The following is a 72,089-nucleotide window of genomic DNA, read 5'->3' on the forward strand; positions in this document are numbered from 1 at the left end:
AGGAATACATTGAAGAGCTATACAAAAAAAAAAGATCTTAAAGACCTGGATAACCATGATGGTGTGATCACTCATCTAGAGCCAGACATAATGGACTGAAGTCAAGTGGGTCTTAGGAAGCATCACTACAAACAAAGCTAGTGGAAATGATGGAATTCCAGCTGAAGTGTTTCAAATCCTAAAAGACTATGCTACTAAAGTGCAGCACTCAATATGCCCTCGAATTTGTAAAACTCATCAGTTGCCACAGGACTGGAAAAAGTCAGTTTTCATTCTAATCCCCAAGGATGTTCAAACAACTGCACAATTGCACTCATTTCACATTCTAGCAAGGTCATGCTCAAAATTCTCCAAGCAAGGAGTCACAAGTACGTGAACTGAGAAATTCCAGAAGTACCAGCTGGATTTAGAAAAAGCAGAGGAAGCAGAGACCAAATTACCAACATCCATTGGATCATATAAAAAACAAAGGAATTTCAGACAAACATCTACTTCTGCTTCTATGACTATGCTAAAGCCTTTGACTGTGTGGATCAAAACAAACTCTGGAAAATTCTTAAAGAGATGGGAATACCTGACCATCTTACCTCACTCCTGAGAAATCTGTATGCAGTTCAAGAAGCAACAGTTAGAACTGGACATGGAACAATGGACTGGTTCCAAGTTGGGAAAGGAGTATGTCAAGGCTGTATATTGTCACCCTATTTATTTAACTTCTATACAGAGTATATCATGCAAAATGCTAGGCTGGATGAAACACAAACTGGAAGTAAGATTTCCAAGAGAAATATCAACAATCTCAGATATGCAGATAACACTACCCTTATGGCAGAAAGCAAAGAGGAACTAAAGAGCCTCTTGATTGAGGGTGAAAGAGGAGACTGGAAAAAGTTGGTTTAAAATTCAACATTCAAAAAACTAAGATTGTGGCATCTAGTCCCATCACCTCATGGCAAATAGATGGAGAAACAATGGAAACAGTGACAGACTTTATTTCCCTGGGCTCCAAAATCACTGTGGATGGAGAGTGCACCCATGAAATTAAAAGCCCCTTGCTTCTTGGAATAAAAGCTATGGCAAACCTAGACAACATATTAAAAAAGCAAAGATATTACTTTTCTGACAAAGATCTGTATAGTCAAAGCTATGGTTTTTCCAGTAGTCATGTATGAATGTGAGTGCTGGACCATAAAGAAAGCTGAGCACAGAAGAATTGATGCTTTTGAACTGTGGTGTTGGAGACTTTTGAGATTGCCTTGGACTGCAAGGAGATCCAACCAGTAAATCCTAAAGGAAATTAACCCTGAATATTCATTGGAAGGACTGATGCTCAAGCTGAAGCTCCTATAATTTGGCCACCTGATGTGAAGAGCTGACTCACTGGAAAAGACCCTGATGCTGGGAAAGATTGAAGGCAGGAGCAGAAGGGGGCAACAAAGGATAAGATGATTGGATGGCATCACCAATTTAATGGACATGAATCTGAGCAAGCTCTGGGAGTTGGTGAAGGACAGGGAAGCCTGGTGTGCTGCATCTATGGGGTTGCAAAGAGTGGAACACGACTGAGTGACTGAACAACAACAGCCTAAAGTAATGGAAAGAAAAACAAGTAAACAAATAGAACCTAATTAAACTTTAAAGCTTTTGCATAGCAAAGGAAATCATTAAATAAAAAGACAATCCACAGAATGGGAGAAAACATCTGCAAATGATGCAAGTGACAAGGGATCAATATCCAGTATATACTAACAGCTCATGCAGCTCAATACAGGAAAAGCCAGTCAAGAAAGGAGCAGAAAGCTTAAAGAAACATTTCACCAAAGAAGATATACAAGTGGCCAAAAAGCACATGAAATGATGCTAAATATCACTAATATTAGAACAATGTAAATCAAAACTACAGTGAATCAAAATGGTTACCACACCAGTCAGAATAGCCTTCTTCAAAATCTCTACAAACAGTAAATCCTGTAGAGGATGTGAAGAAAAGGGAATCCATCTACACTGTTGATGGGAATGTAGATTGGTACAACCACTGTGGAGAAGAGTAAGGAGATTCTATTTAAAAATTTAAAAAGCCAAAAATAGAGCTACCATGTGATCCAGCAATCTCATTTCTGGGCATGTATCCAAAGAAAATTGTACATGCTCACCAGTGTTCATTACAGCACTATTTAAAATAGCAAAGACATGGAAGCAACCTAAATGTCTATCAGCAGAGGAATGGATAAAGAAGATGTGGATCATATATGCAATGGAATATTACTTAGCCTTTAAAAAGAATGAAATAATTTCATTTGCAGCATAATGAATGGACCTGGAGATTATCATTAAGTGAAACAAGTCAGACAGAAAGTCAAATATCATATATGGTATAGCTTATGCTGAATCTTAAAAATGATACAAATGAACTTATTTACAAAAAAGACTCACAAACTTAGAAAACAAACTATGGTTACTAGGGAAGGATGAGGGGGAAGGAAAGTAAAGCAGTTTGTGATTGACATGTACACATTGCTGTATTTAAAATGGATACCCAACAAAGTTTTACTACATAGCACAGAGAACTCTATTCATTATTATGTAACTATCTAAATGGGAAAAAAAAATTTTAATAGAATAGATACATGTATACATATAATAATTCAATCACTTTGCTATACACCTGAAACTAACACAACATTGTTAATCAATTATATTTCAAAATGGGCTTCCCAGGTTGCATGGGAACGTGGGCATGGCAGGTTTATTATTATTGTCATGCCCTTATAGAGCACCATGTTTCCAGCTGCCCTAGCTGCAGGCTCCCCTGAGTACCTGGTGCTGCCAGGCCTCTGTGACCCAAGGAGCTGTGCCACCTCCACACTTGGTCTTCACTAGGGCAGACCCAAGTCCTCTGGGGCAGGCTCAGGAGCAAACCCCTGTGGACAACTCACATGCAGAGGGGGAGATAAAACCACAATTGAAACCCATGGACAGTGTGGCTAAGGAAGAAGGCCCAAAACTTTCCTACCAGCTATAACAAGCTGAAGATTAAATCACACAATCAAGTAGGCAGATTCTATGTCTACGGAATATATAAAATGACAATGAGAGTTCCCACAAAAGAAAATGCACTAGTTATGACAGATGTGGGCAATGGAGGCAAGAACATAGGAATAGGACCAGATTGGAGTCTGAGTTACCCCCACAGCAGGTCCAGAGACCACTCCAGTGTTGGAGGGCATCCTAACAAGGTTTGGTGGACTGCAACTCCCAGCAAGGGATAGGACGCTGACAGCAGAGACTCAAGAAAAACATTTATTATTCATTTATTATTTTTATATTTTGACTTGTTCTGTAGCTGCTTCTGGATTTTTTTCCTTTTTTCCCCTCTGTTGTTGTAGTTGTTGATTTTATTAGTACCATTAAATCTATTTAAGCTTTTCAGAATTTTTTCAATAACACATTTTATTTCTGCTATATATTTCTGCTGGCCTTTTATGGTTCTGTGAGATTTTTCTTTCTTTTTTATTTTTTTCTATTTTTTAATTTTTAAAAATATATTGTTATTTTTTTCTACATTTATTCTTTTGTTTGCTTTTCCTACTGTTCTTTTCCCATTGTAGTTAATCTTTAATATATATTAACCATTTTTATACCTCTATTTAGCTTTGCTATTCTATCTTTTTTTATTTCCCTTTCTTTCTTTTTGTCACACTGTTCGTTAGCTTCTTTTGTTTTCATTGCTTTAATCCCCAATAGGCACCTTGCTTTAGTTTTGCTTTCCAGTTTGTGCTTTAGTTAGTTTTGTTTTTAACTGGTGGATATCATTTTTGGTTTCCTTTGTTTGTTTGGTCAATCTATTGGTTGTTTTTTTTTTTTTTTTGGATCTGCTTTAATCCTATTCAATGCCATAACAAACCACCTGTGGAGGTTTGTTATGACAAAACAAATCTCCATTCCCCAGCCAGAGATCAAGACTGTCAAGACTGGAGGCTTTGGAGTGAGAGCACTGACTCCAAGACCCTAGACTACCAGAGAACTTCTAACTCATGGAGTATCAGTTAGTGGGAACTCTCACAAAGGCAACCACTTGTATACAAGACCTGGCATGACACAGCTGCCAGCAGCAACCTGTGCAGATGCCTTATCCAAACAACAAACAAAACAAAAATGCAAACCTAATCATCAGCAGACAGGATTACCATCTTTTACAGCCCTGCCCATCAGAGGAAAAAAGAAAAACTCACCCCTTCCCACCAGAGAGCAAGCACAATTCACATCCCACATGAAGCTCACACAAACCACTGAACCAACCTTACGAGGGCAGAAAGCAAAAGAAAGAAAGAATTCTACCTTGAAGTCTGAGAAAAGAAGATGTCAAACACAGTAAGTTTTTATAAAAAGGCAGAGAAATACTGCACAAATGAAGGAACAACCTAGAAACACACAAGTCCAAATACATGAAAAGGAAATAGACAAACTACCTGAAAAATAATTTAGAATAATGATAATAAAGATGCTCCAAAACCTGAAAAATAGAATGGAGCAAATGCAAGAATCAGTTAACACATTTAGCAAAGACCTAGAAGAAATAAAGAATAAACAAAGAGAGATAAGCAACACAATTACTGAAATTAAAAATACTCTGGTATGAATCAATAGCAGAATGTCTGAGGCAGAAGAATGGATGAGTGAGCTGGCAGATAGAATGGTGGAAATAACTGCTGAAGAGCAGAATAAAGTAAAAACAATGAAAAGTGCAGAGCATAGTCTCAGAGACCTCTGGGACAATATTAAACACATCAATATTTGAATTATAAAGGTCCCAGAAGAAGAAGAGAGAAAGAAAGGGTATGAAAAAAAAATTAGAAGAGATTGTAGTTGAAAATTACCCCAACATCAGAACGGAAATAGTCATTCAAGTCCAAGATGTGCAGAGTCCCATACAAGATGAAACATGCCAAGACACTTACTAATCAAACTAACAAAGATTAAACACAAAGAAAGAATATTAAAAGCAGCAAGGGAAAAATAACAAGTAACATACAAGGGAAACCCCATATGTTGAACAGTTGACCTTTCAACAGAAACTCTGCAGGCCAGAAGGGAATAGCAGGATATATTTAAAGTACTGAAAGGGAAAGATCTACAATCAAGATTACTCTACCTGGCAAAGATCTCATTCAAAACTGATGGAGAAATCAAAAGTTTTACATACAAGCAAAGGTTAAGAGAATTTAGTTCTACCAAACCAGCTTTATAACAAATGTTAAAGAGGCTTATATAGTCAGGAATTACAAGGGAAGAAAGAGATCTAAAAAAACAAACCTCAACCAATTAAGAAAATGACAATAGGAACATATATATCAATAATTACTTTAAATGTAAATGTATTAAATGCTCCAACCAAAAGACACAGACTGACTGGATACAAAAAAAAGACCCATATATATGCTGTCTACAAGAAACCCACTTCAGACTTAAAGACACATATAGACTGAAAGTTAGAAGGTGGAAAAATATATTCTATGCAAATGGAAGGCAAAAAAAAAGCTGGAGTAGCAATCTTCATAACAGATAAAATAGACCTTTAAACAAAGACTGTTACAAGATAAGGAGGGACACTACATAATGATCAAGGGATCAATCCAAGAGGAAGACATAACAATTGTAAATGTTTATACACCCAACATAGGAGCACCCCAATACATAAAACAAGCACTCAGTTCAGTTCAGTTCAGTCTCTCAGTCGTGTCCGACTCTTTGTGACCCCATGAATTGCAGCACGACAGGCCTCTCTGTCCATCAGCAACTCCCGGAGTCTACCCAAACCCATGTCCATCGAGTCGGTTACGCCATCCAACCATCTCATCCTCTGTCGTCCCCTTCTCCTCCTGCCCCCAATCCTACCCAGCATCAGGGTCTTTTCCAATGAGTCAACTCTTCGCATGAGGTGGCCAAAGTATTGGAGTTTCAGCTTCAACATCAGACCTTCCAATGAACACCCAGGATTGATCTCTTTTAGGATGAATTGATTGGATCTCCTTGAGTCCAAGGGACTTTCAAGAGTCTTCTCCAACACCACAGTTCAAAAGCATCAATTCTTCAGCGCTCAGCTTTCTTCACCGTCCAACTCTCACATCCATACATGACCACTGGAAAAACCATAGCCTTGACTAGACGGACGTTTGTTAGCAAAGTAATGTCTCTGCTTTTAAATATGCTATCTAGGTTGGCCATAACCTTCCTCCCAAGGAGTAAGCATCTTTTAATTTCATGGCTGCAGTCACCATCAGCAGTGATTCTGGAGCCCAAAAAAATAAAGTCTGACACTGTTTCCACTGTTTCCCCATCTATTTCCCATGAAGTGATGGGACCAGATTCCATGATCTTAGTTTTCTGAATGTTGAGCTTTAAGCCAACTTTTTCACTCTCCTCTTTCACTTTCATCAAGAGGGTCTTTAGTTCTTCTTCACTTTCTGCCATAAGGGTGGTGTCATCTGCATATCTGAGGTTATTGATATTTCTCCTGGCAATCTTGATTCCGGCTTGTGTTTCTTCCAGCCCAGCGTTTCTCATAATGTACTCTGCATATAAGTTAAATAAGCAGGGTGACAATATACAGCCTTGACGTACTCCTTTTCCTATTTGGAACCAGTCTGTTGTTCCATGTCCAGTTCTAACTGTTGCTCCCTGATCTGCATACAGGTTTCTCAGGAGACAAGTCAGACGGTCTGGTATTCCCATCTCTTTCAGAATTTTCCACAGTTTCTTGTGATCCACACAGTCAAAGGCTTTGGCATACTCAATAAAGCAGAAATAGATGTTTTTCTGGAACTCTCTTGCTTTTTCGATGATCCAGCGGATATTGGCAGTTTGATCTCTGATTCCTCTGCCTTTTCTAAAACCAGCTTGAACATCTGGAAGTTCACGGTTCACGTATTGCTGAAGCCTGGCTTGGAGAATTTTGAGCATTACTTTACTAGCATGTGAGATGAGTGCAACTGTGCGGAAGTTTGAGCATTCTTTGACACGGTAATCCAAGTCTATGCCCCGACCAGTAACGCCAAAGAAGCTGAAGTTGAACGGTTCTATGAAGACCTACAAGACCTTCTAGAACTAACACCCAAAAAAGATGTCCTTTTCATTACAGGGGACTGGAATGCAAAAGTAGGACGTCAAGAAACACCTGGTGTAACAGGCAAATTTGGCCTTGGAGTACAGAATGAAGCAGGGCAAAGGCTAATAGAGTTTTGCCACGAGAACGCACTGGTAATAGCAAACATCCTATTCCAACAACACAAGAGAAGAGTCTACACGTGGACACCACCAGATGGTCAACACTGAAATCAGATTGATTATATTTGCAGCCAAAGATGGAGAAGCTCTATACAGTCAGCAAAAACAAGACCAGGAGCAGACTGTGGCTCAGATCATGAACTGCTTATTGCCAAATTCAGACTTAAATTGAAGAAAGTAGGGAAAATCACTAGTCCATTCAGGTATGACCTAGATCAAATCCCTTATGAGTATACAGTGGAAGTGACAAATAGATTTAAGGGACTAGACCTGATAGACAGAGTGCCTGATGAACTATGGACAGAGGTTCGTGACATTGTATAGGAGACAGGGATCAAGACAATCCCCATGGAAAAAAACAAGCACTAACAGACATATAAAGATAAATTGACAATAACACAAAAATAGTAGGGGACTTTCGCACCCCACTCACACCAATCGAATGATCATTAAAACAAAAAATTAATAAGAAAACACAAGCCTTAAGTGACACATTAGACCAATGGATCTCATTGAAATCTTCAGAACATTACATGGAAATGCAGAATATACTTTTTTCACAAATGCACATGGAACATTCTCCAGGATAGACCACATCTTGGGTCACAAATCAAACCTCAGTAATTTTAAGAAAATTAAAATCGTATCAGTCATCTTTTCTGACAACAATTCTATGAGACTAGATATAAATTACAAGAAAAAAGTGTAAAAAACATAAACACATGGAGCTTAAACAATATTTTTCTAAATGACAAACAGGTTACTGAAGAGATTGAAAGGAAATTTTTAAAAAATCTCTAGAAACAAATGGCAATGAAAACACAACAGAAAACCTATAGATGCAGTGATTCAGAAGAGCGAGAGCGGTTCTGAGAGGGAAGTTTATAGCAATACAATCCTACCTCAGGAAACAAGGAAAACAGCGAATAAACAACCTAACTCTACACCTGAAACAACCGGATAAAGAACAAAAAAATCCCAAAAAATAACAGAAGGAAGGAAAATCATAAAGATCAGAGCAGAAATAAATGAAAAAGAAATGAAAGATAATAATAAAGATTAATGAAACTAAAAGCTGGTTCTTTGAGAAGATAAACAAAAATTGAAAAACTTTTAGCCAAACTCATCAAGGAATAAAAAAACTTGTTTCTAATAAACAAAATTAGAAATGAAAAAGGAGAGATCACAACAGACAATGCAGAAATACAAAGGATTATAAAAGACAATTATGAGTAACTATATGGCAGTAAATGGACAATCTGAAGAAATTGACAGATTCTTAGAAAAGTTCAGTCTTCCAACACTGAACCAGGAAGAAACAGAAATGATTAACAACCCAATTACAAGCACTGAAATTGAAGCTGTGATCAAAAATCTCCCAAAAAACAAAAACCCAAGGCCAGATGGCTTCACAGGTGACTTTGATCAAACATTTAGAGAAAAGCTAATGTCTATCTTTCTAAAACTCTTTCAAAAAAATTATAGAGTAAGGAACACGTCCAAACTCATTTTATGAGGCCACTATCACCGTGATACCAAAACCAGGCAAAGACAGCACACAAAAAGAAAATTACAGGCCAATATCCCTGATGAATATATAGATGAAAAAATCCTCAGCAAAATTCTAGTAAACAGAATTCAACAACAAGTTAAAAAGCTCATACACCATGATCAAGTTGAGTTTATCCCAGGGATGCAAGTATTCTTCAATATACACAGATCAATCAATGTGATACACTATATTAACAAATTGAAAGATAAAAACCATATGATAATCTCAATATATGTCAAATCTCAATTTGACAAAATTCAGCACCTATTTATGATAAAAATTCTTCAAAAAATGGGCATAGAAAGAACATACCTCAACACAGTAAAGGCCATGTATGATAAATCCACAGCAAACATCATTCTCAATGGTGAAAAACTGAAAGCATTCTCTCTAAGATCAGGAAAAATAAAAGAGTGCACAGACTCCCCACTAGCATTCAGCATAGTTTTGGAAGTTTTAGCTATGGAAATCAGAGAAAAAAAAGAAATAAAAGATCAGAAAAGAAGTAAAACACTCACTGTTTGCAGATGACATGATACTATATATAAAACATTCTAAAAATTACTAGAGCCAATCAGCAAATTTAGCAAAGTTGCATGATACAAAATCAATACACAGAAATCCTCATCTATGAGGCCATCATCACCTTGATACAAAACCAGGCAAAGACAAAACAACAAATAAAATTACAGGGCAATATCACTGATGAACATAGATGCAAAAATCCTCAACAAAATTCTAGCAAACAGAATTCAAGAGCACATTAAAAATCTCATACACCATGATCATATATACTAAAAATGAAAAATCAGAAAGAGAAATTAAGGAATCAATCCCATTTATCATTGCAACAAAAAGAATAAAATATATGAGAATAAACCTACCTAAGGAGAAAAAAGAAATGTATACATAAAATCATAAATTATAAAATGAAAGAAATCAAAGAAGACATAAATGGTGGAGAGATATTCCATATTCCTGGGTTGGAAGAATCAATATTGTGAAAATGACTATATTACCAAATGCAATCTAGAGATTCAATGTGATCGCTATCAAATTACCAATGGCATTTTTCACAGAACTAGAACAAAAAATTTCACAATTAAAATGGGAACACAAAAGACCCCAAATAACCAAAGCAATCTTGAGAAAGAAGAATGGAGCTGGAGGAATCAACCTTCCTGACTTCAGACTATACTACAAGGTAATCAAGACAGTGTGGTGCTGGCTAAAAAAACAGAAATATAGACCAATGGAACAAGGTAGAAAGCCCAGAGATAAACCCACATACCTATGGGTAACTTATTTTTGATAAAGGAGGCAAGAATATACAATGGAAAAAATATAGCCTCTTCAATAAGTGGTGCTGGGAAAACTGTACAGCTACATGTAAAAGAATGAAATTAGAACACTTTATAACACCATACACAAAGATAAATTCAAAATGTATTAAAGACCTAAATGTAAAACCAGAAACTATAAAACTCTTAGAGGAAAACATAGGCAAAACACTTGGTGACATAAGTCAAAGCAAGATCCTCAATGACCCACCTCCTAGACTAATAGAAATAAAAACAAAAATAAACAGGTGGGCATATTTAAACTTGAAAGCTCTTGCACAGCAAAGGAAACTAAAAACAAGGCGACAACCCTCAGAATGGGAGAAAATAATAACAAATGAAACAACTGACAAAGGATTAATTTCCAAAATAAGCAAGCAGCTCATAAAGTCAATACCAGAAAATCAAACAACCCAATCAAAAAGTGGGGAAAACAATTAGAATAGACATTTCTCCAAAGAAGACATAGAAATGGCTAACAAACACATGAAAAGATACTCAACATCACTCATTATTAGAGAAAGGCAAATCAGAACTACAATGAGATATCACGTCAAGCCAGTCAGAATGGCCATCATCAAAAAGTCTACAAACAATAAATGCTGGAGAAGGTGTGGAGGAAAGGGAACCCTCTTGCACTGTTGGTGGGAATGTAAATTGATGCAGCCACTATGGAAGACCATATGGAGATTCCTTAAAAACTAGAAATTAGAATAAAACCACCATATGACCTAGCAGCCCCACTACTGGGCATACACCCTGAAGAAATCATAATTGAAAAAGGTACGTGTACCCCAAAGTTCACTGCAGCACAATTTACAACAGCTAGAACATGGAAGCAACCTAAATGGCCATCATCAGATGAATGAATAAAGAAGCTGTGGTACATAAATGCAATGGAACACTACTCAGCCATAAAAAAGGAATGCATCTGAGTCAGTTTTGATGAGGCGGATGAATCTAGAGCCTATTACACAAAGTGAAGTAAGTCAGAAAGAGAAAGAGAAATGTCATATATATATATATGGAATCTAGAAAGATGGTACTGATAAAATTATTTTCACAGCAGCAGTGGAGACACATACATAGAGAACAGACTTATGAATATGGGAAGCAGGGAGAAGGAGAGGGTGAGACGTATGGAGAGAGTAACATGGAAACTTACATTACCATATATAAAATATATAGCCAATGTGAATTTGCTGTATGATGCAGGGAACTCAAACAGGTGTTCTTTAACAACCTAGAGGGGTGGGATGGGGTGGGACACGGGAAGAAGGTTCAAGAGGGAAGGGACATATGTAAACCTATGGCTGATTCATGCTGATGTTTGGCAGAAATCAATAAAATTCTGTAAAGCAATTATCTTTCAATTAACAAATAAAATTTTAAAGACGAAAGAATATATGTATATGTATACCTGAATCCCTTTGCCATACACCTGAAACTAACACAACATTGTAAATCAGCTATACTCCAATGTAAAATGAAAATTAAAAAATGTTTTTCCTTATAATACGGAGTTGGGTTAGGGAGTTTTTCTCATATCTTCATTGTTCTAAATAAGAGAATATTGCTTGGACTGCTTATGGAGTGCCATTAACTTGGAAACACTGCCAGTTTTTTTCTGCAATCTACAACTGCATGTTGAGTGGTTATGTTATCATAGGTTTCGTATTGATTTTATCCTATTTTCTCAATCTGAAAGAGCAAGTTTATTTAATTATTTTTATTTAATTTTTCTCACTGTCCACTTGAGACTTCTCTCAGACTTTAGCCTAGTAAATTGCTTAACTATGAATTTATTCATGGTTCAATAATTCAGTTACCTAAGGAGAGAGGAAGTGCCAGTAGACTCTTTTTCTTTATTCGGTCTAGATTAATGTCTCATACTCAGTGTTGTGTTTCACCTGGTCTTAACTTAGGAATAATCTGTAGAGGTTATAGTCTCCTTTGAGTGGCTACTTGCTAGTTTCTTCTTAAGGTAACTAAGACCTTGGTCTCAGAGCCTCTCGAGATTGCTTTGTGGATGCGTGCTCAGTAGCTTCAGTCATGTCCGACTCTTTGAGACCCTGTGGACTGTAGCCCACCAGGCTCCTCTGTCCATGGAATTCTCCAGGCAAGAATACTGGAGGTGGGTTACCATGCCCTCCTCCAGGGTTTCTTCCCAACCCAGGAGTTGAACCCGCTTCTCCTGTGTCTCCAGCATTGCAGACAGATTCATACCACTGAGCCGAATCGGAATCCAACAAGGCAAATTAAGTGATCTGTTGCCCATCTGTTCCTTGTCCTTCTCTGGCCTCTCCTAATTATCCATTTTAAGGAATTTCTTCAACCTACTTTTATGTAACTTTTTTTTTTTCCATGAAGTGGTGTCACATATTAACCTTAGGGTATCATTTGGTCCTTTCTGAAGAATATCTTTTGCAGATTCCTCAAAGCTTCTGTTCTGTGGATGACACTCTTCCTTAGTCTCAAGCACTCTAAAGCTTTTTCCATCTTTTCATTACTCTTGGATATTTTGATGAAAACCTGTGATGAGGAAGAAAGCCAGGCGTAGTACACACAACTTCTTTGTAATCAGAAGTCAAGCTGGTCCTGCACCACCTGAATTTGTTCATTGCCAACATCATTATCATTAAAGATTATTACATACCAGGTACTAGCTATATAATTACATATCAGTTTCATTCTTATACGTGTGTTCAATATTATGCTCATGTGCCACACATTGTTTCATGTAACTCATACAAATAACCCTATTAGTATAATTGATGTTTTGTTGTTATTTTTTGTTTTTATTTTTGTTTTTTTCACTCTCTCTTTCTAATTTTATAAACTAGGATTCAGGAAGATAAACTGAAGAGACTTAAGGTCAGTTTCTCCTTTCTAGGGCTTAATACCATCCCCTTACTTCTAGGAACTGGAATTATTGAAAATATGGGCTATATCAGAGTCAGTATCATGCACTCATTCTGCCACTAGGCAATAGAGCAAGTGATACCTCAGGTATCAAATCCTTATAATAACACATGGATTTTAGTGTCTATTAATTTCCAGGAAAGAAAAGAGTAACACTACCCTAGGCTGCTGCCTTCCAACTGCCTAGGGTAGTGAGAAAAGTGGGAACACAGTCCTGGTGTGAGGCTGGCCAAGGAGGTTTAAACTGAATCACAAGGATGAGTGAGGGTTAACTGGACAACGAGGAGGAAAGGTGATTTAGACTAGGGGAAAATGTGTGCAAAACTATAATATTGAGAGAGAGCAGGGTACTACTAGGGAATTGCAAATAATTAATTGGGCCCTGAGCACAGAGGGTTAAGGGTTGAATGAAGGAGGTGATCTTGAGTTCATAGGGCAAGCGTCAGTAAACTAAGGCCTGCTGGAGGGCCAACTGTTTTTATAAGTAAAGTTGTATTGGAACAGAGCAACATTGATTTGATTTACAAATGGTCTGCGACTGTTTTCTTACTATAATGGTAAAGTTGAATAGTTGTGACAGAGGCCATTTGGCCTGCAGAGAAAAAAAAAAAATACTATCAGGCTTTTACAGAAAAAGTTTCCAACCATTGCTACAGAGACATGAAATAGTCAGAGCATGATGATCTCGGAAGGACTTCATTTCAGAGGAGTGATGGAAAGGCTGATGAAGGATTTTAAGCAAGGGGGTGACGTGCTCATCAGATCTGTGTTTTAGGAAAATCACTTTGGCTGCATACGCAGAATGGAGGTTGCAGGACTCATGGGAAGGGTACAAGTTAGAAATGCATTGCAATAATCCAGATGACTGAGGACTGTGACCTAAACTAGTGTGTGCCGAGAACCGCGATAGAAGATACTTACAGAAAAGCACAGTAAGTAGCACTCTTTCTAATTCGATTTTCCTTCTGCAACCTCTCCTTTGTTCCACCTCTCTTTGCTCCTCCTTTGTTCCACCTCTCTTTGCTCCTCTGTTCCTATATCTTTCCCTCTCTTCCTCCACATTTTTCACAAGTGTGATTATTCTTTACCCTTCTTCAAACCTCCTATTCACACTTGACACCATACACCTTGTCATAGTCAAGCAAGCAGAAACGAGGGATCTGTGTGTCTGAACTTCTGCAGTCTGTGCTGTTGCTCTAGTGGTTTGTCTCTTCCCATATCTGAACCACTGACTCAGGCCTTACACACCCTCATGAACCTCTTCTTTTCTCTCATCTTAATCTCTCTACTTGGACCCCTGCAACAGTTTCTGGATGGTCCTAGTATTTCAGTTTTCACCTAAGGCACTGTGTTGCTGCTACCTGAGCATGCACCATTCACTGTAAAATTCATACTTTTGAAGCTAGGAAGACTGGTTTTTGTTTTAAACTTTTCATTTTGTATTGGATTATAGCCAATTAATGGGCTTCCCAGGTGGTGCTAGTGGTAACGAACCCTGCCCCCTGCCAGTGCCGGAAACATAAGAGACGTGGGTTTGACCCAGGGAAGATCCCCTAGAGGAAGGCACAACAATCCACTTCAGTTTTCTAGTCTAGAGAATCCCATGAACAAGGGAGCCTGGTGGGCTACAGTCCATAGGTCAAAGAGTCAGACACGACCGAAGCGACCTAGCACAGCACAGCACATAGCTGATGAACAATGTCGTGATAGTGTTAGGTGGACAGCATTGGGACTCAGCCACACATACACATGTATCCATTCTCCCCTAAACTCCCCTCCCGTCCAGGCTGCCACATAACATTAAAGTGCTCTCTGTGCTCTATAGTAGGTCTTGTTGGTTATCCATTTTAAATACAGCTGTGTGCACCTGTCGATCCCAGACTCACTAACTATCCCTGTCAGGTAACCCTTTGGTAACCATAAGTTCACTCTCTAAGTCCGTGAGCCTATTTTTGTCTTGCAAATAAGTTCGTTTAAACACTTCTTTTTAGATTCCACATATAAGTGATGTCAGATGATGTTTCTCCTTCTCCACCTGACTTACTTCACTCAGTACAACAATCTCTAGGTCCACTATCTTCATCCTCCCAATATTTATGTATGATGAGACTGAAGTTGAGACAGGTTAACTACTTGATCAAAGTCATGGCTTATTAGTAGAAAACCAGGGCTCCTATTTCCTTACATAGCACTCTGTCTAGTTCCCTACACGTAACAGTTTTCAGCTCCTGCCCCAAATTAGGGAGATAAAATAGCGTTATATTTATGCTCTGTTATTCTCCCCAAGTTGATCGCTCAAAGGAAGTTTATAAAGAGCTGTATACATCCATCCCAGCTATTTGACTGTAAATAGAAAAATTTATTAGGAAATTCCACTGACTAGATTTAATTACTTCATTATGCAAAGATTCAATTAATAGTGTCAGAAACCACCCAGAACCCAATTATGAAATGAAAGTGAGGCTACTGCTCAGACACAAATAGGAAAATTATAGTGATATTTTAACTTCAAAATATAAAAATGTTATGGCATTTTATGACTTTGGTTTTCATTTCATAGTGTTACCTGTTAAATATGCAAGCTACCTAGATAAATCAATCACCTTAAGAAATGATGGTCTCATAACAATTTGTCACTCACAAAAATGTCACTTTTTTAAATCATTTCACAGCAACTTTCATATTTTACCTCTGCTGCAAAAGAGTCACACATGACACGTTGAAACTAGATGCTGACATGTTCATAGCAGTACATTTGAAGAAAGATGTGGTGCTACTGAAAGGCTTGATTCTTTCTAGTCAGTTCCATAAGCAAAGTCTGTGGAGGACAAGTGTGAGCCCAGAAAATATCATCAATGTCAAGGATATATTCACCTTGAATATATATATATTCAAGGAAATATTCACCCTTAGAAGCAGGCACCTAAGGGACTCATTCTGGTTGTGGTCTTCGAAAGTGGCACTGTCCAATATAGCAGTCACTAAATAAATTAAAAAAGACAAGAGATAACAGATGTTTGTGGACATCTGGGAAAAAAAAGGAGTCCTTTTGTACACGACTGGTGGAATTTCAAATTGGTGCAGCCACTGTGGAAAACAGTATTGAAGTTCCTCAAACAGTTAAAAATAAAACTACCACATGTGCTAAGTCGCTTCAGTCAAGTCGGACTCTTTGCAATGCTATGGACTGTAGCCTGTCAGTCTCCTTTGTCCGTGGGATTCTCCAGGCAAGAATATTGGAGTGTGTTGCCATGCACTCTTCCTATCCTTTAATAGGAATCTTCCCCTTCAGAAGATGGATAGCATTTCTATCATTACAGAAAGTTCTATAGAACAGTGTTATTAGAGTCAGGCAGAGGAGAGAAATGAACACCTCTGTAGGGAGGAAAAGCTTCATCAGACTAGGTCACAGAACAAGGAAAACATCAGGGCAGCATGGCCCAGTGGCTAGGAATAGACATGAATTCAAGTCTAGTTTCAGCCTATTAGAAGCTGTAGGGTTTGAACAAGTAGATTACCATCTCTCCCTTGTCTTTCTTCTCTATAAAACATGAGTACTGATTGATTCCACTTTTCTATAGGCTTATTTCGAGGATTCGACGAGACCACATACACAAAAGGCTTAGCATGATGCCTGCATGCAGTATGTGCTCAAGAAATGATAGTGTTGGGCTGAGGGTGAGGACATTTCAACAAATAACCACTGCACTCTGAGGTATTCCCATCCAGTAGCTTGGAATTACTTCTGAGTGAAGAAGAAAGCTTATCTAAGGTCCCAAGGAATCTTGGAATTAAAAAAATATATATCAGAAGGGAGGTGAAGAGAAACCAACAGGTGGTGAGCATAGTATCAGAAAGGATTTCAATTAGCCTCAGGCAGCAGAAAACCCAACAAACCTATGAGTTAAAGCAGGAAACCAGTAAGAAGTTTATTTTTTGAGGAAACTGTCACTGCTCAAGGCTGCTCTGGCTTCCTGCTTCATCATCGCTAGTGCATGACAATCATCCCCACAGCCACATGTTAGTTCCTCCTCTAGGCACCATGTCTATATTCCTGGGAGGATCAAACCTCCTCCAGTGCACCTTCTCCATCATCTCATTGACCAGAAGAGCTCTGTGCCACACCTAGAAGTCAGTTTGCTTTAGAATAAACCATATAAAATTGCCAATATTTCTTCATTTTCAAGTGAAAGTGAAAGTGTTAGTCGCTCAGTCATCTGACTCTTTGAAACCCCATAGACTCTTTGAAACCCCATAGAGGAGCCCACCAGGCTCCTCTGTCCATGGAATTCTCCAGGCAAGAACACTGGAGTGGGTAGCCATTCTTTCCCCAGGAGATCTTCCTGACCCAGGGATTGAACCTAGATTTCCTGCACTGCGGGCAGATTCTTTACCATCTGAGCCATCAGGGAAGCCCCAAGAATACTGGAGTGGGTTACCATGACCTCCTCCAGGGGTTCTTCTCGACACAGGGATCGAAGCCGCATCTCTTATGTCTCCTTCATTGCCAGGAGATTCTTTACCACGAGTGCTACCTGGAACAAAGAGTCAATTTCTTATGATTCAATCTAAGATTTGGGTGCATTGCCATCCTGAACAAAACTGAGTCTTGCAGCCCCCTAATGGCAGCTATTACTTTGCATCTGAGAGAAGGGACTAAAATTTTCTCAGCTGAAAGAAACAGCTAAGATAGAATGCTAGACCTTTTGTTTCATAGCGCACGTGCATACAACCACTTTCTCACAGAAAAAAAAAAAAAGCAAAAATAAAAAAAGCCTCTTCATAAACAATGCAAAGTTAAAAGAATACAAAAGATTTGATAATGGCAGAGTAAGTGTTGCAGGACATTGTTTAAATCAGCCACAGATGCATATTCCTGTATTCAATTAGCAGTATCAGTCACAGTTGGGGTGAAACAGAATTGCACATGAGTGGAAGGGAAATTTATTGACTCATTCTCTTAGAATTTAATTCAAATTCCATGCCTGCCTCCTTCCCTTGGGAGGAATGATTATCTGAGTTGAAGCTGAAGGGACTAGATGAGATAAGATTAAAGACAGTATTAGAAGAAAAGGTGGTGTTGGATTTTTTGTTTTGTTTTACTTTTTTTAATTGTTTTTTTTTTTTTTCTCCCCAAAGGAAGAAGCTTGGATGCTGAAACAATTCGACAGAATATAAGATGTCTCGTCTGAGTAACATAAAACTACTCTCTCTATCTGAATTATTGAATACCATGGCTCACCTCCCATAAGACATATATTTCCACTCTCAGGGTTTTGTTATTATTTGCTGGTAATTCACCAGTTTTTTCTCCAGGTCTTTTTTGATGCCCCACACTGTGAATTCAGCTGCCATATTGGACATCCCACCTGAATGTCTCGTACAGTACCTCTCCATCAACTCCTCTCAAACTGACTTCATGATCTTTCTCCAAAACAAAGCAAAATACTCTGTTCCTCTTCCAGTACATTTCCTCTTAATAAACGCCAATACCAATCACCAAGTTGCTCAGACTCCAAGCCAAGAAGTCATCTTGACTCTTCCCATCTCTCCATCTTTTCCATGTCCAATCAATCCTGCAAAGCCTGTCAATAGACTTCCTAAACATTTCCCAGATCCAGGCAATAAAGGTATAATGGACCAGGAAAGTTTTCTCCCCAGTAAGCAAATATTTGTAAAGCTTAACTAACTAAACAGTCGACTCATTGGAAAAGTCCCTAATGCTGGGAAATATTGAGAGTAGGAAGAGAAGGAGGCAACCAAGGATGAGATGGTTGGATGGCATCAATAACTCAATGGATATGAGTTTGGGCAAACTCCGGGAGATAATGAAAGACAAGAAAGCCTGGTGTGCTACAGTCCATGGGGTTGCAAAGAGTTGGGCATGACTTAGCAACTGAACAACAACAACAACTAACTAAAGGAAGTCACACTCCTAAGCTGAACCAAAAATGGCCTGGCTAAGAATAGTGCCACCACTGATGCTCCATCTCCATGGAGACTCTCTGAGGACCATTTTGTTCACAAGTGTCTGGCTGATTCCAGACCATGGAAGAACCCTACTTCTATTAAGGAACTGGAAGTGAACAATAAAAGTGGTGAAGAATTAAATGTAGCCTCATTTCTTCCAAAGGAAACCTCTGGAGGACACTGCATCAGTCTTGTCACTACTATATCCCTCACATCTGGCAGGTGCCTGGCACATAATGCTGCTGCTGCTACTAAGTCACTTCAGTCATGTCCGACTCTGTGCGACCCCATAGACAGCAGCCCACCAGGCTCCCCCGTCCCTGGGATTCTCCAGGCAAGAACACTGGAGTGGGTTTCCATTGCCTTCTCCAATGCATGAAAGTGAAAAGTGAAAGTGAAGTCGCTCAGTCGTGTCTTAGCGACCCCATGGACTGCAGCCTACCAGGCTCCTCCATCCATGGGACTTTCCAGGCAAGAGTACTGGAGTGGGTTGCCATTGCCTTCTCTAAATAGACATTAAGTAAACAGTTATTCGGAGTTGAGAAAAGAGGGTTTGTTTCAATTCTTAATACTGAAACACTTTTGATGATCATTTGCGACTTTGACAAACTCAAGTTAGTGAGGTCATATGGACAAAAGTGGATTATGGAGATAACAGGGGTGAAGTAGAGATCATTCATGCTAAGTTGCTCAGTCATGTCCAACTCTTTGAGACCTTATGGACTATGGTCCACCAGGCTTCTCTGTTCATGGGATTCTCCTGGCAAGAATACTGGAGTGGGTTGCTGTGCCCTCCTCCAGGGGATCTTCCCAACCTAGAGATTGAACATATGTCTCTTGTGTCTCCTGAATTTTCAGGCAGGCTCTGTGCCACTATCGCCACCTTAGTAGAGATAAATAACTGAATGATTTTTCAGTGAAGTAGGAGAGTGAAATGGAACAATAATTGAAGGGAGATGTGAAGGGAGAAGATGTTGTCCTCCTGTGTTAAGATGGATAGAAAGGTCCACAAGAAAGAAAGAAAGCAGTAAGGTGGGGTATGGAGTACATGGGAATTCTGTACTATCTACCAAATCTTTCTGTAAATCTAAAACCACTCTAAAATAAAATATTTATTTAACGAATGAAGCAGAAGAAAGAAAATTTTAAAGAGCAAAACCCTCAAACAGGAACCAGTCTCCAAAGTCTAAGTGGAGGATGGTAAAGTTGGCTGTCAGTGGATAGTGTTCATTTGTTAGTAGATAACTGGTTAAATTTTGTTACAGTTTGGGGTTTATAAAACTTGCATGCACTCACTCAGTTTTATATTATATATTATTGATAAATATATAGTTATTACTTATTAATATTTGTTGATGTTAATATATTATATTACTTACAACTTTGGAAGCAAGTTACTATGATACTCCTCTCATAAAATGAAGACACTGAGGCTCAGACAGGTAAGGTTGAGAACACATTCCCCATCAGCCAGAGGAATTTGGAGGACAAAAAGTAGGTTTCCATAATACCTACTTGCTTAATATGAGTTTGAGCAAGTTCATCTCATCGACTTCAAAGCAAGTAAGGCATTGCACTAATGTTTTAGGCTGGACCTCATGTTCCTCTGTGTCAGAATGGAAGAATACAGACTTGAGAGTGCTCTGGTTTTTAATTTGTTGAAAAGTTTCTTGAGATTGAGTGAAAAAGGTTGGGACTGAATGCCATGAAGACAAATGTGTGGGCATCTGAGGTCTCCTTCACACGTCCGTGACACATCACTCAGAGGGTCTGTTTACAGCAACAAACACTGTATTGGAATCTTTCACACTGCTCCCTGTGGAGGTGCTGACAGCATCATCTTTGCCCTTCTGCATGTGTTCAGTGACTGTGAATAAAGATACAATAATGCTGAGTTGGCCTCCTTTGTCTCTTCCCAGGGAACCTCATGAGGAATCAGTCAAACCTTCAAGTCTCCAATACAGTCCCCTGTGCTATACAGCAGGTCCTTGTGTATATATTTTACATACAATAGTATGTATATGTTAATCTCAAACTCCTTATCTCTTTCCTCTCCACTCCCCCTTAAAAGGTTCTTTTAATTAGCTCTTATGAGTGGAATCTAAAATGAAAAACAAAAAAAAAAAAACCCATAGATACAGAGAACAAATTGGTGGTTGGCAGAAGTGAGGGGATGGGAGGTGGAAAAAATGGGTAATGATGATCAAAAGGTAGGGATTTATAGTCATAAGCTGAGTCCTTGGAATGAAATAGCCTGGTGACTATTGTTGATAAACTGTACTTTATATTTGAAAGTTGTTAAGAGAGTAAATCTTAAAAGTTCTCATCATAAGAAAAAATTGTAACTATATATGGTGCTGGACAGATTTACTAGATTTACTGTGGTGATCAATTCACAATACATACATATATCAAATCCGCTTATATTGTACAAATCATTATACACCTAAAACTTGTATGTCAACTATGTCTCAATAAAATGGAATTAAAAAAAAAACATGTCTCCAAATGACATCATTCTTTTTTTAATTAAATATTTTATTTATTTTTAAATTAAATTTTATTGGAGTATAGTTGATTTAAAATGTTGTGCTAGTATCTGCTGTACAACAAGATGGATCAGCTACATGTTTACATGTATCCCCTCTTTTTGGGGTTTTCTTCCCATTTATGTCACCACAGAGCATTGAGTTGAGTTCTTTGCTCTACACTAGGTTCTCATTGGATATCTATTTTATGCATAGTATCAGTAGTGTATGTATGCTCGTATGCATTCTAAGCCTCAACAGTTGTGTCCGACTCTGTGTGACCTATGGGCTACAGCCTGCCAGGCTCCTCTGTCCATGGGATTTTTCAGGCAAGAATATTGGAGTCAGTTGCTATTTCCTTCTCTGTATGTGTGCTCATGACTTGGTAAATGGCTCCTTTGTTCAACTCTCAGTGACCTAACTGAATGTGCCCTCTGCTTCCCATGGGGAACATGACTGACAGGCACATACATCATCTATGTTTATCATAAACCTAGTTCCTTTTTATTACATGCTGAGGTCCCTTCAGTTCAGTTCATTTGCTCAGTCGTGTCCAACTCTGTGACTCCATGAACTGCAGCTCGCCAGGCTTCCCTGTCCACCCAGCTCCCAGAGTCCACCCAAACCCATGTCCATTGAATCGGTGATGCCATCCAACCATCTCATCCACTGTCATCCCCTTCTCCCACCTTCAATCTTTCCCAGCATCAGGGTCTTTTCAAATGAGTCAGTTCTTCACATCAGGTGGCCAAAGTATTGGAGTTATACATATAAATGTATCTATTCTTTTCAAATTCTTTTTCCATTCAGTTTGTTACATAATATTGAGTAGGGTTCCCTGTTCTATACAGTAGATCCTTTCTGATTATCCACTTTAAATATAGTAGTGTGTACATGGCAATCCCAAACCCCCGAACTACCCCTCCCCCACACTATCCTTCTCTCTAGTATCCTTAAGTTCATTCTCTAAGTTTGTGAATCTGTTTCTGTTTTTAAAATAAGTGCATTTGTATCATTTTTTTTTAGATTCCACATATAAGTGATATCGCATGGTATTTCTCTTTGTCTGATTTACTTCATTCAATATGACAATCTCTAGTTCCATCCATATTGCTATAAGTGGCATTATTTTCATTCTTATTTAATGACTGAGTAATATTCCATAGTATATATGTACCACATCTTCTTTATCCATTTCTCTGTTGCAACATTTAGGTTGCTTCCATGTCTTGGCTATTGCAAATATTGCTGCTATGAACATTGGGGTATGTGTATACTTTTGGACCGTGTTTTTCTTCAATTATATGCTCAAAAGTGGAGTTGGAGGATCATATAGTAGCTCTATTTTTAGTTTTTAAGAAACCTCTAAACTGTTCTTCTTAGTGGTCACATCAATTTACATTTCCACCAATACACAGATACACCACTATGATATCCTTCCTGGCCTTGTATCTTAAACTGATTTAAATTCGTCTCTAAATGTCTGACAATCTCTTCAGCTAAGTCAAATTCTCCCTTTGGTGTTTTATTGATTGAGAGAAAGAGATTCTTTCATTCTTTCATAGTAAGACTTGTTAGTGGGGATAGATAATTACTTCCAGCACTTCTAGGTTCTTTTTCCCCAAAGCAGATCCTGTTTTCTTTCAAATCTGGAGTTCGTTGAAGGTTCCATATGATATCTATGGCTTGCCTCACAATGTAATTGAATATGGTGTCCTCACTATGTAATTTCTCACTCAACACCTGCCCGCATCCCAGCGGAAGCCTACACACCCAAGTCCTCAGAGGCTGAGGACTCAGAGCTGAGGGAAAAGCCTGAGGGCCCAGAAAGCTCTCCCCACAGTTTCACTTTGTCATTTTTTCAGCTTCTCTCTGCCTCTTCTCCTGAGTTCCTACAACTGCATCAGGGCTGCAGCACACCTTACTCAGATCTGAAAGTCTGTCTTTTCTGTCTTTTCCACAAGAAATCCAACCATAAGAAACTTGTGAGGAACTTCCCTCGCGGCCCAGTGGCTAAGACTCTGTGCTCCCAATGCAGGGGTTCGGTCCCTGGTCAGGGAACTAGATTGCACATGCCATGCTACAAGGAAGACCAAAGATCCTAAGCGCCACAGCTAAGACCTGGTGCAGCCAAATAAGAAAATTAAAATAAATATTTCAAAAAACGAATGTTGTGATATTGAACAAGTTTACACAAAATATGGGAATATCACAGGAGAATGATCACATTCCAGTCCTGTCTTGCTTTTCCAGCTCCTCAGCTAAGCACTTTCCTTCCCTGCTGCCTCCTATCACCCTTGCTCTGGACACACAGCTACCCCCAGCAGGCTGCCCATTGACAGGGACGTTCTAAGCTCCCTCTCCTGACCTCACTCCACTGCGTCCCTCACAGAAGGAGACTCACCACGTTAGCCCACCTTCCCCAGACAGGAACTCCAGTCAGCCCTCTGTCCTCCATCTGTTACCGTCTCTTAAAAGAGTCCCTTAGGGTACAAATGAACTTATTTACAAAAAAGAAGTAGAGTCATAGATGTAGAAAACAAATTTATGGTTATGTGGGCATAAGAGGGGATGAATAAATTGGGAGATTGGGATTAACATGTGCATACTACTATATATAAAATAGATAGCTAATAAGTACCTACTGTATAGCACAGAGAACTCTACTCAATACTCTGTCATGGCTTACATGAGAAAAGAATCTTAAAAAAGAGTGAATGTATGTATGTGCTAAGTCACTACAGCTGTGTCCGACTTTGCAGCCCCATGGACTGTAGCCCGCCAGGTTCCTCTGTCCTTGGGATTCTCCAGGCAAGAATACTGGAGTGGGTTGCCATGCCCTCCTCCAGAGGATCTTCCTGACCCAGGGATTGAACCCATGACTCTTATGTCTCCTACATTGGCAGGTGGGTTCTTTACCGCTAGCCCCACCTAGGAAGCCCAGATATATGCATATGCATAACTGATTTACTTTGTACACATAAAATTAACACAACATTGTGAATCACTTATACCCCAATACAAATTTTAAAATAAATAAGTAAAAGAGTCCCTTTAGAGCTTCCTCCTTGCAGAAGCCTCTTTCCTAGATGATCCACTTAGAGTGGAAGTGCTTATAAGAAGTCTTCTAGGGATGTGGTCCTTCTCTTCCACTGGTGCTTCGTCTCCCTCCTTGCACTGCTGCATCTGCTTTCTACTCTCAACCTCTCTTCACTGATGCTTCTCACCATGCCCACAGCCAACCCTGCTGGGGAAGAGAAGTCATGCAGGCACATGACTGGCTAACTCCTGCGGCATTGTTGCCTCCTCTCTGTTATAACTGAAGCCATGTTTTCTTTTTCCTCTCTTTCTCTTCTGATCTGGCTTTACACACATCACTGCATCGCATGCTGTGGTCCCTCTCACCATCATTTCCTATGATTTCTTTTTTTTTTTTTTTTTTTTTTTTTTTATAAATTTATTTATTTTACTTGGGGGCTAATTACTTTACAATATTGTAATAGTTTTTGCCATACATTGACAAGAATCAGCCATGGGTTTACATGTGTTCCCCTTCCCGAACCCCCCACCCACCTCCCTCCCCCTCCCATCCCTCTGGATCATCCCACTGCCCCGGCCCCAAGCCCTTGTCACATGCATCGAACATGGAATGGTGCTCTGTTTCACATATGACAATACACATGTCTCAATGCCATTCTCCCAGAACGTCCCACCCTCACCTTCTCCCTCAGAGTCCATAAAATTGTTCCATGCATCTGTGTCTCTCATTCTGTCCCGCATATAGGGTTATCGTTACCATCTTTCAGATTCCATATATATGCATTAGTATACTGTATTGTTGTTTTTCTTTCTGGCTTACTTCACTCTGTATAATGGGCTCCAGTTTCATCCATCTCAGTAGAACCGGTTCAAATGTATTTTTTTTAATGGCTGAGTAATATTCCATTGTGTATATGTACCACAGCTTCCTTATCCATTCATCTGCTGATGGACATCTAGGTTGCTTCCATGTCCTGGCTATTGTAAACAGTGCTGCGATGAACATTGGGGTACACGCGTCTCTTTCAATTCTGGTTTCCTCGGTGTATATGCCCAGCAGTGGGATTGCTGGGTCATATGGCAGTTCTATTCCCAGTTTTTTAAGGAATCTCCACACTGTTCTCCATAGTGGCTGTACACCTTATCTTCGACAAAGGAGGCAAGAATATACAATGGAGAAAAGACAACCTCTTTAACAAGTGGTGCTGGGAAAACTGGTCAACCACTTGTAAAAGAATGAAACTAGAACACTTCCTAACACCGTACACAAAAATAAACTCAAAATGGATTAAAGATCTAAACGTAAGACCAGAAACAATAAAACTCCTAGAGGAAAACATAGGCAAAACACTCTCCGACATAAATCACAGCAGGATCCTCCATGACCCACCTCCCAGAATATTGGAAATAAAAGCAAAAATAAACAAATGGGACCTAATTAAAATTAAAAGCTTTTGCACAACAAAGGAAACTATAAACAAGGTGAAAAGACAGCCTTCAGAATGGGAGAAAATAATAGCAAATGAAGCAACAGACAAACAATTAATCTCAAAAATATACAAGCAACTTCTGCAGCTGAATTCCCGAAAAATAAATGACCCAATCAAAAAATGGGCCAAAGAACTAAACAGACATTTCTCCAAAGAAGACATACAGATGGCTAACAAACACATGAAAAGATGCTCAACATCACTCATTATTAGAGAAATGCAAATCAAAACCACAATGAGGTATCATTTCACACCAGTCAGAATGGCTGCTATCCAAAAGTCTACAAGCAATAAATGCTGGAGAGGGTGTGGAGAAAAGGGAACCCTCTTACACTGTTGGTGGGAATGCAAACTAGTACAGCCATTTCCTATGATTTCTATACTTGATCACAGAGAGAAGCAAGTTTATTCATCACGCAACTAAGCCATAGAAGCAAGATTGGGTTAACATTTGGCTTTGCAGATGAGAACAAAAAAGAATTGCTAATTATATCAGCAAATTATTGACAGATTTAGAGCTCATAAAACACAGATGTCTCTTCCTACCTTGTTTCCTTTGTCTTCCCCCTGCCCCTTTCCTTCTTCCTTCCTTCAAAATAATATTCAATAGACATAACTCTGAGCCAAGCACTGAGGACAAAATGGCTAACAAAATAGATATGGTCCCTATTCTCAAATGATGCATTACTACAGAGAGGTGAGTGCCTTGTGGAAAACAATGGTGTGCTTTGGGAGAGAAGAAGAGAAACCCTGATTTTGTCCGAGAAATCTTCCCTGAGCTGAGACCTAGAAAAAAATTTTTCCATCTCAGCGCTCCTGACATTTGGAACCAGTAAGTCTATGATGTGGGTGTTGTCCTGCGTATCGTAGGATGTTTTGCAGCCTCCCTGGCCAGTACCTTTTAGATTGTCCTGGAGGTACAATCCCCTTCACATGCACACGCACATTTGAGAACCACTGACTTAAAGTGTGAATAAGTAAGTTAACAGCAATGAATGAGAGGAATGTTTCAGGCAGAGGGAACCATGTGTGCAAGAGCCTTGAGGCCAAGAAGCAGCACAGCAAGTACCAAAGATGGGAGAATCTGGGAGGCTGAGGCACAGAGTAAGAGCAGAGGGGGCAATGTGAAGCTCAGGGTGAGCAAGGTCAGTGCACTTGTGGTTCTTTCTCACGTACAAGATTTCCCACAGAGCAAACGCAGAAAGGAGATAGCAGATCTGAGAGATGTAGGAAATAAAAAATATATGAAAAAAAAAAGCATTGTGGGACTTCAGGCTTAGACAGCTGCTTATATTGTTTTATTATTGATTAAAATAGGAAATATCTGTGCAAGATGTGGGCCTAAGGTGTTGGGCCAAGGGATAGAAGGAAATAAGTTATTTTCCTTTCAGCATGACAAGTTTGTGGTGACTAAGAACTATTCAATTAAAGAGCTGGGAACACACCTGTGAAGTTCAAAAGGGAGATGGGAACTAGGGGAGGTGATTCTCTGTGTTCAAATAGTCCTTTCAGAGTAATTCTGTTTATCCCTCTATAAAGGGATTATCTGCGCTTTTTTCTACTCTAAGTTTTAAGAACTTTGAAAGTCAGATACGTAGTCTTCATTGTATTCCCACTGTCTAGCACATAAAAGTTTCTCAAGGAATGACCTTTGAACTTACGAATGTCTGTTGAACTTTGCGATTTGTGGACTGGAAATAAGTGTTTGCAGAATGCATTGTAGAAGTGAGATTGTTCACAATTACTAAGAAGACTAGGATGGAACCTACTGGTCTATGAACATCTAAGGCAGAGGAAGTGAAACCACTCAAAACAAAGACTGGGAGTCAGAGACGGGAAGAGAGCCAGAAGGGAAGTTTCTCTGAGTTTCAAGGAAAGAGAGGATTTTAAAAGAGGAGACTGTGATAATGTCAGTGCCTTAGGGATCTGGTGGGATGGGGACCTAAACCATTGATTTAGAAATTTGGAAATTAGGACATCATCGGTGACTCGGGCAAGAATGATTGCTGTGAAAGTAAATTTTAGTAAATTCAAAATGATGTAGATAAGGAAATGCACATAATGCTGCTAAGTCGCTTCAGTCGTGTCCGACTCTGCGCAACCCCATACACGGCAGCCCAACAGGCTCCCCCGTCCCTGGGATTCTCCAGGCAAGAACACTGGAGTGGGTTGCCATTTCCTTCTCCAATGCATGAAAGTGAAAAGTGAAAGTGAAGTCGCTCAGTCGTCTCCGACTCCTAGCGACCCCATGGACTGCAGCCTACCAGGCTCCTCCATCCATGGGATTTTCCAGGCAAGAGTACTGGAGTGGGGTGCCATTGCCTTCTCCGACACATAATGAAAGTGTGCTAATTTTTCATATGTTTAATAGAAAAGTGTGACTATATAGTGACTTCCCTGCGGTGGTCCTGTGTCTAGGATACACTCCCACTGCAAGAGGCCTGGGTTGGAGCCATGGTGGGGAAACCAGGTCCCACGATTGCAGCTAAGGGTTCACGTGCCACAACTAAAGATCCTGCCTGCCACAACAAGTATTGAAGATCCCACACACTTCAACTAAGACCCAGCACAGCCAAATAGATAAATAAAAATAAATGTCAAAAACTACACTAAAAGAATCTTTTTAAAAAAATGCCATAATCAAAAGAATCTTTAAAAAAGAGTGGGTATATCTGTATGTATAACTGATTCACTTTGCTGAACACCTGAAACTAACACAGCATTGTAAATCAACTATACTCCAATAAAATTTTTTAAATAAAAAATAAATAAATAACACCATCATTAAAAATAGCCATAGGTTGAGGGAAAGCAGCCAATGAGATAAAAAGAAGATGCAATCAGGGACATCTGTAGAACAGTTCTAAATTTTCATACTATTTCTATAAATCAGGATTTATAGAAAGTATGCCGTATTTCCATTCATATTTACTAGCCATTTAATATCTTTCCAGAAACTCTATTTTGGCTATTTGTTGACGGATACCAAAGTGTTTAAGCTGCTACATCATAATAGCCAGGGTCACTGAGATGTCTTTTAGTGTCATGTTGTTGGAGGAAGCAACAACTTCACAGACTTTAACAAAACTCGCTGCTAATGAAAACATTTCTCAGTCTTGGCTCATCCCTTGTGTTCTTCCTTGTAGCAGTAAGAGGCTCCCTAAGATAAACTGCCAATATAGTCCTCACTGAGCCTTGTTTTAACATGATTGCAAACAGCAGCCCATGCTATTGTTTACATCATCCAGCCAAAGAGCATAATACTTTCAGTAATTTTTTAATGTTCTTAGCATAGTATTTTTTACATTAAGATCATGACTGACTTCAAATCCATCTCTGCTCCATCTTAAACCTTATGTTTCACTGTTTGTAAGTTTATTCTACAACGTTTTGAAAGAATTATAGCCAATTTTTGTACATTGTTAAACTCTTCCAGAATGCTTCTTAAATCTGGTTTATAGATATGATTAGCTTGAAACAAAGTGACATCTGAGTGTTTCTTTTAAAGTGCACTGAATAGTATACTAATGCATATATATGGAATTTGAAAAATGGTAACGATAACCCTATATGTGAGACAGAATAAGAGACACAGATGCATAGAACAGTCTTATGGACTCTGAGGGAGAAGGTGAGGGTGGGACGTTCTGGGAGAATAGCATTGAAACATGTATATTATCATATGTGAAACAGAACACCATTCCATGTTCGATGCATGAGACAAATGCTCAGGGCTGGGGCAATGGGATGACCCAGAGGGATGGGATGGGGAGGGAGGTGGGAGGGGGGTCCAGGAAGGGGAACACATGTAAACCCATGGCTGATTCATGTCAATGTATGGCAAAAACTTCTACAATATCGTAAAGTAATTAGCCCCCAACTAAAATAAATAAATTTATTTAAAAAAAAAAACAAAAAAAAAACAAAAAAAAGAGATACAAGTGAAAACCAAAAAAATAAATAAATAAATAAATAAAGTGCACTGAATAATATCAAAAGCTTAACTAGTTAACACTACCATGGTAATATTTTTATTAAAATTTTTAGTCCTCCTCTTGTGATCTAGGGAAAGTTAGCAAGGTAAAGTCAAAATACTCTTTGGGGTTGACCTAATTGGACATCTTTTCCATTTCTCTCTCTTCTGGATAGTAGGGATTGTTTTCCAACAAGTTTTTATTTTGTTGGCTCAAAAGTAAACAACATTAAACTCCTTCCCATTTTAATCTGTTTCAGATATTAGGTCCCATTTGAAAAGGAGAGACTATTTTCTTCAACAGGATAAGGTTTGATTCATTCTGAGTTTGGGAGAAAAATAATAAATGTTCACTCTTTTACTCTCAATATTCAGTGTATACACCCATTGCTTAATTTTTAAATTTTGAACTGGAGCATAAGTTCTTTTGGAACAAAAGTACAGTGGGTTTCGGGAGAACTATTAGTCAATTTAGGATGACAAAACTGGGCTTTTCATGACCAGTCTGAGTCTGTAGTATGCTGTCTCTCTTTAATTTTAAATAGTTGACACCTCCCCCCACTCACCCAAAAGAGACAACCTGGGCTAGCACAGTACAAAGGTATCAGAGGTTAAATTTTTGGATCCACAGTTTAAAACTAGCTCTCAGTGAACCAGAAATTGAAATAACCACTAAACCCATAATCTAATCAACAGTGCACTTGGTAGCCTTCAGAATAATCAGAGTTGTCATTGCTGTACAAAAGGCTGCTGTAAATGTCAATCTTTCTATCACCAACAGGAAAATCCACTTCCATGGTGTTTGCAAGTCCAGCTTTGGAAAATCTGGTCCTAATCCCAGACTAACTTCCTCTGTGATATCTGCTAACATAACTGTACAACTCAGTGACCTTCTCAATGGAACCCTTATTTCATTTATCCATCAACTGCCCAGCTGCCTCCCTGAGAGGGGCTTCTATTTACTCAGATGCCAGAGGCTGTGCTTCTCAGAATCCAAATCAGTGGACATGGTTTCTCTTAAGATGAAATGATAAGTTATACTCTGGACATAAATACTTCATTGCCCAATCTACACTGCACCTGGAAAATACCAAAATAATTTTGTTCTGATAAGACCATTGTATGGAAACTGGATTCTGGAGTTAGAGAACTTATGATGTACTGAGTTGAAGAAAGTTAAGAAAGTCAGCCAAGAGGATGCTTGCCTCTGTCTTGGGAGTAAGAGTGTGCAGTAAACATGGAGAGGGAATGAATCATGATGGAGGAGTTATCCTTGAGAATGTGCTTTCTTTAGCACACTGTGCAAATCTTTTTCAGAGCATTAGCTGGAGGGGAAATTTTTCTTATCTACTTTTTCCATTAGACCATTTCTTGACATAAGAACTATTCTTTTACTTCAGTAGCTAACACAATTCCTGACTGAGAGTTGGTGCCTAAACATGTTTATCTGAAGAACTAATGACTCTTAAGGAGCAGAAATTCACAACATTGAATTTCTGAACACTTTCTAGAATCCAAGGAAGTTTTCATTTGTGTATAAAATCTCTTGTTTCAGCATAACCTCATCACAACATCCACACAGTTCATTAACAAGTTGCTTGTTGGTATTGAAAATTACACATTTGGGTTTCACCATCAAAGAATAATAAAAATTCATCCTTTCACTCCTGTAAATGCCTTTCCGATTCCAAACACATTCCAATAGGTTATGACCTAAGTCTAAAGAAACTGGTAGAAAGAGTCTGTGATGAAGAGGTTTATGTGTCAATTAGACTAGGCCACAGTGCCCAGATGTTTGGTTGACCATTATTCTGGATGTTTCCATGAGAATGTTTTTGGACTTAAGTTGATGGACTTTGAATGAAGTAGATTACTTTCCCTCCATAATTGGGCAGGCCTTATTTAATCAGTTGAAGGCTTTAATGAACCAAAACTTGACCTCTTATACACAAAAAGGAGTTGTGCAGCAGATGTCTTTGGACTTGAGCTACAGTATCATGTCTTCACTGGATCTCCAGCCTGCCAGCCTACCCAGCAGATTTTGGACCTTCTAGACTCCATAGTATAAATCTCTCTATGTACACATATCCCATTGGTCTGGTTCTCTGGAGATTCTTAACTTATACACTAATAGGCATATTATATAATCTATCACCCAAAAACTTGGCAGCCTATTTTCCCTTAGAATATTATGCAGGAAGATTCACCACACTGTTTGTTTGCCTGATGACCTCACTTCTTTATTAGGTGTGGAGTAAGATTAAACAGAGTGTCCTTATGGCCATGCCATCTGAACCAATCAGTGAGCCAGATGTCAGGAGACCTAGCTTCATCCCAATTATAGCTTTGACTCCAGCCGTCTATGATATTCATCCACTTGTGCCTCAGTTTCCTCTCTGCACAATGAAGGGTGAGAGAAGGAAAGAGACTGAGCCAGATCAGGTGTTCTTAATCTAGAGCCATGGCCGGTCATCAAGGCATCTATGAGCCTTCTCCAAACACATATATGCTTATTTTTTCTCAAGATAATTTGCAGCTTTCAACAGTTTCAACCTCTGGACTTGAATGGCAATGTCTTTTTCTAGTTCTGAGCTATCACAACACTCTTTTGTTAACTACAGTTACTTTGTGACTTTCTCTGAGAAACGTATGATTTCCATTCAGTGCTTCATGAAGCCAGGAAGACCCTGAGCATTCATGAAACAAAACGGTTTTCTTGATCTTTTTTTCCCCTAATCTATGAATATGAAGAGACGAGGAAGATGAGGGGATTTTCATTTGAAGGAGATCCATTGTCCAAAATTTCAGAAACAAGTCACAAGAGAGTGCTAAAAGTTGTGGTTTCTGAGAAAGGGAAACTGAAGTCTGTGGAAGGATGAGACATTTTCCACTCTAAGAAACTTTCCTACTGTAAACATTTGTGACTATGTGCATTTACTGCTTTTACTCTTTAGGTATTCATTTACTCTTAAAACTAGTAAATTAAAGCAATAGAAAAACTGGGAAGATGTGTATATTAATAAAGAAGAATAGTCATGATATACCAAGTAAAAACATTAAAAATGTTTTTTAAAAAATCACATATATCCACCTACTGGTGTATACTATGCATTGCCCACCTTTCACTGCGGAACTGGAGAAGAGGGTGAGGGTATTCATTTGACTTTAGATTCATTTACACTTGTTGAGTTGTAGCATTGTATAGCTTACTATCATAATTCAAATAACTAAAATATTTAAACAGCAAGTGTCCCTGAGTTTGTGTGCATACATACACGCACACATATATGTATATGTGTGTGTGTGTGTGTATGCTGTCTCTATTTTAATTTAAGTGAGATTACATTTTATACACAGGCATATTTGTATTGAATATCATATATAAATATGAATTCTGTGTCTTTCAAATAGGCTGGTGGTTTGTGTGATGGGCAAAAAAATGAAGATTTGGAGAAATTATGGGCAAAAATTTAACCACAGAGGTCTCTAATAAGAGAAGTACAAAAGGCAGCATGATGGTTGGAAGAACATCTTGGAGGTGTATGCCTTAGACTTCCCCCTGGGATATCTATACTTTGAAAGGAAATTTCTAGATCTGAGACTTTGGAGGACCTGACCTAGAGCGATTGTGAAAGCAAGAATGATTGCACTGGTGGGAGACATGTCTTGCATGACACAGCACTATAAAACTGAGATGCATCTAGAAAGACTCTTGTTTATCTGTGACATCTGGAGATGTGGGGAGAAAACATAAGAGAGATATCTAGCTTGAGAGAAGAGGAAGTTTCCTGGAGGGGGTCACAGATAGTGTGAAAACAGAAGTTGAAATGGAGATGATGGTGTGACAGTCACTGTGGTGGCCACTCTGAGGTGAGCTGTGAGTCCAGCCATGTCATTACTCTTCAGGGGATGGAGAGCCTGACATTTCCACACATTTAGGAAAGTGGTGCTCTGACCACCTGGCCCAGAACACATAGGGAAAGAGTCACTCAGGGGCAGGGTGAGGTTCCCAGAAGCATTGTCTTTGGAAGATAAATCCTCAGTGGGCTGGCTGACAGCAATGGCAGTTCACTTCAGTTCAGTCGCTCAGTCGTGTGACCCCATGGATTGCAGCACACCAGGCCTCCCTGTCCATCACCAACTCCTAGAGTTTACTCAAACTCATGTCCATCGAGTCGGTGATGCCATCCAACCATCTCATCCTCTGTTGTCCCCTTCCTCTCCTGCCTTCAATCTTTCCCAGCATCAGGGTATTTTCCAGTGAGTCAGTTCTTCACATCAGGTGGCCAAAGTATTAGAGTTTCAGCTTCAACATCAGTCCTTCCAATGAATATTCAGGACTGATTTCCTTTAGGATGGACTGGTTGGATCTCCTTGCAGTCCAAGTGACTCTCAAGAGTCTTCTCCAACACCACAGTTCAAAAGCATCAATTAGCAGCTAAAGTTCTCAAAGAAATGTGACTTCAGAGCATCTTTTTGCATTCCAAGTGTTCCCAGCACTGGTCTTCCTAATAGTTGACATCTTATCCACTGTCCCTTCATTTGCTGATTTATATTGGAAATTATGCACTTTGTATCACTCACTGGACTTTACGAGCAGGGGCTTAAGTTAGGACATGTATGTTTAACATTATTCCCCATTCTTGAGGTTCAAAGTAGGCAAGTAGCAGAAAGTGGCAGCCTTTAAGGGTGTCTCATTTCTAACCTGGTTTCAAAGCATCCAGTCACAAGTCATCTGGCTTTGTTTTTCCACCCGTGAAAGGAAAGCAGGGTTTACTAACATAACTCCAAAGGTTCTGGGAACAATCATGATTGTCACAAAGCATTTGGAAGAGAAGTCCCCATTCTATCCCAAAGATTTCCAGGTACAGTGACAATGGTAAAAGCTATCTCCATTAGTCTTCTTGCATAATAATTTATTAAGAGAATAATTTAGAAAGGGCTACTGAAGTTGAACGGTTCTATGAAGACCTACAAGACCTTCTAGAACTAACATCCAAAAAACATGTCCTTTTCATTATAGGGGACTGGAATGCAAAAGTAGGACGTCAAGAAACACCTGGCGTAACAGGCAAATTTGGCCTTGGAATACAGAATGAAGCAGGGCAAAGGCTAATAGAGTTTTGCCAAGAGAACGCACTGGTAATAGCATACACCCTCTTCTAACAACATAAGAGAAGACTCTACACATGGACATCACCAGATGGTCAACACCGAAATCAGATTGATTATATTCTTTGCAGCCAAAGATGGAGAAGCTCTATACAGTCAGCAAAAACAAGACCGGGGGCGGACTGTGGCTCAAATCATGAACTGCTTATTGACAAATTCAGACTTAAATTGAAGAAAGTAGGGAAAACCACTAGACCATTCAGGTATGACCTAGATCAAATCCCTTATGAGTATACAATAGAAGTGACAAATAGATTTAAGGGACTAGATCTGATAGACAGAGTGCCTGATGAACTATGGACAGAGGTTCGTGACATTGTACAGCAGACAGGGATCAAGAAATTCCCATGGAAAAATGCAAAAAAGCAAAATGGCTGTCTGAGGAAGCCTTACACATAGCTGGGAAGAGAAGAGAAGCGAAAAGCGAAGAAGAAAAGGAAAGATATTCCCATATGAATGCAGAGTTCCAAAGAATAGCAAGGAGAGATAAGCAAGCCTTCCTCAGCGATCAATGCAAAGAAATAGAGGAAAACAACAGATTGGGAAAGACTAGAGATCTCTTCAAGAAAATTAGAGATACCAAAGGAACATTTCATGCAAAGATGGGCTCAATAAAGGACAGAAATGGTATGGACCTAACAGAAGCAGAAGATATTAAGAAGAGGTGGCAAGAATACACAGAAGAACTATACAAAAAAGATCTTCACGAGCCAGATAATCATGATGGTGTGATCACTCACCTAGAGCCAGACATCCTGGAATGTGAAGTCAAGTGGGCCTTAGAAAACATCACTACGAACAAAGCTAGTGGAGGTGATGGAATTCCAGTTGAGCTATTTCAAACCCTGAAAGATGGTGCTGTGAAAGTGCTGCACTCGATATGCCAGCAAATTTGGAAAACTCAGCAGTGGCCACAGGACTGGAAAAGGTCAGTTTTCATTCCAATCCCAAAGAAAGGCAATGCCAAAGAATGCTCAAACTACTGCACAATTGCACTCATCTCACATGCTAGTAAAGTAATTCTCAAAATTCTCCAAGCCAGGCTTCAGCAATATATGAACCGTGAACTTCCAGATGTTCAAGCTGGTTGTAGAAAAGGCAGAGGAACCAGAGATCAAATTGCCAATATCTGCTGGATCATCAAAAAAGCAAGAGAGTTCCAGAAAAACATCTATTTCTGCTTTATTGACTATACCAAAGCCTTTGACTGTGTGGATCACAATAAACTGTGGAAAATTCTTCAAGAGATGGAAATATCAGACCATTTGACCTGTCTCTTGAGAAACCTGTATGCAGGTCAGGAAGCAACAGTTAGAACTGGACATGGAACAACAGACTGGTTCCAAATAGGAAAAGGAGTACATCAAGGCTGTATATTGTAACCCTGCTTATTTAACTTATATGCAGAGTACATCATGAGAAACGCTGGGCTGGAAGAAACACAAGCTGGAATCAAGATTGCCGGGAGAAATATCAATAACCTTAGATATACAGATGACACCACCCTTATGGCAGAAAGTGAAGAAGAACTAAAGAGCCTCTTGATGGAAGTGAAAGAGGAGGGTGAAAAAGTTAGCTTAAAGCTCAACATTCAGAAAACTAAGATCATGGCATCTGGTCCCATCACTTCATGGAAAATAGATGGGGAAAAAGTGGAAACAGTGTCAGACTTTATTTTTTTGGGCTCCAAAATCACTGCTGATGGTGATTGGAGCCATGAAATTAAAAGATGCTTACTGCTTAGAAGGAAGATTATGGCCAACCTAGATAGCGTATTTAAAAGCAGAGACATTACTTTATCAACAAAAGTCCATCTAGTCAAGGCTATGGTTTTTCCAGTGGTCATGTATGGATGTGAGAGTTGGACGGTGAAGAAAGCTGAGCACCGCAGAATTGATGATTTTGACCTGTGGTGTTGGAGAAGACTCTTGAGAGTCCCTTGGACTGCAAGGAGATCCGATCAATCCATCCTAAAAGAGATCAATCTTGGGTGTTCATTGGAAGGACTGATGTTGAAGCTGAAACTCCAATACTTTGGCCACCTCATGCAAAGAGTTGACTCATTGGAAAAGACCCTAATGCTGGGTAGGATTAGGGGCAGGAGGAGAAGGGGACGACAGAGGATGAGATAGTTGGATGGTATCACTGACTCGATGGACATGGGTTTGGGTAGACTCCGGGAGTTGCTGATGGACAGAGAGGCCTGTCGTGCTGCAATTCATGGGGTCACAAAGAGTCGGACACGACTGAGTGACTGAACTGAACTGGGGTCTGAATACCAGAGGTGTCTGTTGCCAGGGCTCTCTGTGTGTCATCAACAAAAGAGGTTGGAACTGAAATACTGTAGTAAGAAGAGCCAGAGCAGCTCACTGCACTGTTGAGACTGTCAGGGGCAAGCATCTCTTTTCTAACCTCATTCATGTCTTCAGAGAGAACCAGACAGAACTAGACTAGACAGAACAACGCATTTACTAGTATACGTCATTGCCCTAACTTTAAATCTGTTTTTCCCTAATGGGGTCATCTCTGGGCTCCACCCTTTTCCCCTTTCTTGGCAGCGCCTTGCCACAGAAGTGGAGCAAAGGCCAAGCCTACCACTGACCATCCTCACGTAGGTCTTGCTTTGTCGGGGCAGTGGGAACAATTCATGATGAACAAGGACAAAAATCTGCCTGATGACAAGGAAATAAATCAACCAACCAGTACTTCTCTCACCAAATGAATTTCTGAATTTGGCTGCCCGTTCCCAGAGGTTTAATCAGCCATAAGAACAGGGAGGCTGTATGCTCCATTCATAGCGTGTGAGGAACTTAGCCAACAAGACTGGAGCTATGGACTGGGAAAGCAGATTGGTTGTTAAAGAAGACTATCTTTGATCTGTCCCCTTGACCCTCTCCCACCAGATGACTCTTTCAGTAAACACTGTTAGTAAGCACTGGTCACATTCCCATCACTGAGCCAGTTCAGGGGACTGTCAGAACTCTCTTGGTAACACTGGAATTTAGTTCCTATAAAGACTGGAGTGGGTGAGTCTTCTGAGAGAGTCTGCATATTTCACTAGTTACAGAAACTCAGCCCCCAAAACAACCTAGATGGAGAGTTTAGCTGATCCCAACTTGGTTCTCAAACACATCCAGAAGCCTATATTCAGAAACGTTGTTTTTTTGCTTCCTTTTTCAGTAAGCATTCCATTTTTAACCTCCGAATCTTCTCCTGAGTTTATAACAAGATTTTCCCCCATGCACACTCTGGAGAGAGAAGGAGCTTGCATTTCCTGGAGCCAGTGGGTGGTGGCAGTGAGAAAGGACTACTGTGTTGGAGCCAGCGATGTGGGGGCTGGAGGAAGACAGGGTGGAGCCAGCAACTCAGTCTCAGGGTCAGGTTCAAACAGGAATTTCTCTCCTCTCTCTGCTTGGGAATTTTTTTCAAGGGCCACTTACACTATAAACCTGTTCATTACTCAAAATGGATGATGCTTTTAATAGGAGAGGTAAGCCTGTAGTTTTATGGCAATACCATAAGAAAACAGACCAATAAATTAAGGAACGGGAAAAGCCCTTTGAGACCAGCATCTCCATTTTTGCAGCTAGAGCTCTGAGGCACAGAGAGGTTCCCCATCCAAGGACTCACAAAGAAAGTAGGAACAGATCACAGGAGGTCTGTTTCTTCCCTGGCTCCATGCCCTCCTCTTTCTTAAAGCCCACCTTGTGACCCCCAGCGGTCTCCCCAGTGGTTTCTGCCTCCAGGTCTCACTCTGGAAGTTTGTCCAGCTTCTCTCTGGGAAGATGAGTTGCTAGCATGGCTGCTAGAGGAAACGTCTCAGGGCTCAGACTCATGAACGCAGGAGGGAGACACCTTTCCCTCTCAGTCATGAGGCACCACCAGACCATGAGCAGAAGGTGGGGGAGTCTAGATCAAACAGTCTTATGCTGACCTCTGCTCAGCTCTAAGAGGACCAATAGCAAGAGCAAGGGAGGAAGGGAAAGGGGAGAAGGGAGAGGCAAGGGGGATGGAAGGAGCTGAAGGTAGAGGAATAATGGTTAAAAGGGGGTAAGAAGGTGGATTATAGGGGAAAGAAAGAGAAAGAAGAGATGGAAGGGGTATTACTAAGTAAGAAATAGAATGGATTATGTCTTTTTTGTTATTGTTGTTGCTATTGGTTCAGAAACTCCAAAGCTGAGAATCATAGGAAGTCTGCTGTGAGTTTCCAGGAGACTCTGGGTACACTGCATCCAGGGATCCCATTTGCCTCCTGAGCAGTCAGGAGGGCCAAGCCCTTGCTGACTGAAGGCTGAGAAGAGGGTGGTGACAGTGTCTTTGTTTTCTGACCATTGGCAGACAGACCCCTTTGTGAACACTCCATGAATTTTACTAAGGGTGCTCCCTGGTCCTATTCCAAACTCCACTGGGTTTGGGCTTCGAGAAAATGTTGCAAGAATGGATTTTCTTCAGCATCTTTTCAGCCAGAAACTCTATCAAGAAGCTTCCAGACCTCTTAAACAGATGCGTATGTTAATGTCCTTTGTATAGCCAGGAGCTGCCTTCAGCTCTGCTTTGCTGAAGTCTGTAGGTGCCTTTGAACACCAAATGGCTTCCAGATTTTGTGTGAGTGCTGAGAGTGGCAGCATTCAACCAGAAATGTCTGGGGCTACAAGAACAGAAATAACTCCAGAAGCTAAGTAGCTGCTACTCCCCCTGAATCTGACCACAATTTGCCCTCTGGCTCCTCAGTACAAAGGGCTTGTGGGCAGGGAGTTTGACCACCTGTGGATTTTGACATATCTGTAAACACTGGGCAGAGTCCTGGGCAGAGCCCACCATCAATTTATTAGCTAGAGGGCCTGAGAGGACCCCTGGGAAAGGAAGGAGGTTGGCAGACAGATGGGCGTTACCAGAAACAGAGTCTCATTGTGCAAAGGGAACTGAGGTTTAAGAGTACAAATTCATGTCTGTAATTTGAATGTTCTCCATGTGAAGAAGGGAGACAAAACAAAACTCCTTTGATAAGCCTCTAGCACACTGCAGAGAATAAGAGGAAGGAAACAAACATTGCCTCCATAGTGAGGACACCAAAGGCTGTGTGTAAGGTCCTAATATTAAGGTCCAATACACAGAAAACTAACAATACACAATCACAGAAAACTAACCAATATGATCACATGGACTACAGCCTTGTCTAACTCAATGAAAGTATGAGCCATGCTGTGTAGGACCACCCAAGACGGACGGGTCATTGTGGAGAGTTCTGACAAAATGTGATCCACTCGAGAAGTGAATGGCAAACCACTTCAGTATTCTTGTCTTGAGAACCCCATGAATAGTATGAAAAGGCAAAAAGACAGGACACTGAAAGATGAACTCTCCAGGTCAGTAGGTGCCCAATATGCTACTAGAGATCAGTGGAGAAATAACTCCAGAAAGACTGAAGAGATGGAGCCAAAGCAAAAACAACACCCAGTTGTGGATGTGAATGGTGATGGAAGAAAAGTCTGAAGCTATAAAGAGTAATACTGTAGAGGAACCTGGAATGTTAGGTCCATGAATCAAGGCAAATTGGAAGTGGTCAAACAGGAGATGGCAAGAGTGAACACCAACATTTTAGGAATCAGTGAACTAAAATGGACTGGAATGGGTGAATTTAACTAAGATGACCATTCTATCTACTACTGTGGGCAAGAATCCCTTAGAAGAAATGGAGTAGCCATCATAGTCAACAAAAGAGTCTGAAATGCAGTACTTGGATGCAATCTCAAAAATGACAGAATGACCTCTGTTCATTTCCAAGGCGAACCATTCAATATCAGAGTAATCCAAGTCTATGCCCTGAGCAGTAATGCTGAATAAACTAAAGTTGAATGGTTCTGTGAAGACCTACGAGATCTTCTAGAACTAACACCCAAAAAAGATGTCCTTTTCATTATAGGGGATTGGAATGCAAAACTAGGAAGTCAAGTGATGCCTGGAGTAACAGGCAAATTTGGCCTTGGAGTAGAGAATGAAACCAGGCAAACGCTAATAAAGTTTTGCCAAGAGAACACACTGGTCATAGCAAACACTGTCTTCCAATAATACAAGAGATGACTCTACACATGGACATCACCAGATGGTCAATACCAAAATCATATTGATTATATTCTTTGCAGCCAAAGATGGAGAAGCTCTATACAGTCAGCAAAAACAAGAATGGGAACTGACTGTGGCTCAGATCATGAACCCCTTATTGCTAAATTCAGACTTAAATTGAAGAAAGTAGGGGAAACCACTAGACCATTCAGGTATGACCTAAATCAAATCCCTTATGATTATACAGTGGAAATGAGAAATAGATTCAAGAGATTAGATCTGATAGATAGAGTGCATGAAGAATTATGGATGGAGGTTCATGACATTGTACAGGAGACAGGGATCAAGACTATCCCCAAGAAAAACAAATGCAAAAAGACAAAATGGTTGTCTGAAGAGGCCTTACAAATAGCTGTGAAAAGAAGAGAAGCAAAAGGCAAAGGAGAAAAGGAAAGATACACACATCATAAAGTTTCAAAGAATAGCAAGGAGAGATAAGAAAGCCTTCCTCAGTGATCAATGCAAAGAAATAGAGGAAAACAACAGATTGGGAAAGACTAGAGATCTCTTCAAGAAAATTGGAAATATCAAGGGAACATTTCAGGCAAAGATAGGCTCAATAAAGGACAGAAATGGTATGTACCTAACAGGAACAGAAGATATTAAGAAGAGGTGGCAAGAATACACAGAAGAACTGTACAAAAAAGATCTTCATGACCCAGATTACCACAATGGTGTGATCACTCACCTAGAACCAGACATCCTGGAATGCGAGGTCAAGTGGGCCTCAGGAAGCATCATTATGAACAAAGCTAGTGGAGGTGATGGATTCCAGTTGAGCTATTTCAAACCCCAAAAGATGTTGCTGTGAAAGTGCCGCACTCTATATGTCAGCAAATTTGGAAAACTCAGCAGTGGCCATAGGACTGGAAAAGATCAGTTTTCATTCCAATCCCAAAGAAAGGCCGGGGCAAAGAATGCTCAAAGTACCACACAATTGCACTCATCTCACACTCCAGCAAAGTAATGCTCAAAATTCTCCAAACCAGTCTTCAACAGTAAGTGAGCCATGAATTTCCAGATGCTCAATTTGATTTAGAAAAGGCAGAGGAATCAGAGATCAGATGGCCAACATCCGCTGGATCATTGAAAAGGCAAGAGAATTCCAGAAAGATATCTACTTCTGCTTGATTGACTATGCCTTTGAGTGGGTAGATCACAACAAACTTGAAAATTCTTATAGAGATGGGAATACCAGACCACCTTACCTGCCTCTTGAGAAACCTGTATTCAGGTCCGGAAACAACAGTTAGAACTGGACATGGAACAACAGACTATTTCCAAATAGGAAAAGGAGCACGTCAAGGCTGTATATTGTCACCCCGCTTATTTAACTTATATGCAGAGTGCATCAGGAGAAACACTGGGCTGGATGAAGCACAAGGTGGAATCAAGATTGCCGGCTGAAATATCAATAACCTCAGATATGCAAATGACACCACCATTATGGCAGAAAGCGAAGAAGAACTAAAGAGCCTCTTGATGAAAGTGAAAGAGGAGAGTGAAAAATTGGCTTAAAACTCAACATTCAAAAAACTAAGATCATGGCATCTGGTCCCATCACTTCATGGCAAATAGATGGGGAAATAATGGAAACAGTGACAGACTTTATTTTGGGGGCTCCAAAATCACTGCAGATGGTGATTGCAGCCATGAAATTAAAAGACTCTTGCTCCTTGGAAGAAAAGTTATGACCAACCTAGAAAAGTCTGTCTAGTCAAGACTATGGTTTTTCCAGTAGTCATGTATGGATGTGAGAGTTGGACTATAAAGAAAGCTGAGCACCAAAGAATTGATGCTTTTGAACTATGGTGTTGGAGAAGACTCTTGAGAGTCCCTTGGACTGCAAGGAGATCCAACCAGTCCATCCTAAAGGAGATCAGTCCTGAATAGTCATTGGAAGCACTGATGCTGAAGCTGAAGCTCCAATTCTTTGGCCACCTGAAGTGAAGAACTGACTCCTTGGGAAAGACCCTGATGCTGGGAAAGATTGAAGCCTGGAGGAGAAGGGGACAATAGAGGATGAGATGGTTGGATGACATCACCAACTCAATGGACATGAATTTGAGTAAACTTCGGGAGTTGATAATGGACAGGGTGGCCTGGCATGTTGCAGTCCATGGGGTTGCAAAGAGTAAGACATGACTGATCAACTGAACTGGACTGAACTGAACTCTGCTGCTCTGCCTTAGCAGGGGTAGTTACTGCCTGTGTGTTTTGGATCTAAGGGTTTATTTTGGACTTACTTACTTGCTAAATCACTTCAGTCATGTCTGATTCTGTAACTCTATGGACTGTAGTTTACCAGGCTCATCTGTCCACAGGGATTCTCCAGGCAAGAATACTGGAGTGGATTGCTATGCCCTCCTCTAGGGGACCTTCCTGACCCGGGGACTGAACCCGCATCTCTTGCATTGCAGGCAGGTTCTTTACCACTAGTACCAGCTGGAAAGTTCTTTTACTTACTTGGATCTTTTCAAAGATCCCAGTAGTACTAGCTAGCTCTGGATACATACCATTAACTAGATATTTCATTTCATCAGTCATTAAAATAAAAAAGGATCTGCTTTCATAAAAGAAAACCTCTCCCAGGGATATAAAGGTTTGAACACAAAAATTAGTGAAAATAACTAAAGAGAATTCTTTATGAGCTTCTACATGGTATACATAACTACCAGAGGCAAAAAATAGGTTCATTTCAGAAGAACTGCCACAGGTAAACTGCCACATGAGACCTCTCCATCTAGAAAATAAAGCACAGTTCAGTGTTAAAGTAATGATATTTTTTAAATGTATCTGAGTCTAAACCTAGTTATTCTTAAAATGATTTTTTTAAGTTTAGTTAGCCAAACTAAAAACAATTCAGTGATTTTTAAGTAAATGACATAATTAAAAAGCAGAGACTTGACTTTGCCAACAAAGGTCCGTCTAGTCAAGGCTATGGTTTTTCCAGTGGACAAGTATGGATGTGACATTTGGACTATAAAGAAAGCTGAGTGCTGAAGAATTGATGCTTTCGAACTGTGGTGCTGGAGAAGACTGTTGAGAGTCCCTTGGACTGCAAGGAGATCCAGCCAGTCCATCCTAAAGGAGATCAGCCCTGGGTGTTCATTGGAAGGACTGATGTTGAAGCTGAAACTCCAATATTTGGCCACCTGATGTGAAGAGCTGACTCATTTGAAAAGCCCCTGATGCTGGGAAGGATTGGGGGCAGGAGGAGAAGGGGATGACAGAGGATGAGATGGCTGGATGGCATCACTGACTCAATGGACATGAGTTTGGGTAAACTCCAGGAGTTGGTGATGGACAGGGAGGCCTGGCGTGCTGTGGTTCATGGGGTTGCAAAGAGTCAGACACTACTGAGCAACTGAACTGAACTGACCTGAAGCATTTTTGTTGGTGAAGGTGCTAATCATTAGTAAGAAAATGGACACTTTATAAGAAAATAAGTAAGAATAAAATGACCACAAACTAAGAGAAATCAATCTCATTTGGAATCAAAAGAAATGTGAATGTAAACAATGAAACATCATTTTCCTGCAATCAAATTGGCAAGGTTTATAGGAAAGAGTATAATGTTTGGAAATAAAACTTTAGAGACTAACAAATTCTGGACAAATAAGATTTATCGGGTATGGCCATGGGAACCTGTCACTCAAGACACTCAAGGAACATGATAAAAAGGCAACACTTCTCAGGCTTCTCCACTAAAGAATCCTTAAAGATAGAGCTTAGTAAATACTCATCCTGGGCAGATCTGATCTCATAGTCTTCAGCAGCCCATAGCTATAGCTTTGTCTTTAAAATCTCGATATAAGTGTGCTACTGCTACTGCTAAGTCGCTTCAGTCGTGTCCGACTCTGTGCGACCCCATAGACGGCAGCCCACCAGCCTCCGCCATCCCTGGGATTCTCCAGGCAAGAATACTGGAGTGGGTTGTCATTTCCTTCTCCAGTGCATAAAAGGGAAAAGTGAAAGTGAAGTTGCTCAGTCGTGTCTGACTCTTAACGACTCCATGGACTGTAGCCTACCAGGCTCCTCCGTCCATGGGATTTTCCAGGCAAGAGTACTGGAGTGGGGTGCCATTGCCTTTGAGAACATAAGCCCCTAATTTACAGACATCTCTAGAATGAGAAAGTTCAATTACCAAAAACAGCACACATTATGTCAGGGCAGACTCTGCATAGTGTTCTTCAACATAATCACTAATAAGGAGCAGCCAAATCCCAGAACTCCACTCTGCACTCACGGGCACATATCAGAGTGGAAACCACCACCAGGGGAAACGCTTAACACACAGGCCATTTTTCTTTGATGGAAATGAAGAAAAGTGGAACCCAAGCTTTGGCCACTTATCTAGACTTCATTACTTCAACGAAACAGAACAAATCCATGGAAAGGACTCATTTGGCAAACGTTAACTTCTTTCCATATATTTTTCCTTCACATCAGGTTAAACGAAAAGCTGTCATTTTAGAATCACTGATTACATCTTTTTTTAATTAGAAAAAAGTGTACTTGAATATTTACATAATTTGATTGCTGTGTATTACAACAAAAAAATTTAACTGATTTGTGGAATCTATCCAGTAACATGAAATTGAAATCCATCTCTCAAGAGGATATAGTTACAGCTGAATGTATCTGATGCTCAAAGAGTACACAAAGAGTAAGAAAAATCCTTGCATGTCATGTGGTTCTTGTTGCAGTCATCTGTGTTCATCTCTCAGAAGGCAAACGAATCCATCTGACATTTCAATAAATATCAAAGTAATCATAAGTGTACTTGACGTGTATTTATTTTAATATGCACATTCTTCACCCAAAATCCCCAAGTAATATTTTGACTCCAGGTGAGTGTTTTATTTTCTTTCTGTTCTTCCCCACCAGCCAAACATGTGAACCAAGGGGCAAGGACACTGGAATTAAACGGAGTAACAGCAGACCTTGGGGTGGAGAGACAGATGCCCAAACTCAGTGAGTAAGAGGAAGTGTTGGTATTGTAAGTACCAGGAAGTTGGTATCTGGAAGCAGAAAGAAAGGACACTGGATGGTGTGAGGAGTGTGGATCTTTAGCTAAAAACTCCAGGACTTCGACCCTCACTCCAGTGACCTTTGAGCAGGTCACTTTCAGGTGAGTAAAAGTCTTTGGTACTTTTACTCACCTTTTACTTACCTGAAAATACAAGAGAAAGAGGCAACCTCCATTTTAGGAAGTGATGTTTTTAAAAGGAATTAGGAGTCTCTTGAGTTGGAGGTTGAGAGAATTTTAGGAAAACTGTGATGAATGGAGGAATCTGAAACAAGGGCTTTATAGCAAAAAATAAATCCATTATTTCTGACAACACAAGCAGGTGGAAAATCTTAATCCCAATCCCCATGCCAGACTGCAATCACCAAAGGTGGAAAATGTTCTCATCAGGTGAAAACAAATACCCACTTTAGTCATAAAACACCCCAAGAGAATACCCATAAACTATGTACCTTTACATCTATGAGACATTCTCGTCTACCATTCAGGATATTCCAGTTATCTTGATTCTTCTTTAGTATTCTGAAATCCTAAATTAGCTGTATTTTTAGGGGAATCTCAAACTTACTTACAATCCCCAAAAGAGATTTGAACCTTTCCCCAAGCTCCTGATCTTCCAATACTCTGATCCATATATATACACTCTTTTTTTCTGGAGAACCCTGACTTATACATGAGGTGATGTGTTCCATTTGCCTTCCAAATCCCCAAGGATGGGTAAGGGTGAGGGGCAAGGATATGTACTGAGCCCATGTTCTGGAGGTTAGAGGATTGAACTCAAATGATTGATAACTTGGGCTCCTTTTGGCACATATTTTGTGTGTTCAAGTAACCTTTATTTTGCTTAATAGGGCCCCAAAACACAAGACTAGTGATGATGGCAGTTGGGAGATTCTCTCACTGTGGCACACTTTTTCTGATCCCATGTCTTGAATGCACTTCTGGTCTTCTCTAGAAACCTCTTAAACTGTGGCTCTTTCCTGGTGCACCCACACAGCTGATGTGTCAGCAGGGCAAGAGGCTGCCATTCCCTCTTCAAGAGGGCAACATGGTGAGGCTCAGGGAATAAGGAACTATTTAGATTTATGTTACTAAAGCAAAAATATTCTCACAATTTAATTCATGTTAATAAAATTATTTATACATAAAGGCAATATAAAATCCTTAAAGTAGAAGTTAAAAATAAGATAGCCGGGATATCCCTGTTTTATACCTTTGGAAATAATATAACATAGCACTAGCTCTGTTTTTTTTTGAGTACCTTGATTCTTCTGGTATTATTATTGATACGTGAATTTGTGTCACATTTGACTTTCAATGAGTTAATTGCAATATAATTGGCATGTTCCTCCAGTGTTCCTGAGATGAACCAAGACAGCAAACAGAAAACAACCTTTGTACAGCAGGAAGAAACATCACAGTGAGGTGGGTCTGGGATTTCCCAAGGAATGGGTCTCCTCAATCTTTCTGATTTAGGAGGAATGTCACATTGGCATCAGGGCCTGGGAGTAAGTAAAGCCCATGGATCAGAGAGGTGACAGGGGATAGAACTGCTAGTAGTTGAATGTCATTTTTGTCCAAGGCACTTATTCATACATTCAATTTTGATTTGCATAGCCACCTGAGGTAGACATTTTCTCTTTTTACAGGTGAGAATGTGGACACAGAATGATAAAGTCTCTTATCTCAGATTACCCAGTTGGTAAGTAGTATATGTAGGACTGAAACATCTCTGTTTCATGGTCCTTTATTTGTTCAAAATTTTCCTCCCTAAGGGGAAGTGCAGGGGACCCACCCAGCCCCAGACTAAGAGTGTATCTCGGGGAGGAAGCTGCCTTGTTCTTTGCTTGAAGCTATAGGTAATACTAAAGTCAAGAGGACGCAAAGAACAGAGAGGAAAGGTGGAAACAAAGGTCAGATAAGGGTAATAAGGCAGGTCACCAAGACTGAGAAGGGTCAGAGCAGAGATAGAAACCAGAGTAAACATGGGGGTTGGAGAAGCAAAGTGAGACATGCAGGGGCCAAGGGAGATTAGCAGCAGAGTGTTTCTGGATGAATATTTGGAAAGGTCCTTTCACCACAGCTTCATTTAACACCCCCTCCCCCAGCACAATGTGTCACCAAGTCAGCCATACTGAAAGTTCCAGAGGTGGGTTCTCTCCTTTGATGATTTATGCATTTAATTAAATCCTTTCCCCTTTCAGGGTCGTGCAGAGATACAAGTTCTCAGGGGTGGGGTTCGAAGGAACTTTATCACTCAGCTAGCAGCTTGGCTGCTAGTATGCAGGATCAGATATCGAGCAGCAACTATTCAGCTATAGATATGGGCTTCCTGTGTTTGGAAAAGGTAAGGAAATTGTTCATTCATTCTACAAATATTTGTGAAGGATGCAAAAATGAAAAAAGGCCATGATGGAAGTTCACATAAAATGCTAGGACATTTTGGAGGAGGAAACTGGCATTTGAGCAGGGACTGAAACCCACCTCAGCCCCTGTGTGTGTGTGTATGTGTATATGTGTATGTTTTCAATTCCTTTTTATAGGACTCACATTTGCACTGATCACACTGCCTTATGATTATCCAGTTGCTTGTCTGCCTCCATCAATTAAACTAAATTCTTCTAAAGGACACAGACTGGACTTTATCATTAATCATCTGTCGCTAGTTGTAGTACACATTTAATAAATATTCATTAAATTTTAATTTATTTTAAGTTAATAATCAGACCCAGAGTTTGGAAATCATGATTCCTATTAGAAAACGCATCTCTATAATTTTCAACCCATCATTTAAAACTCTCTATATGACAGAGGAGCCTGGCAGGCTGAAGTCCATGAGGTCACAAAGAGTTGGACATGACTGAGCGACTAAGTACAAGCACAGTATACAAAGACAGAGCTTGTGAAAAAGTTTATGTTATCTCTCTGAGCAGAGATTGCATGATGACTTTCTTGAACTTCCTATAGAATTTAAAAAAGTGCCACACATGGAAAAAATTTTTAAAAAGCATTTGCTTAGAATAACCAAATGATTCTACTTACAGAAAAATACAAATTAATGTGATTTCAGAAAAGATTTTCATCATACTCTTGTCATTTTTTTCATCATATTCTCTAATCTCTAACAAAGAAAACAGAGCACATGTGGACTGTGTCTACACAAGGCTTCCCATGAGCTTCATTTGGCAAAGATGTAAATATTACATGGACCATCTGTACATGAGAAGCATATGTTTCACTTGCATTTAGATTTTTCCAGTAGAAATAAACCTTGAAGCCTTAAGAAATGCATTAAATTATTTTAATTGACAGTCTTAGAATATTGAGGCAAATCATTTTCCAAGCACCAAATGCAAAGGTCAGTGTATCCACTGGAGGGTTATAAATAATAATGAAGAAGAGTTAGGCAGCTAAGGATAGGACTAGGAGGATCTGGAGGATATGAAAACCATAAGGAATTAGATTCAGAAGAATCAGATTTCAGTTAGCATGCTTGAGACCATCTCATGTACCAGTTGTTGAAAACTGGTACTCATTCACTATACCATTTAACCTTCACGACAGCCATGTAGGGAGACTAATGAAATCCCATTGTACAGAAAAGGAAGAGGCTAAGCTGACTTGCCCTTGCACCCACAGCTAGGAAATCTGCATCAGGTTTCAAGTTCAGGTCTTGTGACTCCCTGTTCAGTTCAGTTCAGTTCAGTCGCTCAGTCGTGTCCGACTCTTTGCGACCCCATGAATCGCAGCACACCAGGCCTCCCTGTCCATCACCAACTCTCGGAGTCTACACAAATCCATGTCCATCGAGTCAGCGATGCCATCTAACCATCTCATCCTCTGTCGTCCTCTTCTCCTCCTGCCCCCAATCCTTCCCAGCATTAGGGGCTTTTCCAATGAGTCAACTCTTTGCATGAGGTGGCCAAAGGATTGGAGTTTCAGCTTCAACATCAGTCCTTCCAATGAACACCTAGGACTGATCTCCTTTAGGATGGACTGGTTGGATCTCCTTGCAGTCCAAGGGACTCTCAAGAGTTTTCTCCAACACCATAGTTCAAAAGCATCAGTTCTTCAGTGCTCAACTTTCTTCACCATCCAACTCTCACATCCGTACATGACCACTGGAAAAACCATAGCCTTGACTAGACGCACCTTTGTTGGCAAAGTAATGTATCTGCTTTTAAATATGCTATCTAGGTTGGTCATAACCTTCCTTCCAAGGAGTAAGCGTCTTTTAATTTCATGGCTGCAATCACCACCAGTGCTCTAAAGCAGAAAAGGAAGGGAAGAACTGACAAGACAGATGAGTCCCCTGTTGTCAATAGCAAGACTCCAGAATCAGCATGACCAGCCCAACTAGCAAGAATCACCAACAGGAACTGATTAAAGGGCCACTGAAGAGAGTATCCAGTACTTACAATATTAAATAACTGAGTTTTTTGGTGAACCCTAACCCCTGAACACTAGCAGGGCAAAGTTCCCATCATCCTGGTGATGGCAGGAGTTTACCCTCTGGAGTTTATCATCTGGAGTCCCAGTCATTTTGGTTCAGTATAAGTGACAAATCCTGACATAGAGGACTTTATCTTTAAGAAGAGCCAGCCTCCAAGAAAAACTCAAATGACCTGGTCTCTCCTGCTATGTTTACAGACTTAGAGTAGATACATTTTTGCCAGCTCCAAAAGAATTGTTCTCTTTTGAGCAGAAGGAGTTATTCCTTTGGGAATGAGATGGGAAGCTGAGTTGGTTAGGCTGTGAAAAAACACAACATCCAGCATCCAGCTCACTGAAGCAGAGAAAGCGCCTCTAAGTCTCTGTTGTTTCACACTGGGGCAGGAAATAGTTTATTGTACAACATTCAATAAGCATTTTCTTCAGAGGAAGTGTGCTGTAAGTGTGTCAAACAACAATGATGGGTCTCTGTGGAGAGAGCCATTGTGTTTGAAATATGTTGTTGTAGTTGTTCAGTCACTAAGTCATGTCCAACTCTTTGCAACCCCATGGACTGCAGGCACACCAGGCTTCTCTGTCCTTCACTATCTCTCAGAGTTTGCTCAAACTCATATCCATTGAGTCAGTGACGCCATCCAGCCACCTCATCTCCTGTCACCTCCTTCTCCTCCTGCCCTTAATCTTTCCCAGCATCAGGTTCTTTTCCAATGAGACAGCTATTCACATCAGGTGACCAAAATATTGGAGCTTCAGCTTGAGCATCAGTCCTTCCAATGAATATTCAGGGTTGATTTCCTTTAGGATTGATTGGTTTGATCTCCTTGCAATCCAAGGGACTCTCAGTCTTCTCCAGAACCACAAATCAAAAGCATCAATTCTTCAGCCCTCAGCCATCTTTATGGTCCAACTCTCACATACGTACATGGCTATTGGAAAAATCACAGGTTTGATTATATGAACCGTTGTCTGCAAAGTGATGTTTCTGCTTTTTAATGTGCTAAGTTTGTCATAGCTTTTCTTCCAAGGAGAAAGTGTCTTTTAATTTCATGGCTGCAGTCACCATCTGCAGTGATTTTGGAGCCCAAGAGAATAAAATCTGTCACAGTTTCCACTTTTTCCCCATCTGTTTGCCATGAAGTGATGGGACTGGAAGCCATGATCTTAGTGTTTTGAATGTTGAGTTTTAACCCGGCTTTTTAACTCTCCTCTCTCACTTTCATCAAGAAGCTCTTTAGTTCCTCTTCACTTTCTCCCATTAGAGTGGTATCATCTGCGTATCTGAGGTTGTTTATATTTCTCCTGACGATCTTGATTCCAGCTTGTGCTTCATCCAGCCCAGAGTTTCTCATGATGTACTCTGCATATAAGTTAAATAAGCATGGTGACAATATACAGTCTTAATGTACTCCTTTCCCACTTTGGAACCAGTCCATTGTCCCATGTCTGGTTCTAACTGTTGCTTCTTGTTCTGCATACAAGTTTCTCAGGAGACAGGTCAGGTGGTCTGGTATTCCCTTCTCTTGAAGAATTTTCCAGTTGTGATCCACACAGTCAAAGGCTTTGGCGTAATTAATGAAGCAGAAATAGATGTTTTTTCTGGAATTCTTTTGCTTTTTCTGTGATCTAATGGGTGTTGGCCATTTGATCTCTGGTACCTCTGCCTTTTCTAAATTCAGCTTGTACATCTGGAAGTTCCTGGTTCACATACTGTTGAAGCCTGCTTGAAGGATTTTGAGCATTACCTTCCTAGCGTGTGAAATAAGCACAGTTGTACAGTAGTTTTAATGTTCTTTGGCATTGCCTTTTTTTTGAGATTGGAATGAAAACTGAGCTTTTCCATTCCTGTGACCACTGCTGAGTTTTCTAAATTTTCTGGCATATTGAGTACAGCACTTTAACAGTGTCATCTTTTAGGATTTGAAATAGCTGGTGGAATTCCATCATTTCCACTAGCTTTGTTTGTAGTGATGCTTCCTAAGGCCCACTTGACTTCGCACTCCAGGAATGTCTGGCTCTAGATGAGTGACCACACCATCATCATTAAAAACTTTTTGTATAGTTCTTCTGTGTATACTTGCCACCTCTTCTTAATCTCTTCTGCTTCTGTTAGGTCCTTGCTGTTTGTGGAGACAGACATTGTGCTTGAAATGTGTTACTTGAAAAATTGACTGAGGAATTGAAGGTGAATGCTTCTGAGTTACATAGACCTAGAACAGTGTTGACTCACCTGGATAAGGATACATCAAGAATAGTATTTCCTTGCATTTGTGTGGTTCTTTACTTGTTTTCAAGGTACATTCATACTCACCATTGTTCTTGACCACTCTTTTTTTCTTTCTTTTTTATTTTTTAAATTATGAAAATATGATAACACATTTACAGGAGACTTGGAAAATACAGAACAAAGTTTATGTATAGTTGTACTATATATTGCAATTGTTTTTTAAGTAGATAAATTAAGATTTTTAGTTGGAGTAACAATATCAAACTCTCAAAAATGAATAGAATGAATATACAGAAAAGTAAAAGAGTATAGTAGACCTGAAAACCACCATGAACCAATTCAACATAATTAAGATTTATATAATTTTCACACAACAGTAGCAAACAAATTCTATTCAGGGTCCCATATACCTGTAAACTAGGAGATGCTGGAACCTATTCAGGGACATAAAACAAGGTGAAAAATTTTAGATTTAAAGGTATTGAAATCATACAGTCTCTTCTCTTATCACTATGGAATTATGTTAAAAATCAATATCAAAAGATATTTGAAAATAACCCACACATTTTCAAGTGCAATGTGACATTTACCAAGTGAGATCTTTGATTTGGCCATTGAAATCTTCAATAAAGTTAGAAGACTAAAAAAAAAACAACAACAACCACACACACACACAGGGTGATTGCAGAGAAGAAAGCATTTAAATGAGAAATTAATACCAATATGAGAAATTAATATTAGAGATACTTAAAAAAAACTTTGTATTTGGAAATTTAATGTCCACTTTTAAATACTGGGTGTATCTAAGAAGCCATGACAAGGAAAACTAGAAAATATTTGCAATGGAATAAAAATTAAAAGAAAATTTACCAGAATTTGTTTCATGCTGCTGAAGCTGCTTAATGCTACTAAATACAATGTGAACCTTGAATAAGTTATGAAAATAAATAATAGACTTTAGCATTAAATTTTGTGAAATTTGAACAAAATCTGTATTTCAGTTAGTAATACTGTATCACATGTTAATTTCCTGTTTTTTTGTTTTTTACAGCATAGTATTTCTTCTGATTCTCAGTACTAGATTAAAAGTTTCAAGCCTAATTCAATTTTTTTTTTTTTAAAAAAGAGTCACTAAGATAAATTTTCTAGACCTTTAGCCGTAATACTAGATGCCAAAATACATGGCACTACATCAAAGTTTTAGTGAACATAAATTAGAAATCTAGCATTCCATTCATACTTTGTCAAACAAGAGGAGCCAATTTTATAGCTAGGCAAAACTTCCTAAGTTTTCTAAAATATATACATTATATTACACATAATGTTGGTGTGTGCGTGTGTGTGTATAAAAAGTTTTTCTATTATTCTTGATAAAGTCTTAAGAAAGAACAACCAAAAAAGAGATGGAGAAATTGGAAAACATAGACTAAATGAAATGGGAACACTGAATATAAAATACAAAAATGAAACAAACTAGATAAAAGTAAAAGATCATCATGTTGTCCAGTCGTTTTTAAACATGGCTGCTCATTAGAAAGCACATCTGGAGCTTTGGAGAAATAAAGTAATAACTGGGCTTTTGTATTGTTCAGAGAATTCCAAGATAATTCTGACATGCATCTGGATTTTAAAAAGTGATTACAAGTTTCCTATTAAATGGTAGTTTTAGTGATATAGAATTCTGTTATTTTCTGTTGACCAATCATGATAGAATGGTATTAAGTGAATAATAGCTATATAGTCATAATATTAAAAAATGTTTGTAAGTTTTCTCAAAGGATAGCCAGATTAAAAAATAAAAGATAATCACAATTGCAAGCCATAATGGAATTATGATTAACCTGACAATATAAAATAATAACATACAATTTAGAGGGATTAAGTAGAGTGATGCCATAAACAGAAGTGCATACATGCACATGTTTTCATCCTCCTAGCCAGTCTATGCATTTGGTTGATTGATTTAGTGTATTTACTTTTAAGGTAAGTATCAATATGTGATTCCTAGTGGTAAAGAATCGTCTGCCAACACAATTGATGTAAGAGACACGGGTCCAATTCCTGTGTCAGGAAGATCTCCTGGAGGAGGGCATGGCAACCCACTCCAGTATTCTTGCCTGGAGAACCCCCATGGACAGAAGAGCCTGGTGGGCTACAGTCCATAGCGTTGCAAAGAGTTGGACATGACTGAAGAGACTTAGCAGGCATCCGTGTATGCATATCACCTTATCATTTTCTAAATTGTTTTGGGTTTATTTTGTGTAGGTCTTTTCCTTCTCTTGTGTTTCCTGCCTAGAAAACTTCCTTTAACATTTGTTGTAAAGCTGGTTTGTTGGTGTTGGTCAAATCTGAACGAGAGTCTTGCTGGGTAGAGAATTCTTTTTTTTTTTTTTTTTAATAAATTTATTTATTTTAGTTGGGGGCTAATTACTTTACAATATTGTAATAGTTTTTGCCATACATTGACATGAATCAGCCATAGGTTTACATGTGTTCCCCTTCCTGGACCCCCCACCCACCTCCCTCCCCATCCCATCCTTCTGGATCATCCCATTGCCCCGGCCCTGAGCCCTTGTCACATGCATCGAACATGGAATGGTGTTCTGATTGTAGTTTATTCCATTTCATTACTTTGAATACATGGTGCCATTCCTTTCTGGCTTGTAGAGTTTCTGTTGAGAAATCAGCTGATAGCCTGATGGGCGTTCCCTTGTATGTTGTCATTTTTCCCTTGTTGCTTTTATTATTTTATCTTTGTCTTTAATTTTTGTCAGTTTGATTACTATGTGTCTCAGTGTGTCCCTTCTTGGATTTAGCTTGCCTGGGACTTTCTGCACTTCCTGGACGAGGTTGACTGTTTCCTTTCCCATGTTAGAGAAGTTTTCAGCTTTTCTTTCTTCACATATTTTCTCAAGTCCTTTCTCTCTCTCTTCTAAATGTTGATGCATTTAATGTTGCCCCAGACGTTTCTTAGGCTGTCTTCATTTTTTTTGTTTGTTTGTTTATTATTCTTTTTTCTATATTCTGATCTGCAGCCGTGATTTCCGCCATTCTGTTTTCCAGGTCACTTGCCCATTCTTCTGCTTCAATTATTCTGCTGTTGATTCCTTCTAGTGTATTGTTAACCTCTGTTTCTTTGTTCTTTATTTCTTCGAGGTCTTTGATAAACATTTCTTGCATCTTCTCCATTCTTTTTCTGAAATCCTCAGAATCATTATTCTGATCATCTTCACTATCATTATTCTGAATTTGTTTTCTGGAAGGTTGCCTGTCTCCACTTCATTTAATTGCTTTTCTGGGGTATTATCTTGTCCCTTCACCTAGGATGTAACCCTCTGCTTTTTCATTCTGATTCACCTTCTGTGATGTGGTTTTCATTCTAGCCACTACAGAATCGTGGTTCTTCTTCCTTCTTCTCTCTTGATCACTCTTGTTACTTGGGAAAGGTAAGGGATTATTATTCTCCTTTCCCCTTCCTTTTACATAAAAGAACAGGGGCTTTTAAGTTAAAAGAACAGAAAAGAGAATGACTTACCAACAAAACTAGCATTAAGGGTTGGCTGCGCTCATCACTGCCGTCATCACCATCACCAGCAACATCATCTCTTTACCGATCTCTCCTCCCTCAGTGCCAAGCATGACACTAAGCACTTGATCTGTGTTGTCTCGTTTGTTACCTCATCATCTCAGTTCTGTGAAGTAGATACTGTTATGATCTCCATTTGAGTGAGAGAAAAATCTGAGGCTTACAGATGTGAACTGTCTTTCAAGTTTGCTATCACTGCCCTAAGCGAGAAACGACAGAGCTGGGATTGAAGCCCCACAGCTTATGTTCAGACGCATATTCCCAGCCACTGTGCTCTACTCACCTTCCGGCCCTCTGTGTTTTACTCGAAAAAACTGAAGCAGAGAAAATGAATAATTTGCCCAAGTTTACAGAATGAATAAAAGGTGAAGGCCAGTAACAAGCAGTGCTGTCCTAGACATAGAACTAACACCAAGAAGGAGTATAAACAGGGTGATAAACTGCACACATTTTATCCAGGCTGGAGGTGCCTCCCAGGAAACAGCTGAGGAAAACCAGGATAATGGCAGGCAGAAGACAGGACAAATGAGTCCCATTATAAAGGCCATCACAGACCGTTCTGGAGTCTGAGAGGATGGAGCAATAACCGATGTGCAGTAGCAAAAAGAAACAATTGTCAGAAGCATGCCATGCATGACTTGGGAGCATTTGAAGGGAAAGGATGCGAGACTGCAGCTGTAGGATGTCTGGAACACACGAAGGTTCACCCCAGAGCAAGCACGGATATGCTTACCACTGTCCTGTCCAGGAATCCAGCCCCCATTCCCCAAAAGGACACACATAATGTTCTCTTTTAAACTTGAATGTCACAAGAAAGTACCCTACAGTCTTTTCTGGGACATGTCCCATCCCTTCCAGCTATATCGTCCACACAGAAGAGATCCAGAATTCTGTGTAGATGACCCCAGTCCAGATCACATGGTAACTGTCACAGAGAACAGAAATATATTATTTGCTAACAATATAGTGAGTTCACATTGATGCACAGCTTTAATCTTCACTCTCCTTTTCCAAGGCTATATTTCTCCTGAGGGAGCATGACATCCTTATCCTGACAGAAAGTCCCAAGTGGGAGGTGAAGACAGACTACAGTCCTCTAGCTGCCATTTATTGATATTTGAAACTGACTACCTGTTTATTTGAACATGAAACCCAGTACTTTTTTCCTCCTGAACCAATGATGCAAAGGTTTTCCAAAATTGAAGCATCACTGTATTATTTAATAGAGAAAAAAGCTTATTTCTGTCCTGATTCATGCCTGATGACCAATTAAGGACAGGTAGAAAAGATATACTTTTATACATAATCTAATCCAAACAGTCCATCCTAAAGGAGATCAGTCCTGAGTGTTCATTGGAAGGACAAATATTGAAGCTGAAACTCCAATACTTTGGCCACCTAATGCAAAGAGCTGATTCACTGGAAAAGACCCTGATGCTGGGAATGATTGAAGGCATGAGGAGAAGGGGATGACAAAGGATAAGATGGCTGGATAGCATCACCAACTCAATGGACTTGAGTTTGGGTAGACTCCAGGAGTTGGTGATGAACAGGGAAACCTGGCATGCTGCAGTCCATGGAGTCGCAAAGAGTCGGACACGACTGAGCAACTGAACTGAACTGAACTAAATTCTGAAATAAGAAGGATATCAAAAAATGAAATGGTAGGAAAATGGCAATAATACTACTGTATCTTTAGCTATATGTTTCTAAGCTGAGTTGAATGTGGAATAGACACAGGGTCAGTGAAAGAGATTTGGCTATCCCATCTGAGCTGCCTATTAGCTGTGTGACCCTGGACAAGTCACTTAACTTTTATAAACCAGTTCCCTCATCTATAATATTGAAAGCTGAATTTACACTACTAGTCTATTACTTTCACAATGTGAACCATGTTTGGCATGCTATCTGAACTTCTCTCATGTTATAATCATTTTGCTCTTATAATTATTAGTGTTTTATAGTATCATCTCTTATTTAGTCCAAAATAACTTAATTGCTTAATAGTTTATAAAAGGATTCACACACAGTCAATCTATTGAACCACAGAGCAGCCTGGTAGATAGGACAGGCATGTATTATCCAATTTAGAAATAGGTAAGTGAGGTTAAAGGAGACTTCAGTGATTCCCTGAGCTCACAAGGCTAGTATATTGTAGAAGGGAATATAAACCTGCCATTTCTGGTGCTGCCTAAATACAAGGGCATCAATGTGAGCAAATACAGGACTGTTACACAATCCTTTATGCATGGTAAAGAATGTACCACTCATACTTGCTAAATTCATTCATTCACTCATTCATTCATTCAATCATTCAATGTTTATCCATATCTGCACACTGAACTCTGCTAGGTGCTAAGATATTATGACGAAAAATACAGACTTGACTGTGTCTACAAGGAAGGAAAGAAGAGAGGAGATACAAACCATTAAGATAGATTCTCTTTATTTTTCCATTTGGATAAAATACAAAGGGTTCAGTCCAGCCCAGGTCATTCTTCATGGTTGTGCCCAGAAAATTTTTGGTCCCTGCTTGAGAGTAATATTTTAAACCACATTTCAAAGATTTCCTAAAAGTGGCTAACGGTTTTCCTAACCCTGAAGGGTTCTAGATTGTTGGCAGCAGTGGGGGATGTGAAGCTGTGTCCCATTTACTGCCCAAAGTCACATAAGGGATTGCAGTGAAGTCATGAGAAGCCTGTTAGCTTCATTTTCTGTTTCTTCTCTTCATCTAGATGAGAGAAGTGTTTATTTAAAAATGTTCTCCCTGACTTTGACTTAGAAGCAAGCCATAATTTACAACTCTCATAGAAGACTTCAATGTTTTGTGCCTTTTCTCTTTGGTATAAATTCATGGCACTTTCTCTGAAAATCAGCCCTGAGTTTATGCATCAATGTTTCCAATTACATTGTAGTTACATAAAGTCAAACAACAACTCTGAAGAAAAATCGCTTTGGCATGGTGATTCTGTGCAACAGCAAGAGAAGGGAAGAAAAATCATGTTTTGAGCCCCTTCCTTAAGCAGGGTCTCTGCCCCCGCTCCTTTGTTCACTGTTTTATTTTCAGCCCAGGCCATAGCAGCCCTCAGTAAACAAATGTTGGAAGAATATATGGATAAATGATGACAAGGCATCTACTATGACTTTGCTTATTTTATTTAAATTCCCAGATTACCAGTTAAAAATTTAATTTCCTACATTTCATGAAAATATTTATAAAATTGATAATTGAGTTCTCCTTTATGCAGCATGTGTTTTAAAAACTGCTCAATTCTGGACTTCCCAGATGGTACCGTGGATAAGAATTCACCTGTCAATGCAGAGGACACAGGTTTGAACACTAGTCTGGGACGAGTCCATGTACCACGGAGCAACTAAGCCCATGCCCCACAACTACTGAGTCTGGGTCCCTGTGCTGCACCGCAAGAGAAGCCCACACACTAGAGAAAGCCCATGCACAATAACGAAGACCCAGTGCAAACAGAAACAAATAAACAAAAATTTTAAATTTCTTTTATAAATTGCTCAATTCTGGTCACTTAGAAAAGTTCCTATTTTTCTGATAACAGGCATTGATAAAAATTCATTTCTTGCAGATATGCTCACTGTGGCATACTTGTAAATATTCTATGTATAATCAGTAGATGGAAAAATAGTAAAGAGTCTTCTAATAATTTAGTGCTTGAGTAGCTATGTTACAGATAAATAATTCATGTTTTTAATACTTCCTACTGATGGTATATAAACCTGGAGCAGTGATCATGGACATGAAAAATTGGCCAGGCCAATCTTACAGGCCTTTGCAATGTCATATTTCCATTTTCTACTATATCATTTCAGAAAAACATTATATTGATCACTACTGGGAATTACTCTTGTTAATGTAAATTGCATGATCAAATCCTTAAATGCTTTTCATGAATAAAGAATGTATTGACAACAATACCAAAAGACCTATGGGTTATAATTCATTTTGTTTCTTTTCTAGATTTCTAAGAAAAATCTACCAGATGGAAATTTTTTGAAAGATCATTGAGTTCTAGGACTCTTCTGTCTCGACTCATTCTCTGAGTCAGTGTTTTTTAACATTTGAGGGTATCAGACACTCCTTTCAGAAACCCTCTCTTCAGAAGATCCCCATCAGGTGGGTGTTTCCATCTTTTGACTTTTATGAACAATGCTGCTGTGAGCATTCATGTACAAACAAGTTTTTGCGTGGACGTATACTCTCATTTGGGCTTCCCTGGTGGCTCAGAAAATAAAGAATCTGCCTGCAATGTGGGGTACCTGGATTTGATCCCAGGGTTGGGAAAAGCCCCTGAAGAAGGAAATGGCTACCCATTGCAGTATTCTTGCCTGGTGAATTCCATGGACAGAGGAGTCTGGAGGGCCAAAAGTCAATGGGGTCACAAAGAGTCACACACAACCGAGTGACTAACGCTAGAGTAGATGCTCTCATTTCTCTTAAGGAGTAGAATTGCTGAGTCATGTGATGACTCGTATAATCTGATGACTGAGTCATATGATGACTCATATATATTTCCTCATATAATCGTTTGAGGAAAAGCTAGAATATTTTCCAAAGGGCAATGGCACCCACTCCAGTACTCTTGCCTGGAAACTCCCATGGACGGAGGAGCCTGGTAGGCTATAGTCCAAGGGGTCGCGAAGAGTCGGACACGACTGAGCGACTTCACTTTCACTTTTCACTTTCACGCATTGGGGAAGGAAATGGCAACCCACTCCAGTGTTCTTGCCTGGAGAATCCCAGGGACGGGGGAGCCTGGTGGGCTGCCGTCTATGGGGTCGCACAGAGTCGGGCACGACTGAAGCGACTTAGCAGTAGCAGCAGCATATCATTTTATGTTCCCACAAGCAATATGTGAGGTTCTGACTTCTCTAAGAGGCATCCAGTCTTTGTTGTGGGTACCTTGATTAGTGATGTCATGATACACAGTCCTCAAGCTCTTTGTTTGTGTTAAAAACCGACAATCTTGAGTTCCCTCCATTTCTCGGTCTGGTAGAACATTAATATTGTTTTAATGGCACTTTTCTTGCATTTGGTTTCCTTTTAGGTTTTGTAATGGCATTGAAACAAACAAACAAAAAATCACATACACACACATTCTTAGATGTCAGTCAGCACTGATGCTTGAGGCTTTGCTTAGTGAACCTCCCCAAATATTGTCTCTGTCCATCTCTAGTCATCAAATACTAATTGAGAACCCTCAGATATAAGTGATTTTTATTAATGTAAAATTGATGATTTCCAAAGAACTTCCAGATGTTCAAGCTGGTTTTAGAAAAGGCAGAGGAACCAGAGATCAAATTGCCAACATCCACTGGATCATCGAAAAAGCAAGAGATCTCCAGAAAAACATCTATCTCTGCTTTATTGACTATGCCAAAGCCTTTGGCTGTGTGGATCACAATAAACTGTGGAAAATTCTGAAAGAGATGGGCATACCAGACCACCTGACCTGCCTCTTGAGAAACCTGTATGCAGGTCAGAAAGCAACAGTTAGAACTGGACATGAAACAACAGACTGGTTCCAAATAGGAAAAGGAGTATGTCAAGGCTGTATATTGTCACCCTGCTTATTTAACTTATATTCAGAGTACATCGTGAGCAATGGTGGGCTGGAGGAAGCACAAGCTGGAATCAAGATTGCCGGGAGAAATATCAATAACCTCAGATATGCAGATGACACCACCCTTATGGTAGAAAACAAAGAAGAACTAAAGAGCCTCTTGATGAAAGTGAAAGAGGAGAGTGAAAAAGTTGGCTTAAAGCTCAACATTCAGAAAACTATGATTATGGCATCTGGTCCCATCACTTCACGGCAAATAGATGGGGCAACAGTGGAAACAGTGGCTGACTTTATTTTTCTGGGCTCCAAAATCACTGTGGATGGTGATCACAGCAATGAAATTAAAAGACGCTTACTCCTTGGAAGGAAAGTTATAACCAACCTAGACATCATATTAAAAAGCAGAGACATTACTTTGCCAACAAAGGTCCATCTAGTCAAGGCTATTGTTTTCCCAGTGGTCATGTATGGATGTGAGAGCTGGACTATAAAGAAAGCTGAGTGCCAAAGGATTGATGCTTTTGAACTGTGGTGTTGGGGAAGATTCTTGAGAGTGCCTTGGACTGCAAGGAGATCCAGCCAGTCCATCCTAAAGGAGATCAATCCTGGGTGTTCATTGGAAGGACGGATGTTGAAGCTGAAACTCCAATATTTTGGTCACCTGATGTGAAGAGCTGACTCATTTGAAAAGACCCTGATGCTGGGAAAGATTGAGGGCAGGAGGAGAAGGGGACCACAGAGGATGAGATGGTTAGATGGCATCACCACCTCAATGGACATTGGTTTGGGTGGACTCCAGGAGTTGGTGATGGACAGGGAGGCCTGGCGTGCTGTGGTTCATGACGTGGCAAAGAGTCGGACACGACTGAGCAACTGAACTGAACTGAACTGAAAGCATCAATTGGACTTCCCTCAGAGCTCAATTGGTAAAGAATCTGCCTGCAATTCTGGAGAGCCTGGTTTGATTCCTGGGTTGGGAAGATCCACTGGAGAAAGGATAGGCTACCCACTCCCGTATTCTTGGGCTTCTTTTGTGGCTCAGCTGGTAAAGAATCTGTCTGCAATGTTGGAGACCTGGATTTGATCCCTGGGTTGGGACGATCCCCTGGAGAAGGTAAAGCTATCCACTCCAGTATTCTGGCCTGGAGAATTCCATGGATATAGCCCATAAGGCCGCAAAGAGTCGGACGTGACTGAGCGACTTTCACTTGTCACTTGGCAAATCATTTATTTAGACATCCTCTCATTCAGTCCTCTCTGGTTGTTTTTTACAAAGGTTTTGACATTTGAGGTGCACATTTTAGGTGACATTTGAGGTGCACAAGTGAAGATAACCTTTGGTACTTTCTTTTGGAGTTTTATACCCTCTAATCCATCCATCTTCCTGTCCACCTGATATAAATCTTTCCCTTTTAAAAAATCTTTACTCTTCAGAGGAACCCTCCTTTCCCATAGACATTCCTACTTTCAAATTGTGGTACCTCCTTAGAAGCATTGAGCTCATAACTATCTCTGCAAGAAATATTGCAAGTCTTTTTGCACTCATGTCAAACTCCAAGTTTGTCTGCTTTCTGTGCTCATGTTTTCGGGAATATAAGGTCATGGACTGATGCTACATCGACTGTGTCCCTGTCAATTGAAGTCCTAAGAAAATACCCCAATGAAGAATGGAACAACAGAAGACTGTAGTCAGACTTTGTCTCCAACAATAATTCCTACACCTCTGAGCAACTGGTACTCTTCTTCTTCCTTTCTTGTCTTTCTCCCCAACTAAAAATTTTCTTTTTGCACCTACTCATTTAAGGTTGTATTTATACTGTCTTTCTCTTTTGCATACTTTATGTGTGTCTGCATTTTTGATACCATTTTGTCCATTTATTGAGTTTTTATATTTTAGACCTTGAGCATACATGGGAGAACAAAATAGAAAATAACTTTTTCCTCATGGAGTTCATGTTCTAATTTCTCTGGCAGAATCCATGTGCATTAAATTCTATTACTGTCTGGAAGGTTGTTTCTGTATATGTTTTGGCTGGGACTAACATATACAAATAATATACAGATATCGCTCATCTCTATCCTTTCTTTTAAACCACTTCTTTGTAGGCTGATATATCTAAAAACCACCTGGATGGGAAAGACCACATGACCGGCTTTCTCTCTTGTTTTTTTGGGTTTCAATTCCTTTTCCTGACCATCAAGCAGAAAAGTACTAGGGATGTAATATCAGCTTATATTCATATTCTCTCTTCCAATTATATCTTGGTTGGTTTGTGTACTCATTCCATTTTTGTTTCAAAAAAATAATTAGGATTTTGTATAGATTGAATAAAGTATATTTAAATCATTAACATTCATTAAGACACAGCAGTCAGGCACTAACAAAAAAAGGAGACCCAAAGCTTGGAAATTTACAGCTACTGATCACAGAGGTCCATAACTAGGTACAAGAGGCAGTGACCAAAACCATCCAAAAGAAGAAGAAATGGAAAAAGGCAAAGTAGTTGTCTGAGGAAGCCTTACAAATAACTGAGAAAAGAAGAGAAGCAAAAGACAAAGGAGAAAGGGAAAGATACACCCAACAGAATGCAGTGTTCCAGAGAATAGCAAGGAGAGATAAGAAAGCCTTCTTAAGTGAACAATATAAAGAAATAGAGGAAAACAATAGAATGGAAAAGACTAGAGATCTCTTCAGGAAAACCAAATATAACTAGGGAACATTGCATCCAAGAATGGGACAATAAAGGACAGAAATATTAAGGCCCTAATAGAAGCAGAACAGATTAATAAAAGGTGGCAAGAATACTCAGAAGAACTGTACAAAAACGATCTTAATGACCTGGATAACCACGATGCTGTTGTCAATCACCTAGACCCAGATATCATGGAGTGTGAAGTCAAGTGAGCCTGAGGAAGCATTACAACAAACATAGCTAGTGGAGGTGACAGAATTCCAGCTGAACTATTTCAAGTCCTAAAAGATAATGCTGTTAAAGTGCTTCACTCAATGTGCCAGCAAATTTGGAAAACTCGGTAGTGGCCACAGGCCTGGAAAAGGTCAGCTTTTATTCCAATCTCAAAGAAGGACAATGCCAAAAAATGTTCAAACTACCATACAATTGTGCTCATTTCACACGCTGTCAAGGTAATGCTCAAAAACCTTAAAGCTAGGCTTCAACAGTACATGAGCAGAGAGTTTTCAGATGTAAAAGCTCCGTTGAGAAAAGACAGAGGAACCAGATATCAAATTGCCAACATTTGTTAGATCATAGCAAAAGAAAGGGAATTCCAGAAAATCATCTACTTCTGCTTCATTGACTAGATAAAGACTTTGTGGATCACACACACACACACACACAAAACACTGTGGAAAATTCTCAAAGAGATGAGAATATCAGACCATGTTACCTGTTTCCTGAGAAACCTGTATGTAGGTCAAGAAGCAACAGAATTGGACATGAAACAATGGACTGGTTTGAAACTAGGAAAGGGGTGCATCAAGGCTGTATACTGTCACCCTGCTTGTTTAAATTTTGTGCAGAGTACAACATGCAAAATGCTGGGCTGGATGAAACACAGGCTGGAATCAAGATTGCCAGGAGAAATATCAACAACCTCAGATATGCAAATGACACTACCCTTATGGCAGAAAGTGAAGAGGAACTAAAGAGCCTCTTGATGAGGGTGAAAGAGGAGAGTGTAAAAAGTTGGTTTAAAATTCAACATTCAAAAAACTAAGATCTTGGCATTCAGTCCCATCACTTTATAGCAAATAGATGGGGAAAACTTGAAAACAGTGACAGATTTTACTTTCTTGGGCTCCAAAATCACTACAGATAGTGACTGCAGCCACAAAATTAAGACATTTGCTCCTTGGAAGGAAAGCTATGACAAACCTAGTGTCAAAAAGCAGAGCTATCACTTTGCCGACAAAAGTCCATATAATCAAAGCTATAGTTTTTTCAATAGTCATGTAGGGATGTGAGAATTGGACCATAAAGAAGGTTGAGCTCCAAAGAATTGATGCTTTTGAACTGCGGTGCTGGAGAAGACTCTTAAGAGTCCCTTGAAGAGCAAGAAGATCAAACCAGTCAATCCTAAAGGAAATCAACCCTGAATATTCATCGGAAGGACTGATGCTGAAGCTGAAGTTCAATACTTTGGCCACCTGCTGCAAAGAGCCAGCTCCTGGAAAAGACCTGATGCTGGGAAAATTGAGGGAAGGAGAAGAAAAGGAGTGACAGAGGATGAGATGGTTGGATGGCATTACCAACTCATGGGATATGAGTATGAGCAAACTCCAGTAGATTTGAAGGACAGGGGAGCCTGGTATGCTGCAGTCCATGCGGTCGCAAAGAGTCAGACACAACCTAGCAATGGAATGACAACATGTTTTTATAAGACTGCCTTTTTACAGCTTACTGCCCTTTATTGCTGAATAATATTCCATTGTAAGGATGTGCCACCGTTGTTGGTTTATTTATCCATTCATCTTTTGAAGGACATCTTACTTGCTTCTAGTTTTTGGTGATTGTAACTAAACCTGCTAAAAATATTTGTATGCAAGGTTTTGCATGTATATAAAAATTTAAATCAGTTGTACAAATACCTAAGAGTATGATTGTTACATGATAGGTGTGTGTGTGTGTGTGTGTGTGTGTGTGTGTTAGCTGCTCAACTGTGTCTGACTCTTTGCAACTCTGTGGATTATAGCTGGCCAGGTTTCTCTGTCCATGGTATTCTCCAGGCAAGAATACTGGAGTGGGTTGCTATTTCCTTCTCCAAGGGATTTTCCCAACCCAGGGATCAAACCTGGTCTCCCAAGTTGCAGGCAGATTCTTTACTATCTGAGCCACCAGGGAAGCCCGCTATATGATATAGTTAGACCATATTTGCTTTATGAAGAAACTTCCAAACTGTCTTCCAAAGTGACTGTATAATTTGAATTCCCAACAGGAATGAGAGTGTTCCTGTTGCTCTGCAAGCTTTCAAGACATTGGTATCGTCAGGTTTTTGAGGATTTTAACCACTTTAATGGGTATGTAGTGGTATCTTGTTGTTGCTTTAATTTGCATTTCCCTAATGACACATGATGCTGAGCATCTTTTCATGTACTTATTTACCATTTGTATACCTTCCTTGGGGAAGTCTGTTCAGATATTTTCCCCAAATTTAAACTGCATTGTTGGTTATCTTGTTTTTGAGGGTTTTTTTTTTTTTGCACATTTTGTTCCCTTTATTGAATTACTAAATTATGCCTTCAGAATGTTGAATACAGTAGCAATTAAGTTTTGTTTCTCCTTTCAATTACCTAATATAGTTAGACTTCCTGTTTCCAATGCTTCCAAGATATAGGTTTTATATTGTTTTAATTGAAGCATGCTTGACTTATAATATTATATTAGCTTTAGGCATACAATATAGGGATTTGATATTTGTACACATTACAAAATTATCCCCATGATAGTCTGGTTACTATCTGTCATAATACAATTACTGCAACATTATTAATTTTATTCCCTATGCTGTATATTACATACAAATTCCCATTGAGCTATTTCAAATTCTAAACGATGATGCTTTTAAAGTGCTGCACTCACTCAATATGCTAGCAAATTTGGAAAACTCAGCAATGGTCACGGGACTAGAAAAGGTCAGTTTTCATTCCAATCCCAAAGAAAGCCAATGCCAAAGAATGTTCAGAATACCACTCAATTGCACTCATCTCACACACTAGCAAAATAATGCTCAAAATTCTCCAAGCAAGGCTTCAACAGTACATGAACCAAGAACTTCCAGATGTTCAATCTGGATTTAGAAAAGGCAGGGGAACCAGAGATCAAATTGCTAACATTGACTGGATCATCGAAAAAGCAAAAGAGTTCCAGAAAAACATCTACTTCTGATTTATTGACTACGCCAAAGCCTTTGACTGTGTGGGTCACAACAAACTAGAAAATTCTTAAAGAGATGGGAATACCAGACCACCTTACCTGCCTCCTGAGAAATCTGTATGCAGGTCAGGAAGCAACGGTTAGAACCAGACATGTAACAACAGACTGGTTCCAAATAGGGAAAGGAGTATGTCAAAGCTGTATATTGTCACCCTGCTTATTTAACTTTTATGCAGAGTACATCATATGAAATGCCAGGCTGGATGAAGCACAAGCTGGAATCAAGATGGCTAGGAGAAATATCAATAACCTCAGATTTGCAGATGATAATATCCTTATGGCAGAGGCAAAGAGGAACTAAAGGCCTTTTAATGAAAGTGAAAGAAGAGAGTGAAAAAGCCGGCTTAAAATTCAACTCTCAAAAAACAAATATTATGGCATTCGGTCCCACCACTTCATGGCAAATAGATGGGGAAACAGTGGCAGACTTTACTTTTGGGGGCTCCAAAACCACTGCAGATGGTGACTGCAGCCATGAAATTAAAAGACACTTGCTCCTTGGAAGAAAAGCTATGACCAACCCAGACAGCATATTAAAAAGCAGAGATGTTACTTTGCCGACAAATGTCTGTATAGTCAAAGCTATGGTTTTTCCAGTAGTCATATATGGATCTGAGAGTTGGACTATAAAGAAAGCTGGGCACTGAAGAATTGATGCTTCTGAACTCTGGTGATTGAGAAGATGGTTGAGAGTTCTTTGAACTGCGAGGAAATCAAACCAGTCCATCCTAAAGGAAATTAGTCCTGAATATTCATTGGAAGGACTGATGCTGAAGCTGAAATTCCAAAACTTTGGCCACCATGCAAAGAACTAAATCACAAGAAAAGACCTGATGCTGGGAAAGACTGAAGGCAGGAAGAGAAGGGGATGACAGAGGATGTGATGGTTGGATGGCATCACCAACTCTATGGACATGAGTTTGAGCAAGCTCTGGGAATTGGTGATGGACAGGGAAGTCCGGCGAGCTGCAATCCATATGAAAATACATATCAGTTCAGTTCATTTCAGTTCAGTTGCTCAATCATGTCTAACTCTTTGCAACCCCATGGACTGCAGCACACCAAGCTTTCTTGTCCTTCACCAACTCCCAGCACTTGTTCAAATGTATGTCTATTGAGTCGATGATGACATCAAACCATCTTATCTTCTGCCATCCCCTCCTTCTCCTGCCTTCAATCTTTTCCAAAACCAGGATCTTTACCAATGAGTTGGCTCCTTTCATCAGGTGGCCAAAGTATTGGAGCTTCAGCTTCAGCATTAGTCCTTCCAATGAATATTCAGTGTTGATTTCCTTAAAGATTGACTGGTTGGATCTCCTTGCAGTCCAAGGGACTCTCAAGCGTCTTCTCCAACACAACAGTTCAAAAGCATCAGTTCTTCAGCACTCAGCCTTCTTTATACTCCAACTCTCACATCTATACATCACTAATGGAAAAACCATACCTTTGACTATACAGACCTTTCTGGGCAAAGTATTGTCTGTTTTTTAATATGTTGTCTAGGTTTGTCATATTTTTTTTCTTCCAAGGAGCAAGAATCTTTTAATTTCATGGCTGCAGTCACCATCTGCAGTGATTTTGGAGCCCAAGAAAAGAAAGTCTATCACTGTTTCCATTGTTTCCCCATCTATTTGCCATGAAGTGATGGGACTGGATGCCATGATATGTGTTTTTTGAATGTTGAGTTTTAAGCCAGCTTTTTCACTCTCCTCTTTCACTTTCATCAAGAAGCTCTTCACTTTCATCTTCACTTTCTCCCATAAGGGGGTATCATCTGCATATCTGTTCCTCTTCACTTTCTCCCATAAGGGTGATATCATCTACATATCTGAGGTTATTGATATTTCTCCCGGCAATCTTGATTCCAGCTTGTGCTTCACCAAACCTGGCATTTCACATGATGTACACTGCATGTAGGCTAAATAAGAGGAGTGACAATATACAGCCTTGACATACTCCTTTCCCAATGTGGAACCAGTTTGTTGTTACATGTCTTGTTTTAACTGTTGCTTTTTGACCTGCATACAGATTTCTCCGGAGGCAAGTAAGGTGGTCTGGTATTCCTATCTCTTTAAGAATTTTCCACAGTTTGTTATGATCCACACAGTCAAAGCCTTTGGCACAGTCAATAAAGCAGATGTTTTTCTGTAACTATCTTACTTTTCCCTTGATCCAACAGATGTTGGCAATTTGATCTCTGGTTCCTCTGCCTTTTCTAAATCCAGGTTGAACAACTGGAAGTTCACGGTTCACGGCTGTTGAAGCCTAGCTTGGAGAATTTTGAGCATTATTTTGGAGGCATGTGAAATGAGTGCAATCGTGTGGTATTCTGAATATTCTTTGGCATTGCCTTTCTTTGGCACTGGAATGAAAACTGACCTTTTCTAGTCCTGTGGCCACTGCTGAGTTTTCCAAATTCGCTGGCATATTGAATGCAGCACTTTCAAAGCATCAGCTTTTAGGATTTGAAGAATTCATCTGGAATTCCATCACCTCCACTAGCTTTATTCATAATGATGCTTCCTAAGGCCAACTTGACTTTGCACTCCAACACCATCGTGGTTATCTCTGTCATTAAGATCTTTTTTGTATAGTTCTGTGTATTCTTGTCACCTTTTCTTAACATCTTCTGCTTCTTTTAGGTCCATACCGTTTCTGTCCTTTCTTGTGCCCATCTTTGCATGAAATGTTCCATTGGTATCTATAATTTTCTTGAAGAGATCTCTAGTCTTCCCCATTCTATTGTTTTCCTCTATCTCTTTGCATTGGTCACTGAGGAAGGCTTTGTTATCTCTCCTTGCTATTCTTTGGAACTCAGCATTCAGATGGGTGTATCTTTCCTTCTCCTTTGCCTTTAGCCTGTCTTCTTTTGTCTGCTATATGTAAGGCCTCTTCAGACAACCATTTTGTCTTTTTGTATTTTTTTTCCTTGGGGTTGGTCTTGATCACTGCCTCCTGTATAATGTCAGGAACCTCTATCCACAGTTCTTCATGCACTCTGTCTATCAGATCTAATCCCTTGAATCTGTTTTTCTCTTCCACTGTATAATCATAAGGGATTTGATTTAGGTCATACCTGAATGGTCTAGTGGTTTTCCCTACTTTCTTCAATTTAAGTCTGAATTTTGAAATAAAGAGTTCAAGATCTAGGCCACAGTCAGTTCCCAGTTTTGTTTTTGCTGACTGTACAGAGCTTCTCCAACTTCTTCTGGAAAGAATATAATCAATCTTGTTTCGGTATTGACCATCTGGTGATGTCCATGTATAGAGTCGTCTCCTGTGTTGTGGGAAGATGGTGTTTGCTATGACCAGTGCGTTCTCTTGGCAGAACTCTATTAGCCTTCGCCCTGCTTCATTCTGTACTTCAAGGCCAAATTTGCCTGTTACTTCAGGTGTCTCTTGACTTCATACTTTTGCATTTCAGTCCCTTATGCTGAAAAGGACATCTTTTCTTGGTCTTAGTTATAGAAGGTCTTGTAGCACTGTTCACCTTAAGCTTCATCAGCATTAGTGGTTGGGGCATAGACTTGGATTACTGTGATATTGAATGTTTGAATGTGATATTGAATGGTTTGCCTTGGAAACAAACAGAGATCATTCTTTCCTTTTTGAGATTGTACCCAAATACTGCATTTCGGACTGTTTTCTTGACTATGAGTGCTACTCCATTTCTTCTATGGGATTCTTGCCCACAGTAGTAGATATAATGGTCATCTGATTTAAATTCACCTATTCCAGTCTATTTTAGTTCACTGATTCCTAAAATGTTGGTGTTCACTCTTGCCATCACCTCCACTTCTACTTTCAATTTACCTTGATAAATGGACCTAATATTCCAGATTCTATGCAATATTGTT

Source organism: Giraffa tippelskirchi, chromosome 3 (assembly GCF_054371585.1).
Source record: "Giraffa tippelskirchi isolate mGirTip1 chromosome 3, T2T-mGirTip1v1.2.pri, whole genome shotgun sequence".
Taxonomy (NCBI): domain Eukaryota; kingdom Metazoa; phylum Chordata; class Mammalia; order Artiodactyla; family Giraffidae; genus Giraffa; species Giraffa tippelskirchi.